At 38.6% G+C, this 72089-nt stretch overlaps 1 protein-coding gene across 3 annotated transcripts; it reads left to right on the top strand.

Moving 5' to 3' along the window:
* Positions 1–16067: 16067 nt before the first annotated feature.
* LRRN1 (leucine rich repeat neuronal 1) lies at positions 16068–56592 on the top strand. 3 transcript variants are annotated; one of them, XM_055342921.1, is made up of 3 exons: positions 25381–25465; positions 29283–29356; positions 47530–56592. In XM_055342921.1, exon 3 carries the CDS (start codon positions 47826–47828, stop codon positions 49974–49976), a length of 2151 nt encoding a protein of 716 aa, XP_055198896.1. In that variant the 5' UTR covers positions 25381–25465; positions 29283–29356; positions 47530–47825; the 3' UTR covers positions 49977–56592. The 3 variants fall into 3 exon arrangements, with proteins under 3 accessions (XP_055198893.1, XP_055198894.1, XP_055198896.1); XM_055342918.1 differs by lacking the exons at positions 25381–25465; positions 29283–29356 and adding an exon at positions 16068–16543; XM_055342919.1 differs by lacking the exon at positions 29283–29356 and having other exon boundaries at positions 25374–25465.
* The last annotated feature ends 15497 nt before the right edge of the window (positions 56593–72089 follow it).

Raw genomic sequence — 72089 nt, 5'->3', positions numbered from 1 at the left:
CAAATCTGAACAAATGTACCAGCCAAATCTTCACATCTTTGCAACTAATGAGTGATCACCCCTCACTGAAAATGGTACCTATTATTCCATTTATTTTACTTAAAAAAAAAAAGGCAACTAAAGTGTATATGATCGACTTTCTGTATTCCAGCCAAACAAATAAAATGGTAATCATCATCAGATTTGGTATTGCAAATGTATTTTACATAATTAATAACTGAGATGAAAATGGCCCATTGCTTCTCTTATTATGGGGCTTGTTCATCATGTACATGGTTTGTTGAGGCATTTCTTTTTGGCATGATACAGGCAGCAGGGGAAGAGTTGAAACTTGGGTGTTCCATAAGGAATAGAGGTTCCATCCAGACAATTCCAGAAGTTACTCAAGAGCTACCACCCAGTAACTGAGCACATGCATTTCTTTCATGAGGACATAGAGAAGGTAAGTTCCTTTGTAATGAATCTGATGCTCTGGACAGAAGGTCAAAGTATCAACAAAGAATTTAGCCTAAGGCCACCATAAGATTTCTCTGAGAAACCTCTAGAGAAATAGCTTTGTTCAGTCTCAAATTAACAGAGTCCAGGAGTTTCTATTCCCCTTAACCAGCCTCAATGGAAGTGTGAAATGCCTCTAGTACATAGGCAGCTGAATATGTTAAAACTTGCCACTGTGAGTGGCAAGAACCAACTCTCTCCACCAAAAATCATACAAAATACACATATGTCATTTATCCTTACCTAATGGTTACATCGAGTAATTTGAGTCATTCTTATTACAGACTCTTGGCAATCTATACCAACTGGTTATTTATATGAAGTCCCAAGTTAAAGAGCCCCTCTACATATTGGCAAATACACCTTGACTAGGTGATGAGAGCCTACTGATGAGAGTTAGAATTACAAACTGAAAGCCCATGAGCAGGATGTTGCCCAAAGACATGTAAGATTCTATAGAGCTTTTATTTTTTTTATTATTATTTTTTAAATTTATGATAGAGGGAGAGAGAGAGGCAGAGACAGGCAGAGGGAGAAGCAGGCTCCATGCAGGGAGCCCGATGTGGGATTCGATCCAGGGTCTCTAGGATTGCGCCCTGGGCCAAAGGCAGGCGCCAAACCACTGCGTCACCCAGGGATCCCTCTATAGAGCTTTTAAATACTTGAATTAGCTACCATTCAATTAGTAGTTGTTTTTTTTTTAAGATTTTATTTATTTTTTATTTATTTTTTTTTAAGATTTTATTTATTTATTCATAGAGACACAGGGGGAGGGGTGCAGAGGAACAGGCAGAGGGAGAAGCAGGCTCCATGCAGGGAGCCCGATGTGGGACACGATCCAGGGTCCCCAGGATCACACCCCAGGCTGCAGGCGGCACTAAACCGCTGCACCACCAGGGCTGCCCAATTTTATTTATTTATCATGAAAGACACAGAGAGAGAGAGGCAGAGACACAGGCAGAGGGAGAAGCAGGCTCCATGCAGGAAGCTGGATGTTGGATTCGATCCCCAGACTCTGGGATCACACCGAGCCAAAGGCAGACACTCAACCACTGAGCTACCCAGGCATCCCTCGACAATAGTTTTAAACGAAATATTTCATACACAATTCTGAATCTCCAGTTTCTCTTGGCAAAACCAGATCCACATTCTCACAAGTTGACAATCTAATAGTAATGAATAGCAGCTGCCCACTTTAAACAGGGCATGTTTTATCCAATTTGGCACAGTTGACACCGGGCTATTTTATTCACTTAATCAGCCAGCCTTGTTTAGATATCTCAGTTTGTGATTACTATAGTAAAGATTCTAGCACTCCCATGAGCTCAACCAGAAAAGCAGCACAGGACTATCACTTAATACGATTTACATCTGTCTTAGTGTGCTACTTCTTAGATTTGTATCATTCATATCCCAGTACCTTTTACAAAGTAGGTGTCACACATGTTAGTTAAATAAATGGATAATTTAATTTGAAGACTGCTGCTCATATTCTGCTAAAACTTAGCCTCTCTTGTTTTAAACACAATATTTCTTTTAATACACCCTGATGTCTCATTGGCTCTTTTAGCAATTACAAGCATTCTGCTGAACCCTATCCACCCTTCCCTACCCTGAAAATAAAACATTTGGAGTGACCTCTTATACTCTATGGACACAAACTCAGGAATATCCTTTAAGCACCAGAAGGGAATGATTCTAATAACGCAATTTGAGTAGCTCTCTCCAATCTGGTTTAGGGGTTGATCCCAATGACCTGATGATGAGCCATCTCTCAGAACCTGTGGTACCTTTAGCCACAAAAGCAACTGGCCTGGCTGATTCAATTATCAGAAGAGACCTAATGCGAAGAACATTACGGCCACTGCACAAGGATATATATCAAGGATGCTGAATGAACATTTGGTAAGAAATCAGTGGCAGAAATTGTCTGATGTGAAAGATATGGAGAGAGAAAGATGAGAAATTAATACAGGAAGAGTCAAAGCTAGCTAATAATGGGTGACATTTTCTCTTCTAAATAGTACTTTTAAAGAAATCTCTTTAGGATTTCCTAAAGGAGCAGGCCCACTAACCTATTATGTTAATAGAAAAATCTGAAATTACAAAGAAGTTTATCTCCATTTGGCTAATGTGGATTGTATGTGCTGGCTCGTTGCTGCTTATAAACTCTAGGACCCACGGTGTTAGCTCTGACATTTAAACTGTGTTTTTTCAGGCTCACAGGCACAGAGGGATTTCTGTCTACTTAGCAAGGCAAGGCATATATCTGTCCTCTCTTGCCACCTTTCCCTACCATTAAATTTGCACATTGCAAGGAAATCATGCAGGTAAAGGGATTAAAATGCAATAATTTAGATAAGGGGGAGGCTTCAAAAAGGTTTGATCTGAGTTAGCTCCTTTTCTCTATATAGGAATAACATTCATGGTGGGGGATTTACAGTTTAAAATGTAGGTAAAAATAAACACAATATTTACTGCTTATTTTGCCCCCCGGGCATTACAAACCAGCCTCATCACTTTGTGTTCCCAAGAATTGACCATGCTATGTTCTAGAGGCTTTTAGGAAATACCCCAAACATAAAAAGATCATGCTTGCACTCAGGGACTTTTACAATTTTGTTAGTAACTTGCAACACACCCAATGGAAACATTTAAAGGACATTTCCAGGATAATATATGAAGCACGAATGATGGAAAGCTGATGTAGAAAACCATGTACATATGCAACTTCTTATTATTAAGCCAGTAGCATATGTTTTCTTATTTGAAATTTTTTTAAAAAATTTAAATTTTTCTGAGCCAGGCACATGTACACATATTATCTCACTTAACCTGTTCAAACACCCAAGGATAGGTATCCTTGCTTCTCTAGAGGGATGAGCTATGGTTCAGGGAGCTAATTTGTCAGGGGTCATCAAAATAGTGAGAGCCAGGGCCAAGTTGTCAGCTGCTCTCTGAAGTCCCACTCCAGATCTCTTTGCACATCACAGCTGCATTCCAGGGCAGTTTCTCATTTTGAATGAAGGGAATTAAACTCCTCAAAGGTAGAGACTGTCCAGTAGGAGATATAAAACCTGTTAGTACAACCAATTCATCCCAGTTTAGCTAGGACCTTTCTGGTTTTAGCACTACAATAACACATCCTGAGAAAGAACTCAGTTCTTTAAAACAGAAAATTATGTGCACCAGACAACCTCTCAGTCCCAGGGAAACTAAGATGATTGTTTACCTGTGGTTTCCCATATGTGTAGGGACACGGTCAATCCTAATATCTGCTTATTTAACATCATTCCCCCTTGTCACCACCACATCAGAACCTCTAGGACCTAGCTGATGCTTAGAGCCAAAAATGGTCCCTAGAATATAGTAGAAACCTGACAAATATTTGCTAAATCAGCATCCATGTTTGTCTAGTCTCCCAGTTCATAGGCCACAGCACTTTGCATGTATGTAGTCAATGCACATAGATGTTCACTAAATCAAATACAGATGAAATCAGTCCCTAAGGAATTGCAAGGGCAATCTTAAAGAGTTAAAGAAGACCCAGGGGAAGACAGATGATCTATCTCTACATCTCAGTGATGGTGGGAGGATGGTGGATTGATTGTACATTTATGAATATCACATCTCTTTCCTCTGGAGAATCAACTGGTGGAGCCACTTTTTCTCTCCTGGGCAGCAGCCTCCCCTAATTACTGCTTGGCTGACAATATCAGTTGAGTTTGCAAAGGACCAAAGGCCAGTGTAGGTGTCCTGCTGACTGTACTAGACAACATTTCTTATATTCCAGGGAATATGCCAGTAATTTAGCATACATTATCCCAATTTTATACTTACAACATGATGTAGTTACTATCATTATTCCCATCTTCTAAGTAAGTTAACTAAAAGCTTCTAAAGGGCTGAATCCAGAGCCCAAGCTCTTAGGCTCAATAACATAGTACATATCAAGTTATCATACAGTTGATGGACACACTCTGTTTAATAATATGGTATCTCACTGATTTCTGATGTCTTTGGAGTGCCTTGGTGATAACAAGAATGTTATTTTCTGGTCACTGAGAGATGTTAGATTGCAAAAGACTATGTAAATAGATATGTGTATAATTTAAGGTAGCTTAAGTTTACTTGCTCTTTCTTCAGATTATTGGACTTTTGTGCTTGGATTTTGTAAATCTGAACTTCTGCCAAAACACTATAAGCAGTTTCCCTATAACTATATCTGCAAGTACTTGCAACTTAAAAACCCTTCCCTTGAAAGTATCAAAATAAATATACCCTTGTAAAGGAAATTCTATACATCTTTGTCAAATGTTCCCTATTTTTCTCTTACCATTTCCTTTCCTCTTGTGTGAATTGGATGTTCTTGTACTAATATATCTAATTGAGGAATTAGGATTTGCACTAAAATGCAAATGTACATGAAGCCATAGTCCCTAGGTATAATATTCTTAACCACTGATAATTACAGAGAATATATTGGAATTAGCCAACCCCTACAGGAAAAAAAACTTCTTTAAATACCTCTACCTTAATTTAATCTTAGAAATGCATAGAATCAAAGCATTTTAGCACTAGAGAGAATCTTAGAAAAATCTAGTTTAGGCGTTTTCTAACTTTCGTCTACAGAGCCTTTGGGGCCTATTTAGTGAATGACCAGCCAACAAGGCCCCATCGTCATCAAGGAATAGTGGCAAATGGAGGTTGAGTAGGGGCTGTGGTCCTCTTAAAGGATCACTGATGGCAGATACTGCTGATGGTAGATCAGAACTGACCTACCCAGCACCCAACCAACCCCTTTCTAAAGATGTCTTCCTGTCCTAAACAAGGCCTTGGTTCAGTCAAGCAACACTTAGGTACAAATGAGCTACACGAAAAGGCAGCCACAAGCTGGGGATTCAAATCTGGCAAGGACTATGGCAGCATCTTAGGGAGGGCTGTGTAGAGTTTCTAGATTCCAAACCATACTGTGGTAGGTATCAAGTGATGGACAACAATGACAATGGTGCCTCCACTAGAATAGGTGCCTGGTGGTAGGGCATGTTCTCTAGCTGCTTTGTTCTTGGATGTACAACATCCATGCCCAGCTCTCTAGCTCTTCCAGAGACCCAAACTAACTAATACTTTTCAGTAAATCTCTTCCTACCTAAACTACCTAAAGTAGATTTGGTTGTTGTAACCAAGAACCCAGACAAATTTGCTTTTATGCCTTGATGTGGTGTTTCCTTATGATTTAATTTAAAGAATTCTGGGGGGAATAAAATGTGTGGTTTTCAGAATCTAATTCTCTCTATAGGCTCACCAAGTGATGTTCTAGGAAGTGACCAATACTGGTCCTTGGCAAACTACATTCCATATGATTGGTCAGTCCTTAAGGATCAACTAGGTGGTCCATGGCTGGCCCTTCACACATACCTGTCCAAAATCTCCAGCATTACAAATTGAAATTCCATTGCTTTTTACATTTTAACAATTGTCAAATCCCTTGCTATTGACTTTCAAATCTTATTACTTTGTGAATGTGACTGTTACTTTAATAAAATCTGAGTACAGTTCCTGGGACACTACTTCAGTCTGTTGGTTTTTTTTTTAATTTTTTAAAAAGATTTTATTTATTTAATCACAAGAGATACAGAGAGAGAGAGAGAGAGAGAGAGAGAGAGGCAGAGACACAAGCAGAGGGAGAAGCAGGCTCCACGCAGGGAGCCCAACGTGGGACTCGATCCTGGGACTCCAGGATCACGCCCTGGGCCAAAGGCAGGCGCTAAACAGCTGAGCCACGCGGGCTGCCCTATTTTTTAATTTTTTTAAAATGTTTTCCCAACAGGTATGTCAATATGATTAAAGGATGTTTAATCATAGGCCTTTCAGATTATATGATGATAGCATAGCTGGGATTGGACACTATAGATTAGAGCTCTAGTATCTGGGGCAAGTTACCTACCTTTGTTAAGATCTTAATTTTACCTTATCTAAAAACAAACAAACAAACAAGAGTGATAATCATACCTATCTATCTCATGGTATTGTAAGAATTACATGGAATTCATGTGAAAAAAATTGCACCATATAGCTACATTTGTGGTCAGCATAGCATAATATATAGAGTTGTTGAATCACTATGCTGTATACCTGAAACTAATGTCACACTGTGTGTCAACTACACTTCAATTAAAAAAAATTGTACCAGCCTAGCAAATAATACATACTTAATAAGAATTAGCTGCTGCATTTATTATTATTGTTTCCTAACTTTCAATCCCAGACTCCTTAGAGTCTTCAAGAGAAACTGTCCTGTAAGATACTTAGCCATTGTCACAAGGTCTACAGATATCTGTTTTCTGCCCAGAAATGAGGGAGAAGGCAGCAGGTACAGTTGGTCAGTGCACTCTACATTAGACACCACCCACATCACGAAGGTATCACAATCTGTGGGAACCTTATTCCAGAAACCCACCTCTCAGAGAACCTTCCACTATCATGATATTATGAAAAAATAGTCTATATATCCAGTAGTTTGCAAAGAGCTTTCTTTGAAAAGTTGATTTGATCCCAAAAACAACTCTATGATGAGGAAAGCTGGACAAATGTCTTTACTCTGACTTTTCAGGGAGCACATTAGAGCTAAGAGGAAGCTATGGCACACTGAGAGGTACTTGACTGGTCAATGGCACACTCTTATCTTCTGACTTTGGTTCAGGACTTTGTAGAGATTTGTACACATGTAACATGTGAATAACATACTTGAATAACCAATTCTAAATCAATTTATAAATCAGAGGTTGCAAATTCAAAACCATACAGGTTGGTAACATAAGGTATAAGGCAATAGGCATGGTGTGACTGAATCATCTAAAAGTTCCTACCTACTTAAAGGCATTTAACTTCAAGTGATTTTAATGTGCAAACCAACTGGTGCACTCATAAACTGAGGGTAGGAATGAAAAATGGTGCTGCCACCTTGGAAAACAGTTTGGCAGTTTCTTAAGAAGTAAAACATATACCTCTCATATGATCCAGTCATTTCATGCTTGGGTATTTACCCAAGAGAAATGAAAGCATTCATATATCAAGCTGAAGACTTGAAAACAAATACCCAAAGCAGCTTCATATGTAACAGGCAAAATCTGGAACAACTCGAATGCCCATCAATGGTGAATTAATAAACACATGGTGACATATCTATGCAATGGAGTTCTATTTAGCAATAAAAAACAATTAATACAACAACATGAATGAATCTCAAAATAATCATGCTGAGTGAAAGAAATTCTAGAAAATACATATAAGTGTATAATGACAGAAAGCAGATGAGTTTACTGAGTAAAGGGATGGGCAGCAAAGAAAAGAGCATGAGTAGGAAGGAATTAATTATAAAAGGCACAAAGAACCCTTTGAGGATGATGGATATGTTCATTATCTTGATTGTGATGATGGTTTCACAGGCTTATACAGTGAGAATTGTATATTTTTAGATATGTGTAGTTTATTTTATGGCAATTGTAAAAGTTTACTAGAGCAGCTGTAACAAAGAACTATAAACTGAGAAGCTTAAAACAACAAAAATTTATTTTCTCATTGTTTTGAAAACTAAGTTGGAGATCAAGGTGTCAGCAGGTTTGGTTCCTTGTGAGGGCTACAAGGAAGAATCTGTTCAATGCCTCTCTGCTAGCTTCTGGCAGTTTGCCAACAATCTTTGTTCCCTGGTTTGTAGAGCATTACCCCGATCTCTGCCTTTGTTTTCATATGGTGTTCTCCCTATGTGTGTGTCTGTGTCCAAATTCCCTCTTTTGATAATGACACCAGTCACATTAGATCTCGGCCCACCCCCTTCAACAGTTGAGCACAACTCAACAGTTGTATCTGCAATGACCCTATTTCCAAATAAAGTCACATTCTGAAGTATTGGGGTTAAGACTTCAATATATGAATTTGTGGGAGATACAGTTCAACTCATACCAGCAATTACACTTATATAAAACTACTTATGAAAAAAATACCAAACTAATGAGATCCAAATTCAACTGTTAATTTTATGTAATAGTTGACCTTTTTTCTTTCTTTTTTTCTAAAATTACATCGTCTCTTAAAGTGTAAATATGGTACTGATGCCCAATATCAACCTCTCTCTCTCTCTCTCTTTTTCTTTTTGCATGCTTAAACTACTCCATATTATGGAGTCACTTTGTTTTCTAATCCTTTTTTTCTCATGATATTTCTGTGGATCCTTCTTTCTTAAAATGTGCTGAGACATCATCTGGCCTTCACTGGTGAGAAGACATCATTTATACATCAAAACCACTCTGTTTTTTTCTCATTAGCTCCAAATACTTTAAGTGGCACTGCTTGGCATCAACATGATCATAAACACAAATGTAGATAACTGGCAGTAGATAGCATTTCTCTGATTCAATCATAAAAAAGTCATTCAGGGGATCCCTGGGTGGTGCAGCGGTTTGGCGCCTGCCTTTGGCCCAGGGCGCGATCCTGGAGACCCGGGATCGAGTCCCACGTCGGGCTCCCGGTGCATGGAGCCTGCTTCTCCCTCTGCCTGTGTCTCTGCCTCTCTCTCTCTCTCTCTGTATGACTATCATAAATAAATAAAAATTAAAAAAATAAAAAATAAAAATAAAAAAGTCATTCAGATATTCAGAATATGCTTATATTTATTTTTCATATTATTATTGTAACTAGAACAAATACACATTTCTTTTAACAACCTAGCAGACTAGTTTGTTAGACTAATATACTAGACTAATACACTAATATTAGAGAAAGATTTCTGATCTGAAAATCAAGAGAACTAGATTTTAGGCTTGGTATCCCTATTAACCAGCACTATGATTTTGGGTCAGGGTTTAAATCTACCCAAATTTCCCTGATGCTTTCAAGTAAATAGAAGTATTAGTGTTTTTGAGACTTGGATTTGTTCATCTGTAAAATGAAAGGATTGATCCAGATTCTCTCTAAGGTTTTTTCAGTCAACTCCGATGGTATTTGCTAAACTGAACTGCAATATGGACTTGCTTCTCATGACTAGCATAAGTCACCATTTATATATCACACATCTTTCTGCAGCTTTCTTTCTCTCAAAGTCACAAAACTCAAAAACTAAGTCCATTTTCCAAAAAGACAGCATGCATTCAATGCCATTTTGGGCAGAGATACAGAGTCAAGAGCACAGTGTGAATCAAATTTAAGAGAATAAGGATTCCAACCGATGATTAGTCTGGTAGATGGATACTTAGTTATCCATGAATATGGAATTTGGGCAATGCTTCCCTCAGAAGAGACTGTTAACATGCTCAAAGATAAAAAGTGTGAGCGCCTCTATTATAAAAATAAAATGAAATGCAAACAAACTTGTCAGAGGAAGGTGTTAGGAAGATGAAATGTAGGAAAAATTCTGTGAGTTTCAGTGTTTCTGCAGATGTATATAAACCGGTTATACTTACTCGACCTGCCAATCTCTCTTTTATAGCCTGCTAGGCCCCTAGGACCAAAAGTAAATGTGGATATTAAATTTATGATAATAGGGGCACTGAATTCCAGTGCAGTAGTCTCTAAGCATTTTCTTATGAGGAATGATTCTGAACTACCTTAAAGTTTTATGATTACTGAAAGAAAAAGGGTGTTACTGAGAGAAAAAGGAGGATAAGCTGCTGATGGGGCAGCTGAAGCCTTTCTCTCCCAGCTTGAGGTCTCTAGGAACTTCAGAAAGGTAATGTGCAATGGTTTTCAAGTTGGCAATCACCCAAGAACAGTTTTACTTATTTATATATTTTTTAAGATTTTATTTATTTATTCATGAGAGAGACAGTGAGAGGCAGAGACATAGGCAGAGGGAGAAGCAGGCTCCTCACAAAGAGCCTGGTGTGGCCCTGGATCCCCAGACCCGGGATCATGCCCCGAGCCGAAGGCAAACGCTTAGCCACTGAGCCACCCAGGCATCCCCAAGAACAGTTTTAAAAGGAACTGATAACTGGAAAGCCCTGCCTAGTAGTTGTTTCAAGTATATTTTATTTGCTATAATGATAACCTATTCTTTGCCGTATGACTCTGATCCAGTCATTTCTTCCCTCCTACCGTGTCAGACTTGTGATTTGGACTAGGTGAGAGAGCCTACAAGGGGAGAGATTGCTATATCACTAACACGCATAACTCTGTTTTTAATATAGATCATTATATGTTGCAAGATTTCTTCATCTCCCTTTTAGGCACACCCTTGGTCTACATTCCCCATGTTCCCTTACTGTTAGATACAGACTTTTCTCTGAGTTCTTGTTTACAGAATGTGGGTGGAGGTGATGTAAGTCATTTCCTAGTCCATAAAATTTGCCCATGGTCCTTTCTTCTTTCTCTGTTTCCCCAGCCTCTATGAAAGAGGAAAGAAGTCTATGGAAATAGAAGAGGAAGAAGCAACAGATGGAAGCAGCCTAGGTCCTGAATGACCATGAGGAGACCACCCAACCAGGAACACATCCCCTTACATAAGTACAAAATAAACTTGCCTTATTTAAACCACCAGGATTCTTTGCTTGATTTGTTTCAGCAGCTGGCATTCTATTAACTAATTTGTTCATATTTGGTGAATGTTTGCTATATTCTAGGCACATACACAGCTCTTTAATTCTCACAAACCCCGTGATATACGTACTATTAGAGACTTAGAGCTTAACTTGTTCAAACTCACACAGCTGTGTCAAGCTGGTGTAAAAACCTCAGAAGCACAAATCATAACCATTGTACTCTACTGCCTACCTCAATATAGGAATCGTTACTAAGTGTAATACCGGCACAAACTACTTAATTTACGTTAGCAACTATTATATGAGAAAAGAGAAATCAAAATGGAGAACAAATAACTGAAAACAAAGAAACTTGATTCTAAAATTCTCTTATCAACTAAAATCTTTACAATATAAAAGAAAAAAAACCTAAATGGTCTTTTAATTTTTAGGAAGATCTGACTGTCTAAGGGTAAATGCACCAAAAGTGGAAAAAAATTGAATGCTAATTGTTAATCTAAACTATTGTTTATGTACCGATAGTTCAAGAACCAAAATGGGCATTTCTAACACAGATGTTTATTGTAATATGTTATATGTTATAGCAAATAATTGATAAAGCCCTATTTCTCAACAGGAGAAGATTGTGGAATTATATAGTCATTAAGCATTATAGTTTCAAAGACTTTTTTTAATGATATGAAGAAAATGCTTGTGATATAATATGCTCCAATTACATAAGGACATTCATTTATTTAATTTATTCAATTCAGTGATTCAAAAATGTTTAATGAGAACTTAATACATGCTGAATGTTGGGCTAGGAGTTAGCCATCTGGTCTTTGCCTTCAAATAGTATATAGTCTAGCTTCTTAGTGTAGGCTTTGTCAACAAACAGACTGGCTGAGTTCCTTTAGGGCTTCGTTTCCTTATGAAATGAGGAGGTTGAATTAGATCCTTGTCAAGGGCTCTGCAGCAATTAAGTTCTGCAAGTGAAAACCGGATTCTTGATCCCATCAGACATCCCATTTGTTGTATCTGCAAGGTTATAATTCAACCAAAATTATAATAGAACCATATACTTACTAATGTGAGTTCTATTTAGGACAAAAAGCCATCTTGGTCCACCTGGACTGAGGTGTTTCCTGAGATATGAGACTTTTAGGACTAAGTCCTGGACAGTCCCAGGCAAATTAAGATTGTTGGTCACCTTAATTCCATGCCAAATTATTAGACTTAAAATAATTTAAATTACAGAAACCTCAATTTTTTGTTGTGTTGGAATGATTTTGTGTGGAATGACTTGGTATGCAGAACAAAACTGGAATAGAAATTACATATATGGGGCAGCCCTGGTGGTCCAGTGGTTTAGTGCCACCTTCAGCCCAGGGTGTGATCCTGGAGACCCAGGATCGAGTCCCATGTCAGGCTCCCTGCATGGAGCCTGCTTCTCCCTCTGTTGGTGTCTCTGCCTCTCTCTCTCTGTGTTTCTCATGAATAAATAAATAATTAATTAAAAAAAGAACTATTAAAAACAAGAAATTACATATATGTAGTAAACCTACTAAATTATCAAAAATTTTTGGAGAAACAGGGGCACCTGGGTGACTCAGCCGGTCAAGCATCTAATTCTTGATTTCAGCTCAGGTCCTAATCTCAGGGTCCTGGGATCAAGCTGAGGCAGGCTCTGCCTAGGATTTTCTCTCTCTCTCTCTCTCTCTCTCTCTCTCTCTGCCCCTCTGCCTACTTTCTCTTCTCTCTCACTCTAATTCAAAAAAAATTTTAGAAAAACAACAGCACATGAAATTTAACAATAATCACAATAGTCACATAATTATGAGCTGTAAAGTCGTTATCCTCTAAAAGCTTGGTGGTGTTTTTTTTAAAACCGTAATATTAATTCTTAGGCTAGGAAGAACACTGACTACCAGCACTCTATTAATATTTCAATTGGAGAGAGACATACTTTCAACTTTTAAAAATTGTAGTTTTAAATGGTATAATCTTATTCTCAAAATACAAATGTTCCTTTAAAGATTGTTCTAGTATGATCACCATCTAAAGTTTTCTCTTTCTTTTTCTCCCCTTGATTTACCACAGAGATCAGTACAATTAGGCTAATACCAATTATAATTTCTTCAAACCAAAGCTAAAGAACCTCAAGGGGATGTTGGGGGAGCCCTGAGGGATTTGTAATGTCTCAACATGGCCAGCTCCAGAGGCAAGAACACCTCCTTACATCAGTAGTAATATCTGGCTCTCTTGGAAACCCACCCTTAGGCCCTTCTGTCCATTTCCATTGTCCTCCAAAGCCTCCAAGGTCTTCTACGATGCCCAAAATAAAAAGTATTGAGATAAAGTCCTTTTCCACTAATAAATTTAGGACCCCAGGACTGGGAGAACACACTAGGAGCAATTCAGATGGACTTCTAAAAAAGAAACAAGTGACTTTGGTTTAGTTGTCCTGGTCCATTGACTGGGTGTTTCCTCTTCATTCATCCTAATGACAAGGGGCTTTTAAACTGTAACCTGAAATCCTTTTATAGAGTCACTGAATGGCAGTTTCTAAAATCTGACCAGTTAGCCGTTCAGGTAATTTATTAAATTTCCAACCACTAGACCAAATTTCAGATTCCTCTGTAATTGTGATGCCTATTTTATCCTTTTCTGTCTCACAGCAATTTTTTTTAACACAAAACAATCCTCATCGCCCTGTCCAAGCCCACTCCCCATCTCTGACAGATGTATTTCCTCCCAATGATAATACTTCTGTCTGGAGCCAAATAAATGCACTGGTCAAGTTGAATTAGGCAGAACTTCCATTCTTACTCTTGCCTTGGGGAAGAGGGAAATAAGTTTAAATAAATGATATGCTGATTTTTAAAAGAAATGAATAGTTGGGAGAAAAGTCTATTTCTCTCATTGGTGGGTGCTAATGCCTTTAAGAAATCCGGTCACCCGTATCAGTTTTATGAATTAATTATTCCATCTGTCTGATCCGATATTTGGCTTTAGTCTTCATTACCTGGCTAATAATGCCTACTACTTACATTTATTGATTGCTTACTATATACCAAGAACTGCTTTAAGCATTTTATGTGCTCACTCCTTCCATCAGCACAACCCTTTGGGATAGGTAGTTATTACCCCACTTTACAGCCAAGGAAACTAAGGCTCCACCAGAGGGACACATCTCATAAGCTGCAGTACTGGGATTTAAAGCAGTGTTGGCCTCATACACTGGTGCCTGATTTAGTTTCTTCTTGTCTGGACTTTATACCATTCTCATGAAATCTCTTCCAAAACCTGGAGGCCGTTATTAATCTTGCCTCCTAAGAAGAGAATTCCCCACCACCATTAGTTGCTTCAACTGTCCCCTAGGACATAGCTCTGTAAAGCCCCACTATAACACTATGCAGGATACAGCATCAATTCCCCTCCATTCCCAGAAAGACAGGCTGGAAAACCCAAAGGGGACTCCCCAAGAAATCTGTGCTCTATCTTTGCCGTATCATTCAAGTACTATATTTTTACCAGAAGCCTGCCTTCTTTCAGACAAATTCTAATTTGCGTATAATCAGTATGAGATAGGGGAGAAGAGAGAAAAGCATGAATCTTGGAAAAGGCTCAACTCCACTTGCTTAGAATGTTCTTAAATCTTATTAATTTATAGGCACTACCCTCTTACCCTAGTTGCAATGGGCCTTTTTACATAGCTATTCTATTCTTCACCTACCTTCTACCCTAAATCCTAAAGTCTCCTTTCCCTAGAGCTTTCTAAGGCCCACTGTGACCCACTGGTATCTCCATGATAGTTTCAAGATAGCATAAAGGAGATGGACATTACTAGCATCGGTATTTATCAGACATCTATGAAGGACATCAAGAAATACTAAAGAGACCAGGATAGATTATTCTTATTAAATTTACACTATGTCTTTAAGGAATTCAAAAGATGATTCTGTAATAAAGTATCCTTCCAAATTCTCCAAAAGTTCCAAGCTTGGACATCATGAGGAAATGTCACCACATTGTGGCCTGAAGTTGCTCTGTAGTAAGGGGTTAATAATTGTCCAGCAGATTCCCCAGTGACAAGTACCAAAGGCTTCTCACCAGCCTGGTTCTAAGCTGGTCACTAGAAGTTGAGATTTAGGTTCAGGTGCAGTTTCCAAAAACCCACTTCCACCTTTTGCTCTCAGCCCCACTTTCAATAGATCACATCCCTAATCTTCGGGCTATCTGAACACACTTGGACACCAAACAAATCAGAAAGCTGTAATTAAGAAGTTTCCGAATTGTCTTCCTGAAGCCTCCCTAAATGAGGAGTGGCTTCAACCATTCATTTAAGAGTCGGCAAATACTACTTCCCAGGACAAGGGCACAAGGGCACCAGCCAGTTCCATAGCCACCTAGGAATGCAAACACACAACCCAGGTAATCACCAAGAGAGCGGCGTTGGTGGTATGGTGGTGAGCACAGCTGCCTTGCAAGTAATCGCCATGCATTACAAGGCGAAGGTCAGATTTCATACTGAAACTTGGCTCTGCCTCTGGTTGGATTTTGTCTGATTATCAGCCTCTGAGCCCAAGTTCTATGTTGCGTAGAGATTGGGCTCCATTGTACCTAGCCTGGCCTCCTATCAAGGGCTTTTTTTTTTTTTTTCTTTCTTTTTTTTTGGAGGGGGGGGTATGTCTTTTGCTAAGAAACGGCAGTACGCTTTGCCTCCCTAACCCAGCCGCAGCCTGTCGTCCCCCGACAAAAAGCGGCGGCCCACTGCTCCCTGCAGCGGCCGCGGCGGCGGCCCAGGGCTCCCCGGGCCACCCGGGCCACCCGAGCCCCGCGGCGCGGCGCCTTTGTTGGGCGGGCTACAGATGGTGCCCCAGCACGGGGCTGAGCCGGGGGCGGGAGGCCGGGAGGGGGAGGCCGGGCGGGGGGGGGGGGTCGGGCGGGAGGGGAGGAGACCGCGGTGCAGCCAATCGGCGCGCAGCCCATCAGCTGACCGCTTTTGCTTACACCAGGTGCACGCCGGCTGCGGGGAGCACAAAGCGGGGCGCACCGAGGGCGCCGGCAGCGAGCCGCGGAGCTAGGCGAGGCCGGTGCGCCAGCGCCCGCAGCGCCCTCCGGCTCCGGCTGGGGACAGGGGCCACTGGCAGTGGCCCGGGCAGCGGAATCCGCGCGGTGGCATCCCTAGTTGCCCCGGGCGCCTTCCTCGGGACCTGGTCGCCCCCTTGCCTCGCCCTCTGCACCCTACTTCTACCCTCCTTCCCAGCCCTGCCCGCCTCTGCCCCAACCCCCGAGAGTCGGGTTGAGCCCAGGCCCGCGCAGCGGCTGTTGCTCCTGTCGCTGCCTCGCCTCCAGTCTGGGTGCTCTGCTGGGAGCCCCCCGAGGAGGCAGCGCGCGCTGCGGGCTGGGAGGGAGGCGCCGCTCAGCCCGCTGGCCTCCTCCTCCTCCACCTCCTCCTCCTCCTCCTGCTGCCGCCGCCGCGGGTCCGTGCGCACCCCACACCCCACACCCCCCACCCCCAGCCGGGCCTCGGGGTAAGTGCGCTCGCCTAGCCGGGCGGTGGCGGGAGGCTCGGGCGGCAGCTGGGGAAGTCGAGGCAAACTTGGCGGCGTGGCGGGCCGCAGAGGGTCTGGGGGACCGCGGGGTAAGATCGCGGGCCTGCGGGGGACGAGGGGGCGCGGCTCCTGGAGCTCAGGGAAACGGCCAAGTCTGGGAAGCGGGACTCTAGTAACCCTCTGCTTCCCTCTCACCAGCCCGCTCCCCAAAACCCCCTCAGTGGTGGGGGACAGCGATACAGTTGGCACTGAAGGCCACACAGAAATGGGCAAAGGGCAGTGACCGGAGGCGAGCCCGCTGAATTCCAGGCACCAAGGCGGGGGAGGGTGGCGCCCGGGCATCCAGGGGAAGGAGGGCTGCCGGGATGGGAACCGCGTCCAGGGGTCTGGGGAGTTGGAAAGAGAACCTGCAGACGGGAGAGGAAGGTGGCCGGGAGTGGGAAGAGCTAAGAGGGAGGAGGGCTTGGCTGTGGCCTGGTTGATCAAGAAAGGGGCAAGGGACGAAATTCACAGAGCACTGGGTGTGATGAAGTCAGAGCATTCGGAAGAACCTACTCAATTGTCGGGCAGTGTAAATGGGGGAAAGACCTCACCCTACACGTTTTGAGTCCAGGAGTAGCAGCCTCAGGGGGCTGCCAAGGGATGCTCAGATGTCAGGAAAGCCTTCATCGGCTCCAGGAACCCACCCGGTGCTGGGTTCCCCGCTCGGTCGGGGTCGGAGCAAGGAAAGTTTGCCAGCGAGTGTCCTTTGTGCAGCGTGGAGAGGGGGTGTGGGCAGCCCCCGACGCGGCGGTTCCCAGGGCCCTGCCGCCACCGCCTCCCGCGGTACCAGTCCCTGCCTTGGGAGGCCGGGGTGGTGTGGAGAGATCCGGCCACGGGAGCGGACCCGGCCCTCAGGACTGGTGGAAAACCCGTCCCGGGACCCTTGCGAGGGAGTCGAGGTGGATACGCGGAGTGGGAGACGCGGCGGTGGTCCCTGTTCCGGGAGAAAGGGATCTTGCCTGATGGGTTCACAGCTGTAGCCACAGGGCTAAGTACAGAGCCTGGCGGTGAATGAGTGAATGAATGAATGAATGAGTGAGTGAATGAATGAGTGAATGACCGGGTATGAATAGTTTTGAGGCATTTGAACTACACGGGCAAAGGCCAAGAGTCCAAGAAAATGGATCCCCCTTTCCTAAATTGTATGTCACCATTAGCATTTTCATTTCCAGATCTGCATAATGAAAAGGGAGATTCAGTGAGGGAAACAGGTATTGCTGACTTGGGCTTTCGCTGGTAGGATTTTCTGAAAGACAGTATGTTGTTTTGTTTGCAGTACGCTTTGCCGCCACAGTCTAAATAATATTACTCAGATATGCTCATTACTTCATTATGAAGAGCTAGGACTAGAGACGTTGAAAGTTCAGGAAGACACTTTGATCAGTGTTAAGTCTAGAGTAAAAGTGGTGTTGTTGGCTCCTTGGCCATGTGTGTCCCGAAGTCTCTGATTTGCATGCAAATGTGAGCGAATCCTGGCAGATGTCTGGCCTCATCCTTTCACACGAAGGAATTTGAAAAGACAAGGAGTCTTTAGTTAACAATAGACCTTAAGAAAATGGAATAAAGGCGCAGTGTGAGTTTTTCTGTTTAGGAATTCCATGGCTTGCTGACACCTTTATTCAAGAGCCAAATTCTCTGAGTACTATTGTGTTGAAAGCTCAAAGTACTACTTGCTCTTTACCTGGCGGAGTATTTTTGTGCAACATTCAAGGTGGATGTTCTGAGCTGGATAGTGAGGAAAATGTTTATGTGAAGCAGGCAGTAACTTTAGTCCATTTCTGGTGGTTTGAGATGATTACTGAATTGACCTTCCAACTTTTAGAGTTTCTTTTCTTTTTATTTTAGTAATTTTACCTCCTGCTCACATTTGCTCTCCATCTTCAGATAGGAAAAGATAATTGTAGTTGGCTGACATGAAAAATGTTTGCTGTTCAATCAAAATTATTTTGCTTGTTAAGGCATCAAACTCGTAGACCTGAAGGTGATGAAACCATCATGTTCCTAGTCAACCTGAGAGGTTTTCACAATGAGTGAGAGGTAGTCATGCACTGGACGGCAAACTAGGGAAATTTCTGCCTTGTCTAATATTAGCTAATAGACCACCGCATTGCTCACCTCCTGGAGCAGTGTGACCACTGAACAAAGGGCTGGCAGTGTGGGCTGCACGTGAGCCCTGGGATTATACCTACTGACAAGCCAGTCCCCTTGCCCTCTTTTGTCAGTCAGAAACACTGTTGAAGGGAAAAAGAACCTATTCACTAAACAGTGCTTGCCCCTGTATTCTATATATTCACTGAAAGGGACATTAAAATACGCCCCCCTCACCCCCACCCTGCCAAGACAACATTGTTTTGAGGGCTTGGTGTTTGCAGGGGAGGGGTGCACAACAGATGTTAGTCTGCTATTTTACGTGTTTCCTTTAAGTTATTTTTGCTGGTTCAGTGACTTTTACACATAAGGCAGTATTTTCCCAGGAGGGGAAACATGAATTGAGTCAAATTTAAATAAGAAAATGTTATAGCTAAGATTACATTTTGTGTCTTACAGCTATCAAGAGGTCAGAAAGTAACAAATCATAATAAACACTTATGTGACTTAAGCCCAAGATTCTGTCCTCATTATGGACTTGAGGGTTAACTATAAAATAGTTGACTTTTCTAAACTAGACTATAAGCCATTTTACTGTAAAGTATCTAGATATTTTTGAAACAAACCAGGTAACTTTAAAATGACCACAGCCTTACATTTGTGAGAACTTATTTAGGTTATAATCCTGCCTGTGTGAAATCTTTATTCTGCAATTCTAATAAAAGGGATGATTAGAGCTCATTCCTTGGTAAATGAAAGTAATAAAGTACTTATTGTTTAAAAAAAAAATCACCGTGCTAAATAAAATCTTAGACCAGATCTAACTGCAGACTCTGACCCTGAACAATACTACACCTAGCTATTGACAGTGTCTGGAATTCAAAAAAAGCAAGGAAAACTCAACCATTGATCTCTCTCTCTGGTTAGTCCCTGCTAAAGCTAGCTTCTTGACCTGAATTGCTAGAGCAATTACCACATATCCTAAAGCAGTGGCACTCAAGGGAACAAACTGGTAGGTACTAAAGAAAATCTGCCTCTACAGAGTTATATTGCTATTTTCCAAGCCAGTTGAGTATGACTATAAATAAACAGAATGGTGGGCTTTTTATGCCACCATAAATAAGCCATACCCCACAAATAAAATATAGTAAATTATAGGATCTGCATGTCACTTTTTACTAGACTTTCATAATGCTTTCTTAAAATTTATTTTAAGCTACAAAATAATAGTTCTTTGAATGATTCACTTGAACACTAATGTAAGGTTGCTTAAATATTATATTTAATTTTTCAAAATTATTATGCTGAATATCTATTTGGGGTTAAGCCAATCTGGAGATAAAGCAAATTCCATTTTAGAATCATATTTTGGTTTCTGGGAACAATGGAAGTTTCTTTGACTCATGAATAGAGCTTTGATTAATATTTTATTCAGGGTGAATGTATAATTATACAGATGAAGTCAGGAAAACATGTATCCTCTCTTGTTTTGGGCTTAAAGTATAGAATGTAGACAAAAGCTGAACCCTATCTGTAAAATTCAGTAGTTACTATCCAAGGGAACCATTTGCTCTTCAAATCTTCTTAACTGAAGTTTGTTTTTTAAGTTTTTTGTTTTAGCATATTACCGTCTGCCTACTTTACAGATATATTACAGGGGATAGCCTCCAAGTCTTAAAACATAGACAAATGCATGCATAATACATAGTTGACATTGCATTTACAATACATCAGAAAATAATATAGTATACGTTTTCAGACTTATAGCACATATAGAACTGTTATGCATATTATTCAATAATTAAAATATATACTATTTGATGTTAAACTTTTTTAAAGAGAAACATTTGTATTACCTATTATTTTTTACTTTTTGGATGTTTTTAAAAGGTCTAGCAAAGGTAGGATGTTATTAGCAATTTTATTCATTATTTGGTTGGTAAGAAAGCTACCATCTAGTCCTAGCTGGGTTTTCTTAGACGTTTCATGACCCTGCCAGTCCTCAGTTTTCTCATTTGTAACATGACCGTGTTGAGAGAATAGAGTTTGGAAGGATAACTTACTCAGTGAAACTGCTACAGGGTTTGTGAAAGCTGTGCTTCCAGTACCATAACCAACAAACACGTAACTCAGATGGAACCATTATACTTACTGGAGTGAAAATCATCCCTGACAGGCAAAGAAACTAAACTTTAACTTTCAGTGATACGCACCGAAGTTCCATCAACGCGGACGAGAGAGTCCTCCCCCAAGATGCTTCCACATCTACTTACAACACTTCATTTTGAAAGCTATGGAATGAAAGTGCTTTTACAGTGGCTTATTGCCTTCCATTTACACTGCTTATGGCAAAGGGTTTGGAATGGTATTTGAAAGCTCTGATTAATACAAATGAGCTGTAATTTTCTGACCCAGACCATCCTACCTCATATCCATTATACCACTGGCAGACATGTGGATTCCACAGCTGTCCCCTCATTTGTGTATGAAACAGACACACTGGTGGCATTTTTTGGTTACCATAGTTACAATAACAATATACATGTGACATGACATCCTTCTACACGAAAGGTTTTTGTATTTTGTAGAACTGAGAATGAAGGACAACTATGTAAAGTTTCGGAGATACGTAAATTAATCTGCATTGTTTTCTGGAGCCACCATTTCAATCATGAGAGGAGAGCTGTCCCTCAGTGGTGTCCAGGAAAGGGCAATTGCAAGAGTTTGGCTCACAAAGATTTCCAAAGGAGGCATTTCCACAATGCCTAACCTCTATAGGAGAATGCTCATTAAATATTCATTTCAAAATATTTGCTCTTCCTATTTAGGCCTGCCCTTTGTGAGATAATGTATTAGCATAGTCATTTTCAATTCATACAGGAAAGAAAGACAGCACCAGTATTAGCATCCATCTCACTAAGACGTAGGAGACAAAAAATCAGTTTGCACTATTAAGCAGTAAGCACAAAGAGAGAATCTTCATTTAGGAACACTAAAAAGCTTTGCAAAGAAAGAAAGGTTGCTTAATTGGTTTCATGCCTATAATTTTCCCCTCTAGAAAAAATGTTAGCATGGCAATAAAGAATATCATTAACCTGCATTGTTATTTCACAATAGTAATAAGTCTTAATTTGCATCCATAATAATCACTGTAATCAAGTACTGTACAGGGAGTCAGGAAGGCACAGGCTCATTTCCCAGCTCTGACACTAATGACTGAATGTATGACCTTCTAGATGTCCTGTAGATGTCCTGCAACCCTCCCGGTGCTTCATGTCCCTAACTGAGGACTTTTGAAGGATGCAGGAATGCTAGATGTTTCTAGCATTACCACCTGAAAGAATTGTATTTCTGCCCTAAATGCCACGATTGGATGGAGAGCTAAAGGTTTGGGGAAATAGCCATGATGCTCTTTTCCACAAGGTATTTTTTTCTGGTTCTAATCCCATAGCTAAGAAAATTTTTTGTTCTTTTAAAAATTTTCTCCCACTAATATGACAATTCCTATCACCTCACCTGGGCCTTCTTGAGGGAAATAGTTTTACCTGGGATACAGGAAGCTGTTTATGGTCTTGGAACACTTGTTCTCCCAGTGAATATATACTGAGCTCCAGCTGTGTGCCAGACGTTATAGGAGGTACTAAAACCAAAAGAAATTAGCTTGATTTTTCTGCAGCTTGTACATTAAATCCATCAGAAGCATTTTGTTTCCATCAGTCATGTATTCTTCTACAAATATTTATGGAGTGAAAAAGGCACTCTGCTGGATCATACACAGGGGTTTTCAACTAGGGGTGATTTTGCCGCCCCCCCCCCACCTGACCCGGAGAAACTTGGCAATATTTGGAGACATTTCTGCCAGTTGTGACAACTAAGGTAGACGATAATACTGGCATTTAGTGGATAGAAGCCAGGGATGCTGATAAACATCCTAATATGCATAGGACAGTCCCCTCAGCACAATTATTTGGTTCAGTGTTAATAGTATCAAAGTTTTGAGAAACTATGCTCTAAAAGACATTGGCTAAGTTAAAGTCCATTAGGAGTTACAGAAGGAATGACAAGTGCAATAAAATGTGCTGTGATGGCGAAAGAGTGAGCTATACAAAAGTACAGAAGTAGGAGCCTTGATTCAGATTTTGGCCATCAGCAAAGACTTTTAAAAACCTTATGGTGAATTCACAAAACAGGCTTTCACCTGGAACACAGTGTTTGGCAGGAGACAATTTTAAATCTAATCTCACTGAACACAAATGAGTGGGATGGTTACTACCCAGGAGGGTAGACTCCTCTACGTTGCTTAGAATTCAGTGCCTTGAGCAAGTAGAAGAGGAATCTAGAAACAGAATGAAAGTCAGTTATAAGAAACCTATAATAGCATATGCTGCATAAAGATGGGCTTCATTGACAAAGAAGGTGAATAATGCCTTGTGTTTTAGAACATTTTGCAGAGTCCTTAAATATGTATTTCATTTGACCTGTATCATTCTGGGACATCAAGTATCATTCTTTCTCTCCTTTTTTTTTTTCAATAACTAAGGGACCACAGGCATGGACAGTTCAGTGTGACCTTGGACAAGTCACTTAATACATTTCTAGGGTTCCACTGTAAAAGAAGAAGGTTTGCAACTTTCTTTATCCTACCGTAAGTTGAATTTGTGTAAGGTCATACGTCTAGGGTAAGGCTGAATCTGGGATAAGACCCGAGGCTCCCTGCTTGCACCAAGCCTACTCCCTGGCCTATGATGACAGAACAGGTAATATGACAGTGACTCAGCACTCTAGCTCTTGGGTTACTAAGTAGAGCAAGGATCTGGGATGTATCAATTAAAATATATCATGCAGGGAAATTTAAGCTGGGTTTCCCAGACACCTAAGGACTAATCAGACTTTCTCTCTAGTATCTTACCTTAAACTGACCTTAAGAAGCTTAAAAAAATACTTGTGACAAGCTGGGAAGAAACATTCATATAAAAATGATGGCTAGGATAAGAAAATGACATATCCCAGAACGTGGGCAGGAATTGAGGGTGTTCTGCTACAAAAGAAAAGCAACAGTGGCATGGTTTTCTGGTTTTGTTGGGCAGAGGCATTTTAACTTCGTGTGTAAGATTCCATACAGAGAAGTTTGTTTTTGTTTTCAATAGTAAGACTTGTTTATCAAAATGAGTTTTGTAAAGAGCCTTCTCTCAAGGTCTTAAAGATGTAACTTCCCACTTCTCTGAGATAGTGTAATGTTTGCTTGTGAGAAGGAAGACTGAGAAGCTGTACGATCGATCACTCAAGGTTCTTTTCATCTTCACAATTCTATGATTGCCAAGATCATGAGTGATAGTTACATAGGACTTCAGCCCATGTCCTGAGAGTTTCCAAAACACTGATGGAATCCATAGTAACTCATCCAACCATGATAGAACCACTGAAAACACTGGAGTGGCAATTAACTGGATTTCTCTGCTTGTTCTTTCAGCTCATTATGGTTCTATGTAGTGAAGACTACATGTAAGGTTTAAAACCCTCAAAGGACTAGTTAGTTCTGTTATGTCCTTTGGGGACAACTTGGCTCTGGAATCCCAGCCAAGCTCCTCACATACTCGCAAACTCATCGTTTCTCACCTGGGAGACCAGGTTAAAAACAAAACAACAAAAAAAAAAACCCTGAGCGTCTTCAAAATCATTTGAAAGAAAAACAGAGTATGTGGGCAAATGCTGGTGAGATATTTTCCTCTTCATGCATGAAGGATAGATAGTACTGTCAAAACAGAACCATAGTAAAGAAGCTTACAAAAGGCTTTACCCTCAGGAGGGACACTGGAGCAAGAGATTCATTCCATGCAAAAGCGATGCTTCAGTAATTAGGAGGAAAATATTACACAGGATTCCTGAATTATATCCCCAGAGCCCCACTATATTACCTAATATAGAGTGTAGTAGCAGTAGGAGAATGGTAATGATGATATCCAACATACTGTGCCAGGAACCATCCCATGCGCCTTATATGTATTAACTCATTTAATCCTTGCAAAAACTCTATAATGTGGATACCCACTTTACAGTGCAGGAAACTAAGGCACAAAACAAGTAACTTGCCCAAGGTTACACAACTAGTGTATATTTGATAAATATTTGTCGAATGAATGAATACACATCTGTTTTAGAGGAGAGAGTCTTTTTGAATTCTCAGTTTATAGCAGTCCTTTCATGTCCTGAAAGGGCACATGAAAAAACTGGCTCTGTGACTGAATGACAGGTAGTTTTAGAGCTGGTAAGTGGCTGAGCAAGAATGTGAATTTGGATCTGTCTGATTCTGAAACTGCACTGTTAAGGCACTGGGCTGTTCCTTCATCTTTAATTACAGCTATAAAACAAAAGGTTTGGACTAGACTACCTCTTGTAGCCCATCAGGCCCTAAACATTCTGTAATTCCATTATTAAAGTAAGGTTTATATAAAATAAGATGATGCATTTTATTATTTAAAGTTTAAAATCTACCTTAGTATTTTTATTTAACCAATCATCATTGAATTATTCTTTAAATTGATATTGGCATTATTAACAGCATTTTTTAAAAGATTTATTTATTTTATTTTATTATTTTTTTAAAGATTTATTTATTTATTTTATGATAGACATAGAGAGAGAGAGAGAGGCAGAGACACAGGAGAAGGGAGAAGCAGGCTCCATGCCCAGAGCCCGACGCGGGACTCGATCCTGGGACTCCAGGATTGCGCCCTGGACCAAAGGCAGGCGCCAAACCGCTGAGCCACCCAGGTATCCCCAGATTTATTTATTTTAGAGAGAGAGAGAAGGAGAACAGGAGGAGGGGAAGAGAGAAAGGGAGCGAGTCTCAGGCAGACTCTGTGCTGAGTGCAGAGCCTAACGCTAGTCTCAGTCCCATGACCCCAAGACCATGACCTGAGCCTTTATCAAGAGTCAACCAACTGAGCATCAAGGTGCTCAACCAACTGAGCCACCCAGGTGCCCCATTAACATCATTTTTAAGTGTATTTAAGATTTAAAAAAATTTTAATGAATAGAAATGCATAAAGATTGCATTATCCTAATCATTACCATCTCACATTGTCATATCATCATTGTCTAAATTTAGAAGGTCTCTAAAAACTGGAAAACATCTTTCTGTTACACAGAAAAAGAAGTAAAATGATTAATTTTGAGAAAAGTTATTATCTTTGATATTTGCAGAGTTTAGATTGCTGAATTTTATGAAAAGTGTTGAATGATTTTTACAAGAACTTAAAACTGCTAGCAATATTAAAAACTACTTGAGTTTGCTTTTAAAGATTGTTTTGCTTTAAGGGATCTTTCTGACATGCAAGTGATACATCAGAACAATGTGAGTGACTACCATAATGATAGAGAATGTATAGCTCAAGGCAGGGCAAAGAGAGGGGATAACTAGGCAGGACTCAGAGTTGGGAAGGATTACTTCCAAAATTGCATCTTTGCTGTGTGGTCTGGAGTGATTTAAGTGAACCTCTCAGTATCCTCATCTGTAAAGTAGAGTTAATAATAGAACCTGCCTTATGGAATTATTGGATTCGTTCAATGAGATCATGCATTTACAGCCCTTTGCACAATTCCTGGACCAACGTAAGTACTTTGTAAATAGGAGCAATTAGTAGAAGTGGTATTCTATTGAAATCTGACATTTCTGAATGTATGGTGTCTACATTCCAAGGATGCTCACTGAGAGACAAGTGGAGGGATTTTAAGAGACAACAAAATTCAGACTAGACGTTTGTGAAATCAGTAGTTCACATGGTTGTCACCTTTGTGGTGGACCCTAAGAGAGATCTTTGTGTCCAGACATTCAAGAAATCTTAAGTCAGCTGACATGCTTTAAAAGAAAAGGCAGACAGATGAATACATTACAGCCTTTTTTGTTTGTTTCTATATTATGTTCTGTATCCACTCTCTTTTCTCACTCTGAAAGGATAACAATGCCCCTAAGTTGTAATTCATATAAGTTATAAGTTGTAATTCTGACCAAAGAGAATAGATTTGGTTCAGAGCTACCATTCCTCAAAGAGGAACTGAATTCAAGACATTGTCAGAACTAACAGATGCAAAAGCTTCAAATTTGAGGGATCCAGTGTTATATAATAAAGCTGTTGGGGCCTGTAAAACTGTTAGAACAATGGTTAGCATCTTGTAAGTGCTCAATAAATCATGCAGCTACCATTGTTATTGTTGATTCTTGGTATCATCATCATCATCTTATTCATCTTGCTTCTAGACAAAACTGCAAGACTCCTGATTGGGACTAGATTAGAACCCAATGCAGTATAACCAAGAGTCCTCTTGACAGCAGGGTCAATTACGAAGCAATAGGTCATCAGACAAGCCAAATAGGGTAACCCTTAAGGAGACATAGCCTCTACCCTGTTATAGCTAGCAGATAGATTTTCATATACACATGAAGGAGAACATCAAGAATATGTATTAACTGCCTCATTATTCTATGAATTCTTTTGGAGCTGTAAATAATAGTTATTTACAAAGAACTTCATTTTTATTGTCTTATTTAATCTTCCTAATCAGTGTCCCAGTTAAGAAGTGACTGCATTTATAGGTAATTAGAGATACCTATAGTCTTAGTTCTTGGATACAGCAAGTACCACCACCAAGCTAGTCACATCTGGCAACTCTTGTAGGCCAATAAGTAGCATTTTCTAAGTGTGCTGAGAGAAGTACACAGCAGCTCTGGTAGGTATTATCCTCATTTTTAAGATACAGAAATCTGAGGCAAAGAATTGGTCCAGTATTTTAGAGCTGATAAATATATAGGACCAGGTACTTGCTCTGGTTTTCCTCCTGGCTGAGTTAGTCACAATGTCCTTGATTTTCCCCCATTTGCTTGTTTTCAAGTATAGGATGTGTTATCTTAATTTAGGATTATTTATTTTCATCTCTCTAATAACACCACCAACAGAAACTCTGTGAGGGAAGACCATGACTTACTTAGACTTGGATCCCTTGCAACCAGAACACTTGGCGCATGGAAAATGCACTTAGCAAATAGTCAATGAATGAAAGAGGAAAGGGATTTTCATATCCTATCTATTTTGTCATACTGCTTTTTCTAAAATTTTTTTACAAAATTATTTCCTATATAGTTTGGTGGAAATGAGTAGATTATAAATCTGTATTATATCAGCGATGTGCTGCATTACTATTTGAGAGAGGTTATTACAGAAAGTTGAACTCATTTGGGGATGCTTTTATGATATTATGATATTATGATATTAAGTGTTATTAATCAAAAAGTATTCATTAAATGCATGTAGAATATCAAGTGCCATTAGAAGGGTGATGTGGGGGATGAAAAAAGTGTACATCATGTTACTTCCATCCCAAATGAATTTTGAGACTCACTGGGGAGAAAGAATGAACAGAAACAAGACAGAAAATAATTAAGTGATCATCTATGGAAATTCCATGACAAAACAGAAAGAAAACAGCTCAGATGAGATGGGTCTGTGTATGATTGCAACTCTATTACATACTAACTGTATGATTTTGGTTAAAAGACTCAATTTATTTGACCCCCAAGCTCTTTCATCAAAGAATGGAAGAATGATATGAACCCATAGGTTCGCAATGAGAATATGTGAGAAAGCATTTGATACAGTGCTTAGAACACGAGAGTTATCAACTTCAGTCATTTGGCAAATATCAACACCACCTCTGTGCAGATCATTTTCTTTGAGCTGGTAATACAGTGAGGAGCAAAATGTGGGCCAGTAATTCTGATGTATGGCTTGCCATCTGATGGGGGTAACAGCATTAATCCAATTACCACACAAGTAAATGTGGAAGTATGGCTGTATTAACTCCAGTGAAAGAGAAGTACACAAGGCCAGAAGAGAATATTACATGGAGGATTCTAAGAGAAATCCTTCCTAAAGAAATAGCATTTCAATCAAAATCTCAAGGGTAAATGAGAATTACTGAAGCAGGAGGAGTGCAAAGGAAGAACTTTGTAAGCCAAGCCCTGGACATCTGAAGGAGCTTGATGGGTTTGAGGAACAGAGAGACCAGTGTGGCTTAAAATAGAAAAAAGGGGAGATCATTAATCTCAAACCTTCCTTCACCCCTTCCTCCAAAGCATACTTGGAGTTCAGAGAAAACAGAATTGCTAATTAGTATGAAGTTCCACAGAAAGAGAGTGTGCATTATGCATGGAGGGATTGGGATATGTTGAATCTCATCACGGAAGGGGGAGGGGAAGATGACAGAAGGCTTTAATGTCTGGAGAAATGAATCACATAAGCAAGGATTCAAGGGTCTTATCTGGGTTAAGTGCATGCTGGTACTTGGCATGTTTGGACTGGCACATGCCAACCTCCAAGAGCTAAAGGGCACACCAGGAAGAAAATATCTCCTTCATTTCTATGACTCTTGGTTAAAGATATAATGTATGTGAAAGTGGTACACAATGTCTAGTGATTTAGTTTATCTTCTTTTATTATTTGCTTTCCATTGCCTCTCCCTGCCCCCTTGTAATACATTTCTCTTTTATTGTGGATGAATCTTTCATGATCTCCATTTTGTAAATTGTACTTAGCCACATCTGGCTGGTGTTAACATGAAAGAGGTGATGGGTGTTGAATGTTCAAGATCCTCCAAGAGATTTAGATGGTAAGTAATTTCATTAGGGTGCTAATGACCATAAAACCTAGTTGTTATTGATTTGTCCTCCATGGAGAGATCTACTTTTCTGCCTCATCTCAGTTATTATCATTCATAATGCAGAGATCATTTCAACACTAAGTTACTAATGCATGTCCCTATAATAATTCGTTTTAGCTCCATCTTTGTATTGACATATAACTAAATTCAGACGCTATCACCAAGTAGTTATCAAAGGAGATGGTGGAGGTAGTGACTTACTCTTCAGTAAGATGCAGAGTTAACCTTCAACTTGTACTGTGTTTTGTAGTGGTACATCTCGGGCTCCACTGAGCCCTTTCATTTTCTCTCTATGCCTCTTGAGATCTTAAGTTTTCTATACTATACCCTCATGAGAAAAACATCCAACTTCTCTATAACTTCACTCCCAAACTCCAAATGCCTGCTGGCTATTTTCACCCTAAAAATCACATCACCAAAGGGTCAAAGAGATGCAGTGGTATCTAGGATCCAGAAGGAGCTATGGCTGTACAAGAGTATACCATAGCCTTCTTCAGAGGAATAAGCACCAAAAACTGGCCCAGCAGAGAGAACTAGAGGAAAGCATACTCTAACCTCTCTCTCTTCCAACCCTCTAATCACACAAATGGAAACTCAGCCCACTTTCAAAGTGAGCTCTTGCTTTTGCATCCCCCTATCTTGTTTTGGCAACCACTTTCCTCAAAGTCAAACAGGCTGAATACCTTGATATTATTTTCAATTCTTCCCTCCCCATTTCTACATCTAGTCAAGGGTTATATGTAAGTTACCTCTCTACTTGTTAAGTCTCCATTGTTTCCTAAATATGGCTCTTCTCTGTTCTTACTATCACAATTCCAGTTCCATCACCTCTTATTTCACCTATTGTGAGTGCTTCTTAATGAGTTTCCCTATATCCATCATGTTCCCTCTCCACAGTCTAACACATAGCTGATTGATACATTTTTCTGAATTATAGAAATGATCCCATAGTTCCCATTGTAAGACATTTAGTGATCCCCACTTGCTGTAGGATTGTGCTGGATATTTTCTATACCCTTCCAGATCCATCTTGCCCTTCTCCACTTTTCTTTGTACTCTGAGCATCAGACTTGAACAGACTGCCTCAGTGGATCCTTTAGCACCTGGCTTCTTGTTGGCTTTTGCTTCTTGCAGCAGCTAACTCAGAGGTGTCTGGTCATCCTCTGTGAGTCTGCCTTAACCTTGTCCATGCCTTGTAAATGGTCGCTATTTAAAACTTTCCTTAGTCACTCCTTTTTGAGTGTACCATCTGTTTTCTGCTAGATCTTGGACAAGGATAATAAATGAAAAAAAAAAAAAACTCTTTAGTGAAGCAGTAAGAGCCTCCATATCTAGGTACCATCCAATCTTTCTGACTTGATTTCCATTCCTAGCTTGGCAGATCTTAAATCCCAATAAAAATGAAACAGTTACTGTTCCATATACCTATTCAGGCTCTGTTGCTTTGGTACCTTTACATCTATGGTTTGCTGGTAAATGTTTAACAACCAGCTCTCCAAAAACATAAAACCCTGATTCATAGTGTTCGCCAATTTCTGTGGTGTAAATACACCACTAGTACCAGTTTTAAGCTATGGACATGATGTTTCTGAACATCATCACATTTGGAAGGAAATGGTGACAATTAACCAAGGGTGCCACTGCTTCTCATACACCTTCCCCTTCACCAAGAATGCACGGTTTCCTGCCCCATGACCACCAGAGCCTTACACAGAATTCTTGCTCAGTAAACCATTATTCGGATTGATTTCTATCATTCCTGTGGGCATTTGGAATGTTACTGAATTGCCAGCCCACGGTGATGGTATTACTTCTTAACCCAGAATTTGCTCTTCACTGCCAACATGGGTGCTAGATTTTTGAGACTTAAAAGCCCTAAAGCAAGAATAAGCTACACATTTTATGCCATGTTGCAGAAGCTTACTACTGAAAGTTGCCTTATTCTCCAGGAAAATGAATCTCATTTGCTGGTCTTGTTTTCAAATGTGGTCTTCCTTATTCTTATTTAAATATCATTTGAAGTAATAAACCAACATTAAAATATATTTCTTCTCCATTTTAACAATTTGAATATTCCACAATTTAAATTGTGTCTCCTTAAACCTAAAGCTCTACAGAAAACTTTTAAGGTGCACGTTAGTTCTAGATAGATAGGATTGCACTACAATTTATCTAAATTATATTTCATTAAGAAATAGCCTTTTTATTTAGAGATCATTTTAATTTTGTTTCACTGACAAAAATGATTCCTATATTTAAAGTTTAAAAAAATAACTGCAACTTCTATTAGACGAGTTGGAGGTAAATAATAAAGATGATCTTATTAAAGAGCATTGCATAATTGTATGTTTTAATGGCTATAAATGACAATATAGATATTCAACTAAAATTATTCTTTTTACTTTCAATTTAACAAAACACAGGAGTTAAAGAAAGACTATAGAAAACACTATGATTTATAATGCCTTCTGGCATTTTAATGTTCTCAGCTGTTCTTTTGCACAATATGATTATACAAAGCCTAAACTGTGTAATTAAGGACCATCCCACTAAAGTGCTCTGGTGGATTTATGGTGTCCGGGTCATCAACAATCTGAGCACTTTGAGTATTGGACCATTAGTTTCAAATGCATACTAACATAGGGGAACACACTGGCATCAAGAAGAACCTATAATAAGAAACAATTTCAAATTCAGGGAAGTAGCTTTCACCTGATTTTCATTTACCAAAACAATTTTAAAACGTGATTACCAGAAATTCTAATTAACTAGAATTTTTTTCCTCTGGAGTGTGCTTTTAGGAGAAAAGGGAAAACTGGAAGAAAATAAGTAATAACCAAGACCTTCCATTTGGGAAAAAAGATTTCCAATATGAGTTTATTATCAGGGCTGGAAGAAAAATGTCTTAAAAAAAAAAACCTAAAGCATAACTACCCTTACCAAAAAGCAAGAACAAGGGTATTAAAAATTGAAACTAAAATTTTTTTAGGAAACCTTCAGCTGCCCAGAAAATTAAATTCACAAATTCCCTTAATCTTCTGGCTAACCCAAGTTTTACTCTGTAAATTAGTTTTCTTGTATGTACATAAGAGAATGCTATATGCAATCACAATCTTTCAGGAGATCCAATAAGATGATTGGAACAGGTGGTATCACAGAAAAGGCTCTGACTTAAAAACACAACAAACTTGAATTTAATCTCAGCTCTTTGACGAATTAGCTGTGGGAATTCGGATCTCTGAGCCTGAGTTATTTGTAATCTCTGAGCCCTGAAGTTATTTGTAAAACAAGAATAATCACACCTGCCTCCATTGGGTGCTGTAAGATCATAAAGCACTTTCCATGGCGCTGCCCCTTTTGTTCTAAATCCTCTCTGCCCCTGTCTTTTGGCCATTGTGACATTTCCTTAGAGAGCCACTGCAGCCCCAAGCCTTCAGAGAGAAGATTTGAACAGGCAGGCACACTTTTTACTATATTCATTCTCGCGATGATGAAGAAAATCAAGTTCTTTAACTCTTTTATTAGAACAGTCATAAAAAAATAATTGCAAAAAAGAACTTGAAGCCAAGTTTATTTTAAGAGTTCAGGGGCAGGTGGCTTTATTTGCTTCTTTAAAAGAGATGGCATTCTGTAGAAATACAGTGTGCTTGAGGTCTATCAAGCTGAAGGGCAAATGCTGTCATTTACCCGAACAGGGCTGTCTTTAACTTTGAGTAGCAGGAACTTTAATACTAAATATATGTACACTTCCGTGTATCAGTCTCCACTTGTTAAAGGAACATTTTAATGTGGAAGGGATATGTTTTTGAGATTTTCTGTCTAAAGTTTAAACAGCAGTTAGTCTCCTAATTGGCAAATTCTAAGCGGAGAATATTTCTTTAGAGAAATATCATTAGATCAGAGCTAGAAGTATAGGCTCCCACCTTAAGGACATTGGATGTCTTATGTTTTTAAGTAAAAATTTTGTTAAAATGTCACATTGTTAAGATATTAGTGGATTAAAGAATATAACAAAAGATGGTATAGAACTCTTTGAGCAAAGAAAAATGCAGTAAATACTCTGAAAAGGATGTGACAATGCTTGCCATTTTCCTGATAAGAAGTATTTTCACTATTACGAACTAAACTTTAATTTGGTCTAAGAGCAAAAGCAAATCTGATACAGTCTAATGGGATCGCTTTCCTTGATTAGCATCCAAAAATCTACAGTATTGGTATTAGCAGCCTACATATTGATACTTTCAGTGCCAACTATGATAAGTGTGCTATTTCATTGGTCTGTCTGTAGTTTTGAATGTATAATCAGGAGCCATTGTAGCAACTGGCTCCTTATGCAACATTTATTAACATGGCATGGTGAAATCTCTCTGCGTTGAAAATACTAAGCGATATACTGTGAAGTACTTAAAAAGAAGTAATGAAACTGAGCCTTCTAGGCATATAAGGCTGCCAAACTGAAGATTTTACATTTATTTAACATTTAATCATGTCGGTAATTACAAAGCAATTATTTCATATAGACATATTATGGGAGGAGAATTAAAATAATTTGTAAAAAGAATAAAAGTAATTGATTTTATGGTAGTTTTTATATCACTACACTTGCTGGTACTAAAAAGGAGCAATAAAATGCCCAGTTGTTGGTTCATGTTTTGTTCTGTTTAGCCTTCTGTCAGTTTCTCAATTCAATAATATTAAATTGCTACTTTATGATTCCAGCAATGCAAATAGCTAATTTCTTAAAAAGAAAGAAAAAAAAAACTTTCTTGTCCTACTTTGCCTATCACAGAATCTCAGGTTTTTCAAAAGATAGTCAAAAGATCATAGGTTTAGGAATTCTTTAAAGTGTATCTGGTGTATGACTTTTAAAATACTGAAGGAAAAATTATTTTGGCGTAAAGCTGAGATCATAAAAAGCATTAGTCTTGTTTGCTAGATCCTAGAAGAAGCAGCAGCAAAGATCATTAAGTTTATCGGTGCTTTTAAAATTAAGAAATGGGTGTCTCACCATCCATAAGATTACAGACAACCCGTAGAAAACATTTCCTTTCATAATCAATTCTTTTTTTTTTAACTTTTTTTTTAATTTTTATTTATTTATGACAGTCACACAGATAGAGAGAGGCAGGGGCACAAGCAGAGGGAGAAGCAGGCTCCATGCAGGGACCCTGATGTGAGACTCGATCCCGTGTCTCCAGGATCACGTCCTGGGCCGAAGGCAGGCGCTAAACCGCTGAGCCACCCAAGGATCCTCTCATAATCAATTCTTATGTGTAGTAGGTATGCAGTGGGGAGAAGGAGGGTGAGGAGAGTCAGCATCTTAAGTATTTAATAAAATGACCATTCATATAAAAATAATTAGGAGTAGCTGATGCACATAGAGCACTCTATTAGTTTCCTAGGACTGCTGCAACAAAGTACCAAAACTTGGTTGGCTTAACAGAAATGTATGGTTTCACTAGTCAAAAATTTTAAATTCCATTTCTCATTCACAACAGCCGCATTTCAATATTTACTACTTAATACTTAACATACAGGAAGTGTCAAAGAACATTTCTGGCATTGCAGAGAGTTGTACTGACTAGTGCTTATGGAGCCAGCACAGGTTGGCAACTTTCTGCTCTTCCCAAGGATTCACATAATCTACTCACTCATTCCTCCTTTTTGACATGTTATCTTCTTTTCCAGAGTCATTTGGGCATTTGTCTTTTCTCCCCACAGGATTGTAAACTCTTTAAGGGCATGGTCTGGTCTGGTCTTTCTGACCCTGTGACCTAGTAAACACCCTGTCAGTGTTTAATTACTCTAATAAATTAGGCACCAGTTTATTGGACCTCTTTTGCATTTAGTCTGAATCTAGATTTTATTGGAGTCTGTAGAAAAGAATGAATCAGAGAGCAGGTATTTCCTAAATCACCAGGATTCGGACGTATGGGCAGCAGATATGTGCTAAATGGCAAGGGTTCTTGTTTGTTTTTGTATCAGCCCAAGTATAAGAAGAGCCCCAGCAGGACTGTATTTGCAAGCTTAAAATTATTGTTACATTTGGGTACCTGGAAAGCACATTTTAACTGATTCACTTATTTTATTTATCTACTGAGTGCCCACAAGGTAGATGGCAGGTTAGTGCCTGGCCCTGGATGACTCACTGAACAAAACAGAAACAGGGTCCCTGTCCTGTGATACTTAATTCTAGTTCTGGCAGATTAAAATATTAGCAAGGACTCCCCCTGTCCAGAAAGGCTGGGATGGGAGGAGTATAATTTGGGCTCTAGCTTCAGATGCCTGCATTCATGTAGAACCTCCACCACTCTCCTGGCTCCATGACCTTGACCAGATTGTTTTATTATATCTGAGTCTCCATTTTAGCATCAGTAAAAATGGGGGGGAAGATGGCTCCCACCTCATGCAGTTGTGAGCATTAAATAAAACAGTTTGTGTGAAGTCCTTATGCTGTGCATGTTGCATAGAAAAAGCTAAGTGCTTATTAGTAAGTACTAACTGCTATTATTCTTATGACTACTACTGAGCCAGAATGACCCTGCAATGAACATTAGATGTAAATAATGGGAAGTGATTATATGCTAGAAAATACCTCATTATTTGGAAAGTATGTTTCTTGTCTTTCATGGCCTAACAATTTAATTCCCTTTGCTTACTGTATTTTGCACCTAGAATAACTAAGATGGAAGTGTGTCCTATATGCCCACCCTTGGGGTGCCTGAGTGGCTGAGTCAGTTAAGCAGCTGCCTTCGGCTCAGGCATCAAGCTCCTTGCTGAGCAGGGAGCCTCCTTCTCCCCGCTGCTGCTTCTGCTTGTGCTTTCTGTCAAAAAAATAAATAAAATCTTAAAAAATATAATAAATGTCCATACCTTGTTTTACTTTTTTTTTTCCTTTGGTATAGGGTTTTATTCATTTGGGATACTTCTTTCTAAGACAATTAAGAACAGAAATGCTTTGAATGTCATTCCACTCATATGAGGGAGGTATGCTTTTTAACATAGTTGCAAAGGAGAATCCTTTAAAGAGGCTTACCATTAAACTGCAAAATTGAAATCCTAAGTAACTAGCATGCAAAGATTTAATTAGCATGGTCTCATTAAAATAAATGTGTGACTTTTTTCTTCCAAAAATGACATTGCCTTTGAAAATACATCCTGGAAATGAGTTGTAAAAGAGGGGAGAATTGAACTTCAAATTAAATTGAAGGCAGTCATGTGATGCTTGCGGGGGGGTTGCAGTTTGAGATTTTTCTGAGCCCTGTCCATTGTTTGTCTGATGGAGAACACCTGCTTATGTACTGAATATCGTATTACATAAGAAAATAAAATAAAAATCTTGGGACTACCAGATTCCCCTATAAAATTCATTGCAAACCAAACTGCAGAAATATTTCTGTGCCTTTGCTTTAAAACCTTTCTCATATTCTAGAAATCTATTCTATCATTTCCTGAGGGACCTCAGAAACACAAGATTTCTCAGTGGTAACCAACCTATTTGGCAAAGAGATGAGTCATCCCTGGGTTTTTACTATGATTTGTTGAGCTCCCATCAAAGACTGCATTGTTTTCAAGAGCTATAAATCCTCCCAACCACCCAATGTATACTTCTGATACTTCATCGACAGTCCCGTTTATACACTTCAAAACTTAGGGTTTTTGGGATGACCATGTGACATTTGAGACTGTGTTTAGGGCACAGGCTTTGGAGCCAGGCTATCTATGAATCCTGCTCTATCACTGTCTACCTGCATGTCTTGGGCAAGTTACTTACTTCTCTATGCATGGTTTCCTCAATGTGAAAAGGGACAGTCATACTGCTTACCTCCCATGGATGTTATGAGGAAAAAACAAAGCACCAAATAAGGGCTAGGTTTATTTTATTATTATTATTTTTAATTTATTTATTCATGAGAGACATACAGAGAGAGGCAGAGACACAGGCAGAGAGAGAAGCAGGCTCCATGCAGGGAGCCTGCTGTGGGACTTGATCCCAGGACTCCAGGATCATGCCCTGGGCCGAAGGCAGATGCTCAACCGCTGAGCCACCCAGGCATCCCAAGGGCTAGGTTTAAAAGAAAGGAAGGAAGGAGGGAGGAAGAACAAAAGAAAGGAAGGAAGGGAAGGATATCTGTTCTAGATAATTTTCAAGAAAACCATTAATTTCCTTTTTGGAAGAGCAAATATTAACTTAGGTTTTTAGCACCTGACTCTCATTTTCTAATTGAGAATTCCAAAGGAATTTTATGATTGTCAAGATTCTACTCTGTACCCACCACTGCTCAAGCCTCGTTCCCTCATTTAATCTTCACCCATATGAGGCAGATCTAGAACTATCTCCTAACGGATGAGGAAACCAAGACCCATGAGGGTGAACAATTTATCTAAGGCACCATAGATACTGCCAGGATATGGATTTAGCTCTGTCGGCCTCTTGAGACCATGCCTTTTCTTTAAAAAAAAAAAAAAAAAATGAAAACAAAACAAAAAGTAAACACCGTGTTTTTTTAAAAGCCAGGACCAAGTGTTTTGCTCCTAGCCATGAAGAGTGCTGCTTATATGGGTGCCTTTAAAAGTAGAAACCCAGGAAAAAGTCATCAAATGCCTAAAATCCTGGAGCTGGAGAAGCCCTAAGACATCTAGATTTAGCCTAACCTCAACACTTAAACTTAGGGCAGATAGCCTGCATGATCTGAGTTGGAGCCAAAACTAGAGAGGTAAGGACCCCCTAACTGTTGTCCAGTGCTTTAGCCTCTGTACCATGTTACCTCTCAACCTTCCTGAAATTACCAGATAGGGATTCTGAACTAGATAGCTTTAGGGTGTGGGCCTATGTCCTTGACTTGCTATCTTTTTTTTTTTTTAAGGATTTTATTTATTTATTCATGAGAGACACACACACACAGAGAGAGAGAGAGAGAGAGAGAGAGGCAGAGACACAGGCAGAGGGAGAAGCAGGCCCCATGCAGGGAGCCTGAAGTGGGGGGGGGGTTCCGGGTCTCCAGGATCATGCCCTGGGCTGAAGGTGGCGCTAAACCACTGAGCCACCCGGGCTGCCCTTGACTTGCTATCTTATTTGAGATCTTGAACAAGTGACAATTTCTCAAAGAAAATAGTTTACTATATATTCACTATAGCAGTGAATATATAGTAAATCTTTTATTAAATTAAGTCTGTTATTGGGATGCTTGGGTGGCTCAATGGTTGAGCGTCTGCCTTGGCTCACGGTATGATCCTGGGGTCCTGTGATTGAGTCCCACATTGGGCTCCCTGCAGGGAGCCTACTTATCCCTCTGCCTGTGTGTCTCTGCCTCTGTGTGTCTCTCATGAGTTAATAAATAAAATCTTTTAAAAAAATGTTTGTTATTAAAATTAGATATATTCCTAATATATTATTCATAAGGCCTCTTCTATCTTGAATGCCCATTTCCAACTCCTACTAATTGTTCATATCCACTTTATATTTCCTACATTTGAATTTCTGTGCCCTTACGAGTTTGCAACACATTATCCATTATCAAATTAAGAGAAGTTTAATATATGCATTCTAAAAATTAAACTTGGGATTTGGCCATGCTTATGTAGAATAGATCAACTATGATCAATTCACTGCCGCGTTAAAAAAAAAATCAACGAACATGGTTAAGCTAACCTGACTTAATTTTTTGTTATAAGTTGGCCATCAGCATGATTGATTGAGCTGTCCACCCTATCCCTGATCTACCTAATCAAAGGTCAAGATGATGGTTATTAAACATGCCATTTCACTCCCTAAATTGAAGGATGTTTTCTTATGCTTCTAATAAAGGATAATTGATTAATAGAGCACTAGAAGGTAAAATCCTTCAAAGAATTTTAGTTCCTGCCCAAGTGATCAAGAATATAAATTTCAGCTAACCCTATTCTAAGTGAAATAGTGTGGAGTTCTATAGTGTAAAGAAACAGGTGTTTGGAGAATAGGAATGGAGTTAAGTTTGTCTTCGAAACATGTAACGTCACTTCTCTGGAAAATGAGGTGTTTTAGATGTGTTAGATGCCTTTTCCAACTTTTACAATTTGTGTTTCTCATACTTCACAGGGAGGTTAGCTTGTTTGCCTTTGATTAGTTGAAGCCAAAAAATCTGAAGTACATAGTATTCCTAAGGGCTCTTCTGCAAGCACCTTTCCCCACCAGGCCAAGGCATCTACTTGGATTTGGATTTATGCCAGCAGGCTGTGTCTGGATTTTTTGCTTTTCACTTTTCTTTCTTCTTTTTAAGTTTCTTTTGTAATTCTTTAGTCCATTTAGTCTAGCCTTGTCATTTACTGTGCCTGGCCAAACCTGCAAGGACTAATGTGCTGTCCATGCCCAGATCCTCTTAGGAGCTGAATGATTGTGACCCCAGCTTCTATGCTAAGCTTGGAGACCAGCTGCGCCTTTGGGTTTTTCCCAGAGATGTTGGCCGATGCTGCACCTGCAGTGTGATGGATTTGCCCTCGCCCAAATGAGGAAGGAAAATGAGGGGGAATCAAAAGATCACTTGTGTTCACCCTCTTCTTTGCACAGTAGTGCATTTATACCACCCAAAATATACCAGAGATTTTTTGAGACTTTATTAATTAATAATAATAAATATAAGAAGAAGAAAGTAAAATAAAACTAGAGAACAGACAAATTTTTCTCTGGGAATCTGGAAAACCATAAACATTTAAAGTGGTCTGATTAGTAAATTCTGAATTAGGGATCAAGGCATTTGGGTTTTATTTTGTTTCTCTGCCAATTAACTGGGTCATCTTGGATCACCTAGGGGACCTGTAAGGTTCTGCCTGCCTTTGAAAGTAGGTCTTCCAAAACAAAGAAGTGTAAAATGAAATTTTTGTAAATGCAACACTTCTTTTTAAACCACTAAAGTTTTCTTCTGAGCAAAGATTCAGACTGTAATATACTGAGTCTCTAATTACAGGCTTTCACATATGGAGTATTTACCAATAATAGTTTAAAATTGATATTCAATCATCTGCTTATCAAATACATTAGCTCAGCATTATAGCTGATAAGATTATTATTATATTTATATATAATTCAGAGGTTGCAAACTGGCCACAGGCCTTTAAAAGCAGATGGTTTTTGTTTGACCTACACAGTTAACATTTTTGGATGCCTTTAGAGTCCATGCACACTCCAGCTCCTTACATGACTTTGTTAGATTCACCTACCCTAGCCCCAGAAAACATTAGAGTTTGAGATCTTGGCATAATCAAGCTAGTTGCCCCAATAACAATTTAATAACAAAAAAGGAAGGAAAGAAGAGGAGGATTGCCTTAGAAAATGGCTAAAAGTAGTTTTTCACGACACCAGGAGAATGGGTTGAAAGATGACTTCCTGAGGTTCCTCTTAGCCTGGGAAGCTGTGACTACCTTTCCTCTCAACCTACTTACTATAAGATAAATAAAATAGGACACAAAGTTACTAGACTTGCTCAAGGTCAGTTAGGAAGTTTGTGGTGAAACCAAAATTAAGAATCCCTTCCCTGGTGTCCTCATTCTGTTGCTCGGCCCACTCAGACATGCTGCTGCACTGCTTGCTGATGAATAATGTGGGCTCTCAGGAACAGTTCCTTATGCAAAAGAGCCTCAGCAAGCTCCATTATGTCCTTGCAAGGGGAGAGACTTTATTGTTTCCTTAATGCGTTATGGAGACTATTATAGCTCTTCCTCCCATATGAACCCTCCATCTGTGATCACTAACACATACTACAGGGTGTTTTGCTTTGGATAATGTGTGAACAAGGAACATAATTTGGGGAAGTGGTTGAAAAAAGAAATCTAAGATTCAAGAAGGGCTAGGACCAGACAAAAGTCCAAGAAACTAATGTCTTTAAAAGCAATCCATTCAGGGGCGCCTGGCTGGCTCAGTCAGTAGAGCATGTAACTTGATCTCAGGTTCATGAGTTGGAGCTTCATGTTGGGTATAGAGGTTACTTTAAAAAATAACAATAATAAAATAAAAATAGCCTATACAGATGCATTGTTCACAATGTATTGCTAGACCTTATTTCCTTCTCAAGGAAAATAAGAAATGCCCTCCAGAAGGATTTGCTGTGATCTCTCGATGGCTCTACCTGCACTAGCCATCTACATTGTTCGAAGCCTCTGGCCACTCTTTAGAACTTGTAGTTGCTAATGTCGCAAAAGGTACCCTCTGCTGATTTCAATCAACTTCCTACTCCTTCCTTTCATACTCAATACCCATTAAAAAGACTCAGAGCCAATGAGACATCAAACGTGTAAATAATAATACCTAACATCTATTGGGCACTATGTGCCAGGCCCTCTGCCAAAAACTTTACATTTTAATATCTTATTCTGTTTCTCTCCCCACCCTTGCAAGGTATGTTTTATGATCTCCATTTTCTAAAAAAGTTACCTGAGACTCACAAAGAAAGCTTCAGTAGGGAGACTTGGGTGGCTCAGCGGTTGAGTGTCTGCCTTCGGCTCAGGGCCTGATCCCAGGATCCAGGATCAAGTCCCACATCGGGCTCCCTGCAGGGAGCCTGCTTTTCCTTCTGCCTGTGTCTTTGCCTCTCTGTCTCTCCGTGTTTCTCATGAATAAATATATAAATCTTTTTTTCAGTAATTTGTCGAAGGTCACAGAACTGAATTTGAAACCAGGTTTGTCTCTCCAGAAGCCACACTCTTAACTGTACTCTAAAGTCCTGTTTCTAAAAGTTGTAGCTAGGTGCCTGTAGCTAGGTGTGGTTCAGTTGAGTGACCAAATCTTGCTTTTGGCTCAGGTCATGATCTCGCCAACTCTTGGTTTTGGCTAGGGTCATGGTCTCAGGGTCCTGAGATCAAGCCCTGCATTGAGGCCTGTATTGGGCTCCATGTTCAGCAGGGAGTCTGCTTGAAATATCTCTCTCCCTCAGCCGCCCCCCCTACCCTCCCAAGCCTGCCCTTGCTCTCAAATAAATAAATAAATCTTTAAAAAAATTACACACAGCCTTTTGAGCCTAATAATCAGCCACTTGTATATGCAGCAGAAGTTAAGGTGGCCTTCGGCATAGGAAGTTACTTCTGGGAGGTCAATCTAGTAAATGGAGTATGGGTCCATCTTGCTCCCCTCTTACCACATTAGAGTGGATTCAGGGAGAATTTGTATTGAGACATTGCATTTTTTACCAGAAGGAAAGCTTCATTGAACTAAAATCCCATTGTTCCTTTATTAAGCCAGTCCCAAAAGAGGATAAACAAATTTGAATGCTGCATTAGCTCTGGATCTATTTGGGCACCTAGAAAGCTAAAACATTTATTTTCCTAAATATTATGTGCACAGTGTGAATTTGGCCACCAAAGGCAGTGTGCATAAAGGTGCATGTCCTAAGAAGGCATTTTTCTTCATCTTTGGGGGGAATAAAAAATTTAGTTCTTCATTGCTGTGACTACTATGAAAGGATGCTAATCTCCAGGGTGAAAGTTTATTTTCCATAATTTGCTTGCCTACATAGGGTCTTAATTTAGCACAGTACCATATTTGGTAACTGAATTTCTAACACTTAATTCCAATAATACTGATTGAAAATATAATAGAAATGGTAAAAAATAACAGTGACTTTTTCCAAAACCTGTCATGCCCAAAGGTCTTAAAGAGATTTGCTTATTCATTACCTCCCAATACTCCTGTAGCAAACTTGATGAGAGTTCCAGAGATTCAAATAAGTATCTCAGGGCTCACTCCATGCTGGACTCTTTCCCAGGCTCTTTATAGTTATCATAATTTTCATATATGAAGTATGTATAATTAGCCTTAATTTAGGCACGGAAACTGAGATAGAGAATTTCCATAGTTTATACAAGGTAAGACATCTAATAACTGAAGAAGTTGATCCCCCAAGACAATTCTTTTTGCAAACTGAGGGCTAATCTGGGTTTTAATATAACTAGAATTAACTTAATCATTATGTTTTTTTGATTGCTTATTTCTTTTGCCCAACTTCATAAGAACTTAATGCATAAGGATCCAACCCCAAGTCATACTAAGTACTGTGATTTTGTTAAAATAACATCCCATCTCATATGATTGTATAGGGACAATAAAGAAAAGTGCCAAATTCACTGATGGTGATGACCATGCAGTCCATTTCTTTTGTAATTTTATATTCAGAGCAGAGTGTCCCAAACATATCTTATTGAAAAAAGAAGCATCAAATGTAATTATATAATTGTCTGTGGGCCTCTTTGAAAGGCATCCCTTGCCAATTCTGGACCTTTAAAGCCATGGGTTTTTATTTAAGGGATTGTTTCTTTAAACTGCCAGACTTGTTTATGGAACATCCTTCTGGTAATTAGCAGGACATTTTCTTCTCACATTTGACCGACTTAGTCCAGTAAGCCCTAGAACAAGGCAATTCCACTTAAAACAAAAAAAAAGCTATTTTTTATTTGTCGCGGAACTTAATTAATTGGTATGTGTGTGATAAAAGTTGGCCTGAATTCTAATGGATTCATGTTTTTTAATGATAAAAAATAACATTAAACTTACCATCTCTCATTTTTAAGTAAACAATTGTAGTGTTATACAACAGAGTTCTCAAGGTTCTTCATCTTGTAAAACTTAAATACTCATTAAGCATAAATTCCTCCTCTTCCTTTTCCATAATCCTTGACAACCACCATTCTACTTTGTTTCTATAATTTTGACTAGTCATATAAGTGGAATCATGTAGTATTTGTCCTTTTGCGGTGGTCTTATTTCATTTAGGGTAATGTCCTGAAAGTTCATCTACATTGTAGTTATGACGAGTTCTTTTTTTTTTTTTTAAGTTGGGTGATATTCCATTTTGTGTTTATGCCACATTCTCTTTTTCCATTCATCCATCTATACACATATATAGGTTGCTTCCATCTCTTGGCTATCGTGAATAGTGCTGCATTGAACATTGATGTGCAAATGTTAACTTCAAGATCTTGCTTTGAATTTTTTTGGATATATACCCAGAAGTGGGGTTGCTGGATCATATGATAATTCTATTTTAATTTCAGAACCCCCATACTGTATCCCATAGTGGAGGCATCATTTTACATTCCCACCACTTGTTACTTCTGTTCTTTTGATGGTAGCCATCCTCATGGGTATAAGGTCATATCTCATTATGGTTTTGATTTGCATTCTCTTATGATTAGTGATGTTAAGCATCTTTTCATATGCTTATTGTCCACTCATATATCTTTGGAGAATTGTCTATTTCAATCCTTTGCCTGGTTTTTAATCAGATTGTTTGTTTTGTTGTTGTAGTTATAGAGTTATAGAAGCTCCTTATATGTTTTGGACATTAGTCCCTTATCAGATATATGATTTGCAAATATTTTCTCCCATTTTGTAGATTATCTTTTCACTCTGTTGATTGTTTTCTTGGATGTACAGAAGTTTTTCAGTTTGATTTAATCACATTTGCTATTTTTGCTTTTATTGCCTGTGCTTTGGGTGTTATAGTCCAAGATATCATTGTCAAATCCAATGTTCTGAAGTTTTTACCCTATGTTTTCTCCTATGAGTTTTCCAATTTTAGGTCTTACGTTTAGGCCTTTAATTAATTTTGAGTTAATTTTTTTTTTTAATTTTGAGTTAATTTTTGTGTATGGTATAGGGTAAGGGTCCAACTTTATTCTTTTGCATGTGGATATCCAACACCATATGTTGAAGAGACTATCCTTACCTCATTGTGTAGTCTTGGCACTTTTGTCTTTTTTGTGTGTGTGTCCTGAAATTATTAGTTTTAACAGTAGAGTTTTTTTGTGACATCTTTAGGGTTTTCTACATGTGAGATTGTACCATCTGCAAAAGGAATTTTATTTCTTAATTTCCAGTTTGGATGCTTTATTTCTTCTTCTTGTCTAATTGTTCTGGCTAGAACTTCCAATACTAAGTTGAATAGAAGTGGCTAGAGTGGGCATCCTTACATTGTTCCTAATCATCAAGGAAAAGCTTACATTATTTCTACTAAAATATGACAAATAATAGAACTTTTAGGACTGGCTACTTGTTTACTGGCTATTAGTTTACTTTCTGGTCAATCACAAGGATAACTATGTTTTGCAAAGTACATAGTAATAGCTAATATGAATCAAATGCTTGCTATGTGTTGGACACTAGACTTCAAGTACATTATATGCTGTATTTTATTGAATCCTTACAGTAATTTTATGAGGCTAAAGAAAACACTAGTCACTGAAGGTCCTTCAGGACTCAAAGCTGACGTTCATTATAGAAAGATAAATGTAAGGAAACATATAACTCTATTTTTAATAGCTTAGCAAGTGACTGGCCTAGTTTTGAGAAAGCAAGATAGACAATGGACCCACAGAGGCTTTTTATACCTGATTGGAATCCAGAAAACTAGAACCATTAACTGCTAATATTATCTTTATAAGCAGATGAGCAATACATATTTGGCCTCAGAAGACCTTATTAAAAGCAATAGATGATGACTAAATAAAATCAAATGCCCTCAGTTTTCCTTCATTTATTTGTCCTCTAACAACCACTATTCAACTAAAACTGATAAGGATGAGAGATATAATAAGATGACAAGAGGGACACCTGAGTGGCTCAGTCGGTTAAGTGTCTGATTCCTGCTTTCAGCTTAGGCCATGATCTCATGATTATGAGCTCAAGCAATGTGTCAGGCTCACACACTAGGCATGGAGCCTGTTTAAGTTTCTCTCCTCTCCCTCTGCCTCTCTCGCCCTTTAAAAGTATGGCAACAAATGTAATTAACTTTTGTGAGCTTTATATAGATTCCTTTAATTCCCTTGATAATCCTAATGACCAGTCCTATTTTTTTTAAAGATTTTATTTATTTATTCATGAGAGACACACAGAGAGAGGCAGAGACACAGGCAGGGAGAGAAGCAGGCTCCATGCAGGGAGCCTGATGTGGGACTTGATCCCAGGACTCCAGGATCATGCCCTGGGCCAAAGGCAGGCACTAAACTGCTGAGCCACTCAAGGATCCCCCCCACCCCCAGTTCTATTTTATATAGTTGAAGAAGATGAAGCTTCAAGATACTAAAGAACATATCCATGCTTTATAGCTACTAAGTGACCAGTGACATTCCCACGAGATTGTTGAAATTAAACATGTGTAAGTATGTTTATTTTTCACGAAGATTGGTGATAATAGTGAAGTAAAATCCTTTGACTATTTTATTCAGTCAAGATCAGCTGTGACTGTTAGAATATAAGGAAAACCCATACTTTCTTTTTGTAGTTGTGTTAAATTAATTTCTTGCATAAGAATAATAGCTAGAAAAGCACTAACTGAATACATCTACAGAATATACCATTTGGAAATGAAAAACTGCTGAAAACAAATTTAAAAAATTAGTTAAAATATAAAAAGTTAGGGGCACCTGGGTGGCTCAATCAGTTAAGCGGCTGCCTTTGGCTCAGGTCATGATCCCAGGGTCCTGGGCTGGAGCCCCCTATCAGACTTCCTGCTTCATGGGCAGCCTGCATCTCTCTTTCTCTCTCAAATAAATAGAATCTTTTTTAAAAATAAAATAAAATATAAATAACTAAAAATGAACTTTGAGTCTTTTATAAACTGCCTTTCATGTTTTGCTTTTGACCTTTTGATTTTTTTTTAGAGCTTTGAAAGGCAATTTTTAAAGTCAGCTTTTTTTTTTTTTAAGATCTTACTTATTTATTCATGAGAGACTGAGAGAGGCAGAGACATAGGCAGAGGGAGAAGCAGGCTCCCTACTGGGAGCCTGATGCAGGACTCAATCTCAGGACCCCGGGATCATGCCCAGAGCCAAAGGCAGACACTCAACCACTGAGCCACCCAGGTGCCCTGATAACTTTGTTTTTAAAGAGATGACATCTGTGTGTTCTTCTGAGTGTCCCTATTAACTGTGAGTATTTGTGTGCATTTGATGATTTTACCCAATTAAATTGTAAAAGTGGTAGTTTTAGTGTAGTAAGTAGAATATAGGAAAGTATATGTAATTTAAAAGCTTGTATAGTTACTTTGAAGATTCTGTTAATAGATTTGTGATTATGTCTTTTTAGTAGACAACAGAAAGGCTATAATATTAGAAAATATGTGGAAAAAACATAACTCCTGTCCTAATCTAATTTTCAGGGACATCTCCAGACTTTGATTTGGCTGAAGTAACTTATCCCACAGAGCTGTGGGCATGCCTGGAATTGAGAGACACAGTTAAAAGACTCCCAATTGATTCCTACCTTTGAAAACTCCTGAAAACCATCCCTTCGGACTCTGGAATTATACACATCTCAACCAAGACTTTGCCTGGATGTTTACATTTTCTGCTTGCTGTCCTATATACCACTATATAGTGTTCACCTTTTGTTGAAACTTTGGAGTGTCAGGAGTTGAGCTTGGCTCATTCTGAGTTGAGCTTGGCTCATCCCAGCATGGCTAGGATGAGCTTTGTTTTAGCAGCTTGCCAACTGGTGCTGGGCTTGCTAATGACTTCATTAACTGTGTCTTCCCTACAAAATAGTGAGTGTCCACAACTCTGTGTATGTGAAATTAGGCCCTGGTTTACCCCACAGTCAACATACAGAGAAGCCACTACTGTTGATTGCAATGATCTCCGCTTAACAAGGATTCCCAGCAACCTTTCTAGTGATACTCAAGTGCTTCTCTTACAGAGCAATAACATCGCAAAGACTGTGGATGAGCTCCAGCAGCTTTTCAACTTAACTGAGCTAGATTTCTCCCAAAACAACTTTACAAATATTAAGGAGGTAGGGCTGGCAAACCTGACCCAACTCACTACTCTACATTTGGAGGAAAATCAGATTACAGAAATGACTGATTACTGTCTGCAAGACCTTAGCAACCTTCAAGAACTCTATATCAACCATAACCAGATTAGCACTATTTCTGCTAATGCTTTTTCAGGCTTAAAAAATCTTTTAAGGCTCCACTTGAACTCCAATAAATTGAAAGTTATCGATAGCCGCTGGTTTGATTCAACACCTAACCTGGAAATTCTCATGATTGGGGAAAACCCTGTGATTGGAATTCTAGATATGAACTTTAAACCCCTCTCAAATTTGAGAAGCCTGGTTTTGGCAGGAATGTATCTCACTGATATTCCTGGAAATGCCTTGGTGGGCTTGGATAGCCTTGAAAGCCTGTCCTTTTATGACAACAAGCTGGTCAAAGTCCCTCAACTTGCCCTGCAAAAGGTTCCAAATTTAAAATTCTTAGACCTCAACAAAAACCCTATTCACAAAATCCAAGAAGGGGATTTCAAAAATATGCTCCGGCTAAAAGAACTGGGAATCAACAATATGGGGGAACTCGTTTCTGTGGATCGCTATGCCCTTGATAACTTGCCTGAACTCACAAAGTTAGAAGCCACCAATAACCCCAAATTATCTTATATCCACCGTTTGGCTTTTCGAAGTGTTCCTGCCCTGGAAAGCTTAATGTTGAACAATAATGCCTTGAATGCTGTTTACCAAAAGACAGTAGAGTCTCTTCCCAATCTTCGTGAGATCAGTATCCACAGCAATCCCCTGAGGTGTGATTGTGTCATCCATTGGATTAACTCCAACAAGACCAACATCCGTTTCATGGAGCCTTTGTCCATGTTCTGTGCCATGCCTCCTGAATATAGAGGGCAGCAGGTAAAGGAAGTTTTAATCCAGGATTCAAGTGAACAGTGTCTCCCAATGATATCTCATGACACATTTCCAAATCATTTAAACATGGATATTGGCACAACAGTTTTCCTAGACTGTAGGGCCATGGCTGAGCCAGAACCCGAAATTTACTGGGTCACTCCTCTTGGAAATAAGATAACTGTGGATACACTTTCAGATAAATACAAGCTAAGTAGTGAAGGTACTTTAGAAATATCTAACATACAAATTGAAGACTCAGGAAGATACACTTGTGTTGCCCAGAACGTGGAAGGGGCCGACACACGTGTGGTAACAATTAAGGTTAATGGAACCCTTCTGGATGGTACCCAGGTGCTGAAAATATATGTAAAGCAGACCGAATCTCATTCTATTTTAGTGTCCTGGAAAGTTAATTCCAATGTCATGACCTCAAACTTAAAATGGTCATCTGCCACCATGAAAATTGACAATCCTCACATAACATATACTGCCAGGGTCCCAGTAGATGTTCATGAGTACAACCTAACACATTTGCAGCCTTCCACAGATTATGAAGTGTGTCTCACAGTGTCTAATATTCATCAGCAGACTCAAAAATCATGTGTTAACGTCACAACTAAAAATGCCGCCTTTGCACTGGACATTTCTGATCAAGAAACAAGTACAGCCCTTGCTGCAGTAATGGGATCCATGTTTGCCGTCATTAGCCTTGCATCCATTGCTGTGTACATTGCTAAAAGGTTTAAGAGAAAAAACTACCACCATTCATTAAAAAAGTATATGCAAAAAACTTCTTCAATCCCGCTAAATGAGCTGTACCCACCACTCATTAACCTCTGGGAAGGTGACAGCGAGAAAGACAAAGATGGTTCTGCAGACACCAAGCCAACCCAGGTTGACACATCCAGAAGCTATTACATGTGGTAACTCAGTGGATATTTTGCTTCTGGTAGTAAGGAGCACAAAGACGTTTTTGCTTTATTCTGCAAAAGTAACAAGTTGAAGACTTTTGTATTTTTGACTTTGCTAGTTTGTGGCAGAGTGGAGAGGACGGGTGGATATTTCAAATTTTTTTAGTATAGCGTATCGCAAGGGTTTGACACGGCTGGCAGCATCTCTAGGCTTCCAGTTTGTGTTTGGTTTTTATTCTTATCATTATTATGATTATTATTATTATTATATTATTATTATTATTATTATTTTGTTTTAGTTGTTGTGCTAAACTCAATAATGCTGATCTAACTACAATGCTCAATAAAATGATTAATGACAGGTTGGGGTTCCCCTGTGCTTTTACCCCTTCTTCTGAAGCCATCAGTAGAAAGTATCATGTCCTCCAAAAAGCTAACATACAGTGTGAAGCAGCATTGAACCTTTTGTAGCAATCTGGTCTACAGACTTTTAACTCAAGAAGCTAAGACTAGATTTGTTACCTTATTGAATGATGTTAGTTGACTGTACTGTAATGTTGTATCAACTGAATTGAATGTTTGCCTTTGAACAATGACTTCTTTTTTTGTAATAGTTAAAGAGGCTTAGAACAAGCTAACAGGCAATAGAAATATGTATATCAGATTTTTTAATGTAACAAACTACATGTTAATTGTTACCTTATTCTTTTTATCTTTAGTAGACACTTTTAAAAGAAAAGACAATTTTGTTGTGTTTAACTCACCAACATGTGGTGTTTAATGAAGACAGAACTATAATAAATTAGTTTTGTTCTGATTTTTTAGAACACTTGCAATAATGTATCATTTATAGTTCTTGCTAGTTGCAGTGGTGATATATTTCACATCCCTAAAACAACCACCAAAATAAATCAACTAAAGCATGATGCTTTTTAAAACTAGGCCCAAAAAAGTTTTGAATTCTTTTTATATTCAAATAAAATATCTATTTTAGTGAAGATATTTTAATGAAAAGTATTTCTATATTTTAAATATTACCAATCAGACCTAATGGAGGGTAACATTCTTATGAACAAAAGCATATTACTGTATCCCATACGTAAATGTCGTTTAAAAATAGAGATAGACACATTGATAAAGAGATAGATATGTCACATTCCTTTTCTGTAAGGGTTTTGTTAAAATCTGAATTTATTTAGTAGTATCCACACTCTCCATCAAAGTCTAAAACATACAGCTATGCAGTATCCCAAAATATATGTTATTCCTTTTTTTAATGGCTTTCTATATGCTAGACCCATATTAGCCCATATATCCATGTAGAGATATCTGCTGAGACAAGTAAATGGTTAATAGAAAACTGAACAACTTCTGTACATTTGGCATTTTTCAGCCAAATAATATATAGAGACAGTTTGGCAGAATTAAATGTTTACTGGGAAATGTATGTATGACATTTAGGACAGAAAAAAAAAGCTAGATTTAGGTAGAAGGTCAGTTCCACAAAGTATGTGTGTTGGGGGATGTGGGGGGAGAATTGAAGATATAGTTAGAAGAACAAGGAACCATTTGAACATGCAGATTAATAATACAGAGAAATAAAGAAAAGCTTCTCCAGATGGCACCTGCTGCCAGGGACATGCCGTCACACCAAGAATGATAAGACTGTAAAAGGAGACTGAGTGCTAGCAGGTGCCAGCTGAGCAAAAGCAAGAAGGAAGCAGAAAGAACATGCAGGTGAGGCAAACTGAAAGGATTTCTTTCTTTGTAAAATTCCTTGTTTCATGAATCATTTAGGAAAAAAAAAGATAATTTTTTTCCCATTTCTAAAGGGGAAAAGTTTTTTTCATATGCTAAAGCAAATAAGCTGCAGCAGCAAAACAAGCGTATGAAGTAGAAGCATCTCTTCCCACAGCCTTCATTTCTTGGTGAGAAAAACTAATACCCAGAGAAGAATTGTAACTTGCCCTGGTCAGACTCTCCCGCCCACTGAGAACTGCACTCTCATCTTTTGCTCTGGATCCTGCGGCTCTCTAGACTCCTGTGCAGAGCTTGTCTCTCACAGTTCTCAACAACCTCTAGTGATCTCGCTTCAAAAATGCATTATATCCTCAAATTCTCATTTACTCAGGACAAAATTCAGCACAAGGGCAGAACTGGAGGGTCAGGAAAGCTTCTCCATTGTTGACATTACCAAGTACATACATGTAGGAAACCCAAAGAATTGAAATTGCTTTGAATGCAACCATGGGGAAGTTTCCTTTTTGGGTGATTCTTGTCTTCAAATGTCTACAGATAGTAATACACCATCTAACAAACCCCTGGTAATTCTGCAAGCAATGAAGGGGAGTGGCACCAAAGCATTAGGCCTAGAGCAAGGAGAAAAGAGGAAGCATTGTTAATCCTATAAAGCAATGATTTGAACCTGGCACATAGTCATCACTCAAATACTAGTGGAATAAATGAAGGAAAACAACCATTTCTCTATTCTGGTTACATAGCAAGCACCAGGGAATTCAAGTGTTTTTGTCAACTACCTTTTGCCAGGCTAGTTTGGGGAAAACAGTCCCTTTTAACTTTTACTCCTCCAATAAAATATTTTGAGCTTATTTTTCCTTGTCTGTGCTAATTGGGTTGGTTTTCAGCTGATAGAAAGCAAAATGGCATGGTACTTTTTTCCGTAGCCAAGTATTTCTTCATTTGTGCTTAATTCAATTTGATAAGTTAGACAGCCAGTGAAATTAGGCATCAAAGTAGTTCCTCATTGATAATGAAGGTTATATCACCTTGACCAGTGAAGTGACTATTACAGGTCACTTGCTAATTTCATATTTCCCTTTGGCTTCCTGCTGCCCTCAGGACATACAATGTATTTCTAACCTGATTTTACGAGGTTATTTTTGGAGGTGTTTCTTAAAACAGGCATTCTCAAATTTGCCTGTTTAATTAATGACATATTGAACTGATGCCATGGATATAAAAACAAATGCAATGTTTGAATATCATTTTTTCTAATTTGGCTGTGGGTTTAGTTTAGCAAAAAGGAAACAACCCCATTCTTTAGCAAACAAACACTACTAAAGTCCATTATTTTCTCTTATGTGGTTTTCTACTCATTCATTCATTCATTCATTTGCTGAAAACCCCACGATCAACTCTACCTGCCATTTTCTTTTTTTATCTCTGCATTCATCTTCCAAAGCATTTTCTTTTCTTCCTTGCTGTTTTTTTATTAATGGAGGAAGAAAAATATTTTGTATCTGTAGCACTCTGACAGGAAAACCATACTTTCTGCTTTACTAGTCATTGGAAAGGGGAATTTAACTACTTCTGATGCATTCTAACTACAACTGAAAATGTTTTCTTTACCTCAGTCTTTTCACTCTTACCCTGGTTGCAAATAGACTTTATTATTATTATTCATTGTTAACTGGAGGTAAAATATTTCTATTAAGATGAGTTTTAGAATCACCCTCCAGAGCTGTAGAATAATCTTGGTCTAAAAATCTCTGCAGGGCTCAGATAGGTATGATTTCTCTGCTCTCTTCTCCTGCCCCCACATAACTCTGGAGAGAAGGATCAGCCCTTGTTCTGCAAACCCTAAGTCAGAAACTTAGGGCCCATGGTAAAAATAAGATGACAGTGGAACTCATTATTTCTGAACTTGGTTAGGCATTGCCCAGCACAGGTTAATGGAACTAAATGAGTGGGAGTTTTGATTGTTTGTTTTATTTTGTAGAATTCCTCAGAGACTTGATGGCACTAAAATAAAGTACACAGCATTTCCCACAGCCTTTTACCATTGGTATGTCTCGGTACTATTCCATCCTATAGATCCTGAGAAGTTGAAGATTTAACTTGACCCCCAAAACAGTTCAAATGAACTGGGTATTATTCTTTCCACTTTACAGATAAGGAAACTAAGGCCCATAGGAGTAGTCATTTGCTTGACACCAGAAAGCTCCATAGGAGGGTGACTACACTGGAGCCCTTCACTTCCAGTTTCTTCTCCTCTGTCCAGCAGCCTTCTAAAAAGTGGAGAGAGGCGCATCTGTGAAAGGGCAGAGGCTGGATGTCACAGGGCATGTGGGAAAGACAGTACACCAAAGAGAGCTAATGGGAGAGGACATTTTATGTCTAAAATGCACTTATCTCTTCCCCCTTAAGAAGCTTTATGTGCTGGGGATCTGTGAGCTTCGCCTCAAAACTGTTTATGTCAGGCTAAATTTTAATTCAAATCTTCAATTCTCCCTATACTTTCCTGTTACCTGCTCAGAAAATTAAAGTTTTAAAGATTTTGTGGAGGAGACTCCAAGCTCATTCTTTTCCTTAGCAGTAAACCAGGGAAGGCAATGTAAAAAAAACCTGACAAATTTCATGTTTAGCTCAAAAGCACCTGTGGGGAAATGTGAAGTTCATGTAATTGGGTAGTTGTAAGGGCGGCATCTGACACACCTGGAAACAAATGACTTGTAGAATCACCATGTTCATGGAGTCTGTGGGATACTTATACACAGGAAACTGTTCCCTCAAATGAGTCCATCTGGAAGCCATGGGACATTAAAAAGGTATCTTTTTTCTTTTTTTTTTAATAAAGGAAATAGCCTCCTCCAACATATCCCATTGTCAGTTATATACTACTTTTGATGAAGCAAAACCATTCTCCTGTACCTCACTAAAGTAGTTCTGGCACAGTGTGGGTCAGACATTGCTGCTTTCTCCTTTCCTCCTTGGTGTTCCTCTTCCTCCCATAGGATTAAAATGACAAGGTAAATTTCAGCCTGGGCCCTGACAGAATGATCATGAATTCCTAAAAAGGGGGCTGTCCTGAATTAAGTAATATTTTAATGTATCAGTCATCTTGTTAGCATGTCTCACTAATATAAACAGGAAACAGGGTTAGGGGGGAGGGAACAAACCACTTACCATAGTGACTTCTGAAGGAATAAGGAGGGAAAACACTGTATATGGCTCTTCTCTAGGAGCTTCACCTAGATCATTTACATTTAATCCTCTTGATTGCCCCAGGTGAGTCCTATCATCCTTACATTAGAGAATGATTAAAAAAAAAAAAAAAGAAAGAAAAGAAAAAAAAATGGGTACCCAGCCTCAGAGATGCTGGTAAGAGCAGAATGTTAACTCAGGGGTCTATATGACTGAGACAGGGATTCCTTTATAAAATGATCTGTAAAAAATAAAATGGTCTGCAGGCTAAATCTGGATCAGGCATGTAGAACACATAGCCCAAAAGTCAGTTTGGCACTTGAGACAAAAGGAAAAAAAAGGAGCAAAGGAAAATAATGCCCAGCAGTGGGCCTCCGAGTTACAGGCATCTAATTAAAGGTCCAAACCTGAGATAAATACATGGAAACAACAGCAAGCCAAAGAGACTAAATAAAATTAAAGGACAACTATTCAAAGTTTGTGACAACATCTGCATATAAACAAATGGAAGACAGTGAAGCTGCAGAAGAAGAAAATTGTTTAAAAATGGTGGGGCAAGGTGGAAGTCTGAGTAGATACCATATATCGCTCTATGTGAAACACTTGGCATATTCCAGATGTGCTAAGCACTTGACCTGTGTTATCTCATGGAACCTTGAATAACTATGAGAAGTAGATCTCCATTTTTCACATGGAGAAGCTGAGTTTCAGTTCACCAGTCATTAGTGATGAAGTCCAGGTTTCAACCCTGGTTGTCAGAATCCAAAACGCAAGATTAGCCACTAAACTTTCTTCTAGTTAAAGAAGCTCTCAGTACTGGGCTCTCCATCCCATTTGCTTGATTGGTTTAGTTCTTTCCTGAGAGTGGGGGAGCAAGAAAAAGAGTAGGTTTCCTGACCCATGTAGGATCTCTCCTGGACCTTCCCACAAAAGGTTTGTTAACATGGAATTAATGCTACAGGCTTAAGAGGAAAAATGCTGCCTCTTTTTCTTTTGTAACCCTTAAAGTTAGTCATACATTTTAATAATTTGACCTGTTTTTTAAAGCTATACCACATTATTCAGAGCAAAGGCTTGTTCCAATTCCCTATGTAATCTAATCTTAACTTTCCTGTAAATTTTTCCAGGGTATGGGGTGCAGGGAGGACATACTAACTTGAGATCTGTTGAAGTGGGGAGTTTTACACCTAATCCCATATCTCTGTGATCTCAATAGCCCTTAATTAAAAAAATCTATTACTCTTTATCTTCTAAGAGACAAATTGGTTTAAGTATCTCCCATTCTACTGACGAAACTGTGAAAGGAAAGCCACTATGACTCTTAACTAAAATATATGCTCCCATATTATTTTCCTTGTTAGAAGATCACACACTTAAAACAATGCTTGATTTCCCCTAATTTTATTCTAACGGGTTAGGTGTATTCCCTTCCCCCACACCAGAAGATAGTTCCTATCTGCCATTCATTTTGAAATGCTATTTTTTTTTTACTTCTAACACTAATGTATGTTCACTCTAGAGAATCTGGAGAAAAGTATGTATTAGGAAAAAATAGCACATAATTCCACAATTCTAAAAAAAGTGAAATTTTGGTGTACTTCTGATCTTTGATCCCTCTGCATATAGTTATATATGTATATATACATGTAATTATAAAAATATATGTCTTTATGAATATAGAATTAGTATCCTGGTGTATATAGTTTTGTATAGTGGGTTTTTTTCTGTTATACACACAAAAAAAACATTTTTTCCATATTATTAAAGATTCTTGGAAAGCATGATGTTAAAGTCTGTATGATCATCTACTCCATAGAATTCCAGTATTGAAAATTTCTTCTTTTCAGGGGATTTTATCTTTTGTATGTCAAGCACTAGGGGCATGAAAATGAGCCTACTGTGCTCATGCTCTCCAGGTAACAGAGGAAGACGGATGTCCACATAAATGACCACCCAGTATGAGAAATGCCACCAAAACGATGAAATGGTGGCACGAAACCACAAGGAAGAAGAACCCCGGGTCAAGTCGAGAACTCAAACTTCAAATCTCACAATTTAAGCTCAGAATTAAAAACTATTTAATTTTTTTTTTAAGATTTTTATTTACCAATTCATGAGGGACACACAGAGAGGCAGAGACAGGCAGAGGGAGAAAAAGGCTCCCTGTGGGGAACCCAATGTGGGACTGGATCCCAGGACCTCGGGATCATAACCTGAGCTGAAAGCAGAAGCTCAACCACTGAGCAACCCAGGTGCCCCTAATTTTTTTTTTTAACCATTCAACGTCATCCTTGGGGAATTACCTCTCTGGTGAGATAAAACAAACTTGCAAGAGCAGCTTGATAAACCTCCAAGCCCTGGGTCCTCAATGTGGAATATCAGCTGTAGAATACGTAAAACTAAAGTTTTAAATGGATGAGACATTGCCCAAATTTCTTATGTCTACCCCAGTCAGTAGCCTGCTGTCACTATAGGTTGCCTTTGGTGTCTGTGGTATCCAAGAAATAGGAAGCGTATGGTTAGAAGATGGAAACTGATGATGTGAGGTTCTAAAGCACAAATCAATCCTCTGTTCAACTTGCTCCTTGCCTACTAAATACCAATATTTCTGGTTCACTTACTTAGGAAAAAAAAATCTGATTTTTTAGTAGTATAACAAGACCTTCCTTGCACTGGGAATAGAAATAAAGGACAAGCCATACTTTGATGCATCTACTCCCAAACTCACACACTGCACCCTCTTTGTTCCCAAAAGTAAAACAAATCAAAGACATTGGAATGTAACCTAATACAAAATATTTCTGAATGTAGAATCTATTCCTACAGGATTTCCTTTGGATTTTTAATTAGATTAATTCCTGATAATAGAAATTCATGGTACAAGAAGAGATTAGTATGCAAAAGGTATTTTTTTCCCTAATTCTGTTTTTAACAACTATACTGGTGGACATGATACTTAATGGCTTTTTTATCATTGAGAGATATTTCCAAGCCTGTTTTCAGAATCCACCAACCCACCCTGTGAATTATTAGTCTCTCTCTGCACAAAGATCCAAATAACCACTCTACAGATATCTTCATTCCATTCTATTTCCCCAGACAGACAATGTAAGTTATAGTTAGCTTCCCATTAGGAACATAAATTGAGACAAGCAGTTTTGTAGACAATGAAAAAACACTGGACAATCCAAAAGTCAATAGAGGTTTATTGAATGAATGAAGTCATTCATAACTTTGACTTTGGAGTGAATAACAAGTTTTTGCTAGAAGCAGATTCATCTTTCTAGTTAGATTTTTTTTTTGTTTGTTTGGTAATAGATTTTTAGACCACTGCAGAGAGCAAGCCAGCATTTGCTTGATTTGAGAAATGGATAGCATTTCTTTCTTTTTTTTTCTTCGGTACTGAGGCCTTGGGAAATTTTCCCCTAACTTCAATCCAAGTTTGTGGAAATCCTGCAACCCAGGACATCAGCTTGGGCTGAGCCACTCATGGTGAGCCGAGAGTGTTGAGATTGTGGTTAGCTGCCAAGGTGCTATTCTGAACACACAACACAACAGTTCACATTTTCTGGGCATATAACAATTGTTGGTGGGTATGGTAGCTTCAAATACTCCCTATGTACGTAAGTACATATTCTTTATAGGTTAGTGAAATACACTTTCCCAATCCTCAAACTCTGAAAGCTTTGTTCAAAACAATAGTCATCCTTTTTGTTTTGGTTTGGTTTTCCCAGAAAACCTTGCACTTTAAAGACTAGCACGAATTCATAAACAATCTCCCTCACGTTCCATAACTACCAATGGCCCCACTGGAGAGGTGTTTCGGGAAGAGTAATGACACTAAGGGAGGAATGGAAAAAAGCCATACAGTCACCACAAAAATGCTAGACCTTAATAAATAGGGTCAGAAAACTGTGTAGAGGCAGAGTGCAGACAGACATCTACCTCTGTACTATGCAACCATGGCAGGGGTGAGGAAAGAACAAATCAAAGTTGGCTGAAAGAAGAACCTTTTAAACTGATATTTTCTCTCTCCATTTCTCATTTTCTCAAAGCAAAGCTGTCTAATATTTCTGCAATTACTCCCAAACCCTCTCATTTGAGTTTCCTTCTTCATAGGCAATGCATATTTTGGGGAGTAAAGAGAACTTCAGGTTAAACCTAGAAGAATGGAGGGAGGTTCCTAATTTTTAAGTTTTCTTTTAAGATGTCCCAGCCAGTTCCCCAGGGAATATGAAAAGAAAAATCCAGAGCAAAAGTTCTCTCTATGAATTCTAAAGAACTGGATGTAGTTGGCTTGAGCATCCCCTGGCTATTCCTCTTGGAGATTAAAGAATGAATGATAGGGTCTAGAATAGCCTGCAGTCACAGCTGGATGGGTTGGATGATTCAATCCCAACCCTTGTCTTGGATTCTTCCTCTTATAAAAAGAATTGAGCTGCTCATCTTTTCTAACTCACTAGCTTCAATTTTCACATTCCTGCTTCTTGCCTCAGCAGTGTGGCCGCACTATACTGCCTTTTAGATCCTTGGTCAAACCTTTCCACCTTCACACACCACCCTCCTCCCCTAGAATACCCCCTCCTTTCCTTACTTAATCCTCACTCTCTCCTTGCAGCTTCCTTACACAAGGCTTCCACAAACCCTCAGATTAAGTTTGGTCAGCTTATTACATCTTCTCTCGTCGACCTGTTTTCTCCTCCTTAGCAATTGTGAAAGCTGTTAACTTTATGCACTACTTGAAAATACAGGAGGAGGAACCACATTGTCCTTATTCACTAATGAATCTCCAGCATCTTGTTTGTTGTCTTCTCTTCTTCTCCCCAATGAAATAATGAGTAAATATATGTCCAACTTCTGCATCAAGGATTGGGCACTTAGGCATGTGGTCTTCCCTCTTCGTGTGTCTATGTCCCAATCTCATCTTTTTAGATGGACTCTAGTCATACCCTAATGATATCACTTTAATTTGATAACCTCTTTAGAGGCCCTATCTCCAAATAAAGCAACATTTTGAGATACTGGGAGGTTAGGTTCCATTATATGATTTTGGGGGGTATAAAATTCAACTCTCAATAGCTCTGCTTGGGAGGATTGCTTGGATGGGCACATACAATTATGCCAGCTATCACTATGAACTCTAGGTTGAACACATTCTTCATAATGACATACAAAGTGAGTTTTCCTTTCCTTATTCATCAAATGGGTGCCTCTGACTTGATAGCATCTCGTAGAGGCTTAGTGAGAAATGAATGTTGGAGGAACCTTCACAGACTAGTTTAATACCCTTCTTTTACAAATAGAGAAACTGGAAAAGATATCAACCTGGCCAAGATCTCCTAACCAGTGAGTGGAGAAATTGAAACTGAATTTGAGAAATAGGAATACCAAAATTTGCTCCCAGATTTTCCTTCTTGCATTATCAGGATAATTGCCTCAGGTTTATTTCATTTACTCTATCAGGGATGAATAATCTGTGGTCATATATAGTTCTGGTTATGAAAATCTTACAATTAGCTCCTATAATATATGTGTAAAGTTCCTTTTTGTTTTTACCCTAACATCTTGCCCAAATCAATATGCTAAGCAAAACCATAGGCATCACCTCCCCAAAGGCCATGTCTATTCTTCTTAAAAAGGGACATTTATTCAAAATACAGAGGACTTAATTTTTTCCTGCCATCTTGTGAAGGAAAAAGACGGCAAGACAGAAATAATCTATCATAATCTTTTCAAATACCAAAGCATTCTGCTTCCTATGCAGTCATTTTTAACCTGGGCCATGACTGTAAATGATAGCTGTCATAGAGAAAAGAATTATTAATCCAAAAAGATTCAGCTCTCACATATAGAATTCCCAAAACTAACTTAAATTCATGAATCATAAAATGTATCTGACATGCCACCAAATCCTCCCAGGCTCAAAGCTCAAAGGCTCTCAGAATTTCACTATACACACATCCTGAGGAATTTCAATTTAGGCTGAAACAAGGTCTTGTGGTGGAGCGATATACATCATAGCCACAGAAAGTTCCTTTCACTCCATAAGATTCTTCCCTTGAATACATATTGAGCATCTACTGTATGCTGGATGTGATCGCAGGGTGGTGTGTTTACTAGTTAAGGTCAGGTAGCATGCTGGGGAGGATTGACATTACCTTACCCCTGAGATGCATGAGAAAGGAAGAAATTCACTCCAGATCTCAACTACATAAGTGAGAATCCAGAAGAGCATCCTTGATTCAAGTGGCTGCCACTTTCAAACTCAGGGAAAAAAATGTCAAGGGAATTTAGAGAAAGGAGAGATCACTTAAAACTGTGGAGAGCAAAAAGTAGGAATTACTTTTATGGATGCATTTAGAGAGGAGGGAGCACTGTGACAGGGCATCAGAAAATGAAGAACACTTGAACTTTAGAAAGTGGGGGAAGAGTAAGGAAAAGAATGAGGCAAAAGACATCTGAAAGAAAATGTAAATTATGGGATACTTGCAATAGTGCTTGCAACAGTAATTAGTTCAGTTGCTGGATCAGGAGAGAGAAGTGGTAAAAACAATCTTTCATTGAGCCTTTGTAGTGTTCTAGGCACAATAGTGAGCACTCCATATGCATAATTTAATTTAATCTTCAAAAAACCCCATGAATTAGGTTCTATTATTTTCTCCATGAGAAAATGGAAAGGCTTAGAAAGATTAAGCAATGTACCCAAGATCACCCAAGAGGCAGAATCAGATATTTAATTCCAGAACCTATGCTCATAACCATAACACTATTCTAGAATTTGATTAGGAGGAAAACCAAGTGCCAGAGTAAAAGCCTGACACCTTATTCTGCAAGTGTTGGGGAGCTGTGAAAGGTTTTGAACAATGAGAATGACATAATTAATGTCATTCTTCAGGAAGGCAAAGGGATCTATGACCATAGAATGTGTGTCCAAAATATTTACAAAAAAAGACTTCCTCAGAATTTATACAGAGAGGTAAAAAAAAAAAAAAGATGCACAGCTATCAAGAACAAAGGCTATTTCCCACTCTCAACTACCATTAAGGAATTGACACAGTCACTGAGAGATTCCCCATCCTTCCTCACCCCCATTTCATGCATGGCTTCAGATCATCAGGCCTTGGGCACCAGAACAAAGAAAGCTATAGGGACAGATGACTCAAATCCTCATAGGTGGTTGTTGAAAGGTTAAACACACAAACTGTCTCATCTTTTAAAGCTATAGAAGCAAAAATCAATCACCCATAGAAGTATACAGGTTGGGAATTATCCAGGGCAAGTGATTAATCCCAATGTATATCCCTACTGCTCCCTCACCACCTTTCTGCCTTCAGTGATGTTAGTTATTTAGCTTTACGAAACTAACATAAAACTGATGCACTTTTTACAGCAACTGAACAAAATAAAATGTGGGCAAGCGTTCTTTACCAGAAAAATAAAGAGACAATACAAATTACCTTCCAAACTAAGAAAGAATCCACATTCTGAATTACCCATTTTACTGCTATCAGATACATGCTACACTACCTCAAGAGGTTCCCATTGGTATACCCAAATATTCGGTATCTGTGTCAATTTATTTATTTGTTGTCCATAACTGGTATCTTTAAAACCACATATATGGGAAATTGCCTATTTGGTTATTAGAATTTGAATGCTCAAATCCTGTCATAAAGGAATAGAAGATCATATCATGGATTACATAATTCTTTCATCGACCACTAAATGAGTCTTTATTGAGCCCCTATTATTTGTGAGGCACCATGCTGGACACTGGGAACAAAAGAACCAAGTTGACTTGAATAAATAAGTTAAAGAATTAATTAACTACACCTATGATAAGTGCTATAATGGAAAAAAAAAGTACTGAGATAAGAATAATTGGTATAGGAGAAAGAGGGCAATCCATTCCTTTCCCCCTGCATGGCTAGCTACAGTACATTCTAGATCATGCTAATATGAAAAATCCCTTGGTGTTGGCTTTGTAGTGAGAGCTAACTGTACTCTGATGAGGATGCTTTGTTAACTTAAATATCTCCCTAGCAGAGGACTCACAGCAGTTTGCAAATGGCATGCTCATTCATCACTGCAGCACTCCTGAGAGGCAAGAGAGAGGTTCAAGCCTCATTACCTCTATTTAAGAAAGAGGAAGGGCAATGACCAGCCAAATATCAAGGAACAAAGCAGCTGCAGGGTTGATGCTGTAGCTGAGCTCAGAGCCCACTGTTCCTAGCTTTTTCCACTAGACCATTCTTTCTGTCCTTCAGCCTAAATTGGCAACTCACACATGCCTGGAGGTTCTGGAAGCAAACCAGCTTAATCCCAACTCAGCAAAAGGCCTTATTTGTTACAACAAGAAAATTGTTCCCAATAGTCATTAATATGAAGTTTGTTTACCTAAACTTATAAAATTTCCTATGTGAGAAATCTAGTAAATGGAATCACAAACTGAATAATTTTGTTGAAAGTTTCAGCTGGTTTTATCCTCTTTACAACAGCAAACAAACAAATGGCGCTACACTAGAAGTTCCTTTGATGGAAATTCATAGTAGTCACATCAAGTGGAATTTATTATAAGGTAGAGTCATCATGAACCGCATTCAGAAGAATAGAAAACAGTTGTTTAAAAATTCAAAGGGCATCAGAGAATCATAAATGAGTGTTCTGGAAGAGATGAAGAAGAATCCCTTAATTCAAACCTTTAAAATCCCAGACATGGTTTGAAGCCAAGAAAATTAAAATGACTTTTCTAAGGTCTCACAACTATTAAGCCAGAACTCAAATTACAGTATTTTGATTCTAAATCCAGTGCTCTTTAAAGGTATCAGAATGTCAACACATCCTTGAGACACAGTGAAGATAGACATTGTGACTTAAGAATGCTGAGGACATTTTAGGGGCACTTGGGTGGCTCAGACAGTTGAGCATGCAACTCCTGATTTTAGCACAAATCATGATCTCAGGGTCATGGAATCAAGTCCCATCCTACCTTGGGCTCCATGCTCAGTGGGAAGTGAGATTCTCTGTTTTCTTCCTCCCCCCTGCCACTCCCCCTACTCACACTCTCTCTAAAATAAATAAATAAATCTTTAAAAAATAAATTATTTTTTTAAAAATCCTGAGGACATTTTACTTATAATGACAAGATAACAGCCTATAGGCAACCAGGGCAATGATTCAATGATTTAAAGCCCTTATACTTTTTTACATTTAAAATTTTTTGACATAATTAAGGTACATGTGAAAATTGCAAGAATAGTACAAAGAATTCCTAGACACTTTTATCCAGATTCTTCAAATGATAACATTTTATTCTATATGTTTTAAATCCCAACCCCCCTTTTCTGAACTGTTTTAAGAATAAGCTTCAGATATGATGTCCTTTTATGCTTAAATAATTCAGTATACATTTCTAAAAATAGGAATATCCTTTTAGGTATTCTAAATAGAAAAATAAGAATATTCTTGAACATGACCTTAGTACAATGTACAAAATCAAGACAATTTAATGTTGATAAAATACTATAATCTATAGCATTTATTCAGATTTTTCCAGTTGCTCTAATAATGTTACTTAGAACAAAACAAAAATCCAAGATCACATGCTTCATTTAGTTTTTAATTTATAATCTGTAATAGTTGTAATAGTTCTTTAATCTTTCCTTGCATTTCATGACACAGATATTTTTGAAGAGGACAGGGCAGTTATTTTATACAATGTCCTTGTTTTCATGATTAGATCCAAGTTATACACATTAAAGCTAGAATACCATAGAAGTGATGTTGAGTTTTTCTCAATATATCAAAAGGCATATGCTATGAATACATCCTATTAACAAATTATATCATTTGGTTATGGTAATGTCGACCAGGATTCTCTACCATGAGGTTTCATTTGCCCTTTATAATGCTCTTGTAGGAAAATACTTTGAGATCATGTTGATTCCTATTATTCTCACTTTCACTCCCTCATTTTAGCATCCATTGAATATTCTTGCTTGGGTCAGTTATTAATTGAGTTTGTCAAATAACAACTTGGCATCATTCCATCCTCCCTTCTACATTTATTATATTTGACTAAATGAAGAGCTTTCACTTCTTATTTGTTGTTGTTGCTTTTATTTATCAATGGACTCATGGATTCTTATTTTATTCAATAGGTTGTAATTCTTTATGAACATTATTTATTTTGATGCTCCAATTGTCCCTGGTTTGATCAGTGGGAGTTCCTTCAAGCTGGTCCTTATGTCCTTTTAATCTGTTCCCACCATTCTTGGAGAACTCAAAGAATTCACTCTTCTCAGGGTTTATAGAAATTAAACAATTGAGCTACAAGAAGCAGACTTGAATGCAAGCAGTTGAATTTGGGAGGTTATTCCAGGAAATAGGGAAACAGTGAAACAGGAAATGGAAGAAAACTAGAAAAGGGTTTATCAGTGAGCTCATAACCAATGTAGATAGCTAGAGCTAAATCCCACTGGGAAATTCTGGGCACTGTGTAGAACATATGCTTAGACTTCTCCCACTCAAAGAGGAGGAAACTGCCATGTTTATACACTGAGGTAAACAATGATCCCCAAAGATATCCCCATCCTAATTCACAGAGTCTGTATACCTTATAAGGCAAATTGAACTTTGCTGATGTGATTAGGTTAAGGATATTGAGATGGGGAGATTATTCTGGGTTATCCAGGCAGATCCAAAGCAATCACAAGGGTCATTATAAGAGGGAAGCAGGAGGATCAGAGTTAGAGGAGAAAATGTGACCATGGGGACAGAGGTCAAAATGATATGGTGCCACAAGCCAAACAATTCTGGAAGCTGGAAAAGGCAAGGGCACAGATTTTTCCTTGGATCCTCTAGAAGGAACACTGCCTTGCTGATACTTTGACATATGACCAGTGCTGGACTTCTGATATGCAGAGCTATAAGATAATAAATCTGGCGATGCCTGGGTGGCTCAGCAATTGGGCATCTGCCTTCAGCTCAGGGCATGATCCCGGGATCTGGGATCCTTGTGGGAAGCCTGCTTCTCCCTCTACCTGTGTCTCTGCCTCTCTCACTCTCTCTCTCTCTCTTTGTGTCTCTCATGAATAAATAAATAAAATCTTTTAAAAAATAAATAAATCTGTATTAAGCCACTGAGCTTGTGGTAATTTGGTATACCAGCAAGAGGAAACTAATACATAATACCAACTTACTGGTTAGGGACTGTTCCTGGAGTGTTAATTCTTCAGTATTTCTGGCTTGCAGGCAGGTAAATGAACTAATGTGAGAAAAGCCTTCAGGCAAAGAGAAACCGGTGTAGGCATCTATACCTCAGACTGGTGTGCATCCAACAACATAAGGACAGAACAGGGATGGCCTCTACTATATCACCACACTGCAGCCTATTTCCTAATCTCCCAGAGCAGCAAACACCTTCTGTTCCACCACAGCAATTCAATCATTAAGTAAGCAGTGAGGAGTATTATTGAAAGAGGCAAAATCACACTTTGATGTCTCTCTATGAATCTCATCTTGGAATGTTACTTTCTTGCTATGAATTCTTGGCAATTTGAGATAAATGGCCTTGTATATTATCTGAAAAAGGCCCCAGATAAGGACAGGAACTTATGATACATTAGTGTTGTTGTTTATAGAACCTAGCTTTGCAACATCCTCTGTGATGTTTAATATCCAAGTATCACAGATAAGACCAAAGTTCAATTTTTAAACATCTACAGAGAAAGCCCAAGAAAAATAAAGGATTTTAATCTATACTATAATCACAAAAGAAGTCTATAAAAATATTCTTAAATATTTGGAGATATTACTATGTGGCACTATCTATAGAAGGAAATGTAGGATATAAACAGTATAAGGAAATAACCCAAGTGAAATGAAGGCCAAGGTGAGTTGGAAATATCCACTGTCAACCTCTGACCATTAATTGCTCAATATGTATTCCTAAAGTTCCTTTTGAGCATCTTCCACTAATCAACCCATGCTGTCTCTTTCTACACTTCTACTTCATGTGCATGTATGTAGGGCAGTATTATAGTAAGATTCTGGTATTGTGCCAAGTAGAGAACCACTGCACATGAAGAAAGGGTAAATAATAAGTGTTAGCAACGATATGGAGAAATCGAAATTTTGTATATTGCTGGTGGAAATGTAAGATAATGTAGATGATGTGGAGAATTGTTAGGCAGTTCCTCAAAAAGTTAAACAGAGTTACCTTATGACCTAGCAATTCTCTCCTAGCCATATACCCAAGGGAATTGAAAACATAAGTGCACACAAAAACTTACACACAGATGTGATATCATAGTAGCCAAAAAGGGGAAACAACCCAAATGTCCATTAATTGACATATACATACATATATACATACAGATGGCCCTTGAACAATGTGAGATTAGGGGTGCTGACCCCTCACACAGTAAGGAATTCATGTGTAACTTTTGACACCTCTAAAACTTAACCACTAATAGCTTAATGTTGACCAGAAGCTTTACTGATAACATAAACAGTTAACACATATTTTGTATGTTGCATGTATCATATACTGTATTCTTCCAAAAGAGTAAGCTAGAGAAAAGAAAATGCTATTAAGGAGATCTTTGAGTGCCTGGGTGACTCAAACTGTCCAACTCCTGATCTCAGCTCAGGTCTTGATCTTAGGGTCGTGAGTTCACACTGGATGTAGAGACCTCTTAAAAAGAAATCTTAAGGAAGAAAAAATACTTTGCAGGATTGTAGTGTGAAAAATTCATGTATAAGGTCACTCACACAGTTCAAACCTGTGTTGTTTAAGGGTCAACTGTATACACACACACACATGAGTGCATGAGCACAATGGAATATTATTCTGCCATAAAAAATGGAGTACTGATACGTGCTCCTACATGGCTGGACCTTGAAACATGAATGCTAAGCGAAAGAAGCTATTCACCAAGACCACATATTATATGATTCTATTTAGATCAAGGTCTGGAATTGGATAATTTTTAGGAAAAAATCTACAGAAAGTATATTAGTGGTTGTCAGGAGCTAGGAGAGGGAACAGAAAATAGGGAGTGACTGCTAATGGGTACAGGGTTTCTTTTAGAGTGATGAAAGTGTTCAGGAACTAGTGCTGATGGGTGCACAACTTTAGGACTATACCAAAATAAAAACCAACGAAGTAGATAGTTTAAAAGGGTGAATTTTATTGTATGTGAATTATATCTCAACAAAAACATGTAAAAGAATAAGAGAGAGACAGAATAAGTGGGCTATGCCTTCATTTAAAGTCTGTTATTTATAACAACCACCACATGTATAAAGCATTGACGTTGTCCATAAACAATGCTAATTTTAATAAGTGTGCTATTTTCCAAAAATTGCTGAAAGAGAAAGTGCATATGTGATTGAAAACTTTTTTTAAAGATTTATTTATTTATTCATGAGAGACACAGAATGAGAGAGGCAGAGACACAGGCAGAGGGAGAAGCAGGCTCCTTGCAGAGAGCCTGATGCAGGACTTGATCCTGGATCCTGGGATGACGACCTGAGCTGAAGGCAGTCTGAACCACCTAGGCATCCCTGTGATTGGAAAATTATCACTGAATCTACTTTCTGTTTTTAAGTCAATTAGCTTCATGTCTTTATATTCTCAGCATCAATTTGACTCTATGTGGGAGTTTTAAAGGGAACATTATCTGATCATATTATTTTCCTGCTTAAAAGCCTGCAGTAATTTGCTCATAGGATGAAGTCTGTCCTTCTAGAAGTATCATATTACACCCATCACAGTTTGACCCGTGTCTGTAGCCTTTTTGTTCAACAATCCCCAAGCAGTGGCCCACCTCATCCTCACACCATCCTCTCATGCAGCATGCCACTGCCAAAGCCATCCCTCTGCCAGGTGGTCTTTACCTCCTAAAGTGTCTGGAAACTCCCACTCAGGTCATTGTCTAGGCACACTGAGAGGCCCTGGGAGCATCCTGTATACATCTCTGTTAATGCCACCACCTGTGAGGACATGTTTTCAGGGAATTTTTTGTCCCTTTGCCTTGAACTTTTTGAGGTGGGATTGTTGCTGAGTCTTTGTACCTCAGTAACTACTACATTCACGGCATATAGAAGACGTTCTATAAATGTCTGTTAGCTAAATGCAAGAACAAATATTTTAAGAGGTTCTTAAAAATCGATTTGAGAAAGCAAGAGGCAGTTTGATCTAGTTGCCAAACTCCTACTCTTCAAACAAGCAGACATGCCTTCCAATTCTAGTCCTGTCACTTGCCTGCTATGTGATCTTAAGCAAGTCATTTACATTCTCTCTCTCTTGAAAATTTTAGCAGTTTAGAAAATTTTTCAGTTAAGAAACATTTAGACAATACAAAGTCAAATACTGCATTGTACAATTTAGATTCCTACATCAGGAGTTCGAAGAAGAGAATGGATGGGAAAATTTCTTAGAAAGGCAAAGAAAACATCAAGCAAGGTTCTTCTACGATCCACTAGGATCTGCTTCATACCAAACTGTGCACATAGAAGTAGGCCCAGCTGTATGTTACTCTGTCAGATTACCCTCGCTTTTAATTCCTCTTTCATGCTTTGTTCTTTTTCCCCTGACTCCTCAGAAACACAGTACTTCTGGGAGTTGAAAATTAAGTTTTCAAGAAGAGATTTAAAAAAGTGACTCAATTTTGCCTATAGAAATAAAGTTGAGAGACAGCAATAAGTGTGCTGTGTAAGAGAAGATAGACTCCCGCGCTGTACAGTTTCAGTAAATCCTATTTTTCACAAAAGTGATCTGCAAAGTTGGCAGTTGAAACATGAACTTGAGATGCTCAAGACAAGAGTGCTGTATTTAAAACCCTCATTTTAATTGCAAAGTTCTCAGAAGTAGAGGCTCCTGAGTCAAACTGTATTGGGTCAAATACAGGCTCTGCCACTTACTGAGACCTTGAACAAGAACTTAACCTCTTCAAGTCTTTTCATTCATTTAAAAAATTAAGCTAATAATAGCAATTACTCCCACAGGATACTACTGTACATATGGAAAATATAATTCATATAAAATAATCAACACAGAGCCTACTTGCAACCTGTATACCTAGCCAATATTTCTCAGGTACGTACTACTTTTGAGATACTTTTGAGGCTGCACTGGCCATTGGGAATACAATTATGAGACTCACCTTTGCCCATAAAGTACAATGAAAATGCTTATTCCCTCATCCCCCCACTCCAACATGACATATGGTTAATAAAAGCATAACTGCATGTTCAGAATACCTTGGAGAGAGAAAGTAGGGAGTGAACAACTTTTAAATAAAGACAATGGAGAATGTTTCAAAAAGAAAGTTAGTCCTATGGCTACTATTTCTTCTTCTAAATGTCTTAGTCCCCACTTCCGCCCCACTGTTTAATTAGGAAATTCTTTAATTTTTGCATTGGTTAGGGACTGCACAATTTTGACACAAATTCTTTACCTGTGATAGTTGCAACAAAATAACAAGTTAATCTCTGAAAAATTCTGAGAATACATGAGCACCTGGGTGGCTCAGTGGTTGAATGTCTGCTTTTGTCTCAGGGTGTGATCCCAGGGTCCTGGGATCAAGTCCTGCATCAGGCTCAGCAGAGGGAGCCAGCTTCTCCTTCTGTCTATGTCTCTGCCTCTCTCTGAGTCTCTCCTGAATAAATAAATAAAAATTAAATCTTTAAAAAAAATTCTGAGAAATGGTCAGGCCCCACAATTTGGATCTGATTACATTTGTCTTATTCCTTCCTGCCCCTGTTACTTTCCTCTCCAGGGGCAATGCGTATTTGTTTGTAATTTTGGTGAGCTGAGTGTACTAAGTTTCAGAATCCCATTTTTTCTTCAAAGAAATACTGAAGAATAGAAGGTATTTTAATGTCTTTGCTTTATAAAATTTCAAATAAGCATTTGTTTGTATCTAGATATTTAGTTCTTTGGTTTTCATTTTAATTGCCCACTTAGTGGAACAATCAATAATCCTGAAGGGCTGACCTGCTAACCAAATAGAGATATTATTTTACACCCCATTTCTCTCTGTAGCTCTTGGATACAATGGAAATTATACTTAGTTTTTGTTTTTGTTACTGTTGTTAAGTCTTGAAGTGTCTGAACAAATCTATCTAGTTACATAATACATTAAAAAAAAGATTATTTTATGATTAGTCCTTGAAGCAAAGTAGAATTTTGCCATTTGGCAAAACAGGGGCAAAATTCCAGTTGACAGAGCAGTAGAAGCAAAATACAGAAGTATAAAAGTAAATGATATGTTCTTAGAAATGCAAATAGTCTAGTCTGACAAGAGCATGAACTTCCAGATGGGGAGCAGCGAGAAAGGAGGCAGGCTGAAAAAGTAGGTTTCTTCCAAGTACTGACAAACTGACTGATCATTTTAGTGATTGATTGCTTTAACAAATATTTATTAAGCACCTACTATGTGTCAGATATTATGCTGAGCACTAAAAATAAAATGAGGAATAAGACAGACATTGTCTCTGTCCTCATGGCACTTGCCTTCTAGTGAACTGCTGTTGGCTACAAGGTTGCCATCAGAGATTTTGTCCATTTGAGATCCACATAAAACTTTCACATGAGGACAAGAGCAAAACTTGATCAACCCAAATTACAAAAACATCAGTTTATTTAGATATTTGGGGGAAAACTCATTTAAAAATTAGTGAAAAGACTAGTGTTGGTAATAACAGTACTATAAAGCTTTTCTCTCTACATGAACAATATGGTTTACATTATAATATACACTTGTTATTTGATATAATCCTGTATTAGGTAAAAGAAATGTTATTACTTCAATTTACAGACATGGAAACTAAGCTGCAGTATTTTAAATGGTTTTCTCAAAGTCACAAATAAATTCTCAGATCTTGAGTAGAGGACATATAATCAGCTAGGCCAGCCTGGGGAGATGTACCTGGAAAATCTAACAGGCCCTCACTTCCTCTGATGGCACCTACCTGAATTATAAGCACAGTTTTTGAAAGGAATGAACCAATTCCCAATTTAGGAATGTATTTTGTAAAATAAATATTGCGGAGTCAAGATAAATACCATGATCTGAATGTTAATAATAGTAAAACTCATCCAAAACAAAGTACATTCAAAGCCCTTAACTTTAATCCTCTAATCCTCATCATAACCTGATAAAGTAGATATACTATT

Source organism: Nyctereutes procyonoides, unplaced genomic scaffold, assembly GCF_905146905.1.
Source record: "Nyctereutes procyonoides isolate TBG_1078 unplaced genomic scaffold, NYPRO_anot_genome, whole genome shotgun sequence".
In the NCBI taxonomy this organism is placed as follows: Eukaryota; Metazoa; Chordata; class Mammalia; order Carnivora; family Canidae; genus Nyctereutes; species Nyctereutes procyonoides.
The sequence above is the reverse complement of the archived record's forward strand: the minus strand, read 5'-3'. Positions and strand labels throughout refer to the sequence as shown.

Bases quoted from the DNA above. Each gene is read 5' to 3' on its own strand.
- LRRN1 (XM_055342918.1), top strand. From the start codon at position 47,826: ATGGCTAGGATGAGCTTTGTTTTAGCAGCTTGCCAACTGGTGCTGGGC.